Below are 50,771 nucleotides of genomic sequence, written 5' to 3'. Positions count from 1 at the left end.
AGATTAACCATTATGTATCAGCAGCATTTCCAAATTGTTCTACCAAGGAGTAACATTGAAATAGACAGTATAGACTAAATAGTATAGGACCCAAGATCGAAGCTTGGGGGATATGACAAAATGTGTTCTTTTTCTAGACATGTTTAGGGCAGTTTATTACTCTCAACTTGTGAGACCAGTTCAGTACTGGGACCAACACAACCCAATTTTGTCGGTCCAGGAGGATGTCATGTAAGACCACCTTCACCAAGGCACTCTCTGTACTTTCATGTGCACCTAAAAATCATTTAAAAACATTTATCTCTTAATTACTTATGAATTTATTCAAAATAATTTTACTCAGTTAGGGAAGGTTGGAAATGGTTCAACAATTAATTAAGGCAGAAGGACCTGGCGCGCTCTTCGTAAGAAAACATTTTAATGAAGCAGTTTGAATGCTGGAAAACGGCCTGTGAACAGGAAATAATTCAGACTAATTGGAACTTTCACATCAACACAGTAAATACAGTTAGCTACCACTGTGCACTGCTATTAAAAAGTTTCAAACTCTAGGGACATAGACCTAAGCAAACAAATCACATCTTATGATGAATCACCCACACTATTTGTCTGGCAAGGCTTGTTTAATGTTTTATATTAAGACAAAATCACATTACATATGCAATCTCAGGCCTGACATACAATACTGAACTAAAATAACACAAAAATGTTAAGTTGAAAAATATTAAAATTTTCAGGGACATGATCTCAAGCCACTGTAAAATACATATTCAACAAGTTATGTTTTTCACACGGAATATCAAAAAAGAAAACTGCTATTTAATTGTAATTGCAATGAAATTAACGAAAATATATTATAAAAAGGCTTTTGCACATCATTCCTCAAATAAGAAATATACAAAATATTTCCAAAGAATTTATGTAAAATATATACTGCAATGTGGTAGGCTACTGTTGTTTGTTTACATGTCATGCTGCTAATAAAAAGGAAAAACTTTAATTAAGCAATGGAATGAACAACCTGATGCCATTTGAGTGGTTATTATGCCAAGAGTAGTTATCAGCAACACGCTACAGGTAATCTAATAAATAAAAATGTATTGTCCATAATATCAGTATGCTATATCCTATGCTCTAATATTACATTTTTATACTGTATCTTACACGGTGAACAGGGATGTGTGACAGACATTCTGATGATGTGCAAGCCCATGCTTTGTCATAAGTGTTGCTCTACAGTAATCAAGTGTCCTATCATAATATTGACTTAGAAAATAGTACGTTTTGTTAACTATGTGATATTCAAATCCAAATTAGCTCAAATACATGAAGTACAACCAAAGTTTTGCGTCCCTTCACAAAAATATACCAACATTTACAAGTGAGATAAATCAAGATTCACAGTAATACCATACATATGAAAAAAGCAACAAAAACAATGCTTGTTTGTGTTTGGGTGTGCAATTTCATTGATTTTATCTTCTGACTGAGATTGCTGTAGGCATGTGTGACACTGACTTATGCAAGGATACATTCTGTTGGCAGAATGCTGTTACAGCCTTCAACAGTAACAGCTATTAATTTCCTGTTAATTTAAAAGGTTTTCAGTGTGGTCATGCTGTACACATTCAGCTTAGCTCCTCTAATCCTCCAGGTCTTTTCTTCAGCACACACTGTGTTGTCTCTGTAGCTCTGATATAATCACACCAATTCCCAACCCCACATGATGTGAATATGAGAATCTAACCACAGAGAAAGGCAGACATAGTCATGTTGGCACTTGTAACAGAAAGCCGTTTGACATTGTGGGTCATCATTAAGACTCACCATGTAAAAACGAATTATGAATAAGAAAATGAAGTGATTAGACAGAAAACATACAACCTCACAGTAGTTGACAACAGCCCAAATATAATAGTACCTATAGAACTATACACATTGATATCAACAAAGGCCTGTAAGTTTGGGCATTCGTTAAGAGCATGTATGGTGTATAGTATACTGTTCTTCATGGAAACAGTTGAACATAAGTCATGCTCTTTCCTGTTAGCATATAGCCACCATTATAAATGCCTCCTTATTTACCTTAAAGTATTTCTTTACTTAGATATTCACGGGACAGTGTGCTCAGAATTAAATAGTCCAAAGCTGAGGGCTAAGTGTCTGAATCCTGAAGGCACGTTGGATTAAGCCAGATATTGTGGTTACTGTTATAATGCTTGTTTGTACTATAAGCTTTAACAATACCACAGCAATACTCTGACAAAAAGTCACAAATACCCCAATGTCAACAAATGTGACTATGTCATATACCAAATTACAATCTTTCTAAGAACCATTCTCATATGTTGACTGGGAACAGATAAAGCACATAAAAATTTGGCACAAAAAAAAATCAAATCTGCTAGCTAAAGACACATTTGTGACAAAATACCAGTGCTACTTTGTGGAATGGTGCAATATAGAGGTGCCATAATCTTGTAGCATGCCATTGTATTTTACATACAAAAAGGAGTGGTGCAATCAAATCAATACATTACAATCCAATGTCTGTGACATCAATTGTTTTGTACATTTGTTTTTTTTCCGAAGGTTATTCTTTTCCAAAGCATTTAGTCTCTAAGCAACTTATTAGAAATACTAATTTGGCAGCAAAGGAGAAAAAAAAAAGTGTGCAGTATGTTACTGGCCCATTAAATGCAGGCATAATCAAATCTCCAATCATTAAGACATATCATCAACTGTAATGCAAACAAATATCAACGAAAAAGTGATATTATTTTTCATCCTCAGTCCAGGGGATGCAACAGTTGAAATAATGTCTCCATGTGAATGAAAAGAAATCCTCCAACTCCTCACTCAATGTAAATACATTATAGACAAGCCAGCCAATGCCCGCATTTAGTCCCTGGGACATCTCCCTCTGCCCCGTTCTTCATCATCGTCATCAAAGAATGCCTCGCCCCCGCACGTTGAGGAGCAATGGACACAGTACCGAAATGTAAATGTCTGACTAGATGGAATTAGATGAACCACTCCTTCTTGCTCTCGTCAATGGTTTCTGTGAAGGCCGGGTCATTGACAATGATGGCTGCATCGGCACAGTCTGCAGACTCCGCCCCTTTGGCCTCATTGGTGTGGTAGGAGCCCTTGTGACGGAACATATGGCGAACTAGGAACACCAGAGTGCAGAGGATGGTGAAGATGACCACAGCGATGATACCTGCCAGCACAAAGGACATCATGAGGAACAAATCCTTCAGAAACATCAACGGCCCTGCACAGTAGATGGGCTGACTACTGCTCCTCCTCACCTCCAATAATTGCAGAGTTCCGATCAATTCCATCCCGACTAACTCGTTCTTCATTGAATGGGAATACAGCACCAGCTTAAAAAACAAACGAAAAACAGATCACAAACCCAAAATACCTCTACCCCAAAATAAACCATCAATGCTCAATCTGCAAGTGTAAATCATTGTGAACAATTTCAAACAATGTAAATGGTAAACTGGGGCACGTTGACCGCTGATTATAAAACACAACGGGCAGAGGTTGTATGCAGTACATGTGCCATGGGCTGTGAGCCAGTCAACATGGGTGAGAGTCGAGAGGCAGTCTGCTCTTCTCAGCCAGCATCTCTGTGGGCACTACACCGTTCAAATGGATCTTGCAGAATCTAAGCAAATCCTTTATCCCCCCCCCAAACCACCACCACACACATTCTCCCTCTTCAGTCTCTCCCTCTCCCTCCATAGCTCTCCCTCAGTGGGGGAGGGATAACAGATGCCTCTTACAGGGATCTCACAAAGGCTGATCTGTCGCCTATACAAAGCTCGGATCAAATGACACAAAGATTCATTCTCATGTTTATCTAACCCTCTCTCGGCTGACAGAAAATATTTGCACTGAAAAAAAATCCCAATGCTCCTATAGAGGTTCAGCTGAAATATTGAAAGGTCGCATGTGTCTTCATAACCTAAACATGCTACTTTGAGAGTCACTGAGGGTCCGTAAGGCATGCACTTGTACAGATCAGACCATTCGTGCAGTCGGCAAGATATCGGTCAGTTACAGTAACGGAGAGTGTAAGCAGAGAGGGGGCAAGTGGGTGGGCAGCAATACATATCTTGTACTTGTAAAAGCTCATTCCTCTGAGTCCAGAGAACACCCCAAGATCAATACACTGACCCGGTAATAACAACTCCATAGAGCTATCCACTGATGCTAAACAGACTTGAAATGGTTTCAACCGCCAGAGAAGAAAAACACCACCATTAAATATCACGGCTTGTAGTTCTAATCAAAGGTGAAATATCTTTGGAGGATTGAGTGGACTGTTAGAGAAGCCCGTCGACATCTGACCACTATAAACACACTGTGATGGCCTCGCTGCTTACTGTAAGAACAACGTATGAAGACGTCCAACCGCAACAATTCGACCGAATCGAACCCCGATGACACAGGATGAGTAAATAGGACAGTCAAAGGGGATGGATGGGATGGTTTAGTGTACCTGAGTCCAAGTGCCAGGGGTCGTTGGCAGCAGCCATAGGTGAGATGGTCAGAGGGGACGCGCCGCAGTTGGATTCCACCAGGATGCCATGAGTGGTCACTGGGGCAACGATGCCAGACCTCAGTGCTGCCTTCAGAGGGGCCACGTTGTTGAACTGAACTCTGGACAGACAGCCCACAAACCCTGGCGTGTTGTATTTCTCTATGAGAACCGGGTCGATCTGTCCAGTTTCTGATAAAAAAAACAAATAACACACACGTGCATTGAAGAAAAAAAAAAAAACACACAACAGCAGTTCGGAATTAGATAGAAGTTGTCCATCACTGTATCTCTGTCAACCTGTCCTGCGTGAAATATACAGGCCTTGAGCGTATCAGAGGACAGTAGAGGTTTATCATGTTCTGCCTGCGTGGGGCTGCTGACTGATGCTGCCTGACCACTTAATACCAGCCGACCGCCACAAAGCACGATTACTCAGCACACTGCAACACTGTTAAGCCTCCCAGTTTGATTTATGTTCAGTGGAACTAAGTCTCTGGTTGGTGTTACTGTATGCTCTGTCCCAAGTCTACTCTTATATTACTTGGACAGAGAACTAATGCACAGGTTCTTACTGCAGATATGTTATACTCCCAACAGACTGGGCAAAACCAAGTATCCAATTATATTGTAATATACTAACCTCTCTTCCATTGGCAACAGTCATTTCACATTTTCAAGGTTTAATGTACGAAGGATTTTTCATATGGCCCCAGGTTCAAAAGACCAACACATACTGTTTAGAACATAATAGCCAGCCATTTGGATTGTGAACAGTCATTACTGTGAGAAAAGACATTGCAATATCTAAAGAAATACAATCTCAGGCCAGTCAGAGAACTGTGGCAAACGTTTGTTAAAAACAGCATACAGTAGGCCTATCCTGCAGTAGAATGTAAAAAAAACTAAAACAGTTAACTGCAACAGAGTAGTCAGAGTTTACTAAAGGTATTACAAATGACTATGTATTTACAGTGTACTTTAAGGTAGGTTTTAATCCAGGATAGCAGGCCACCATGCCTGTGAAATACGTACAAAAGAGTAGACGCCTACCTTTTTCAACTGTTTTCCCCTCCTTTTAATGTTTCTCATTCTGCCCCTACCATGCTGTCCCTCTATGCAGAGTTGCTATTTAAGTGAACTACCACAGCCTGCTCTCCTCCTGTTTATGGTAGTGTCAGCAGGAGCCTGTCAGTGTGTTTGTCTGGCTCAGTCTGTTGGCTACCGGCTCAATTTAACTCCGTGTTTGCCTTGCTGACTGCTAGTAGACTGTTTAACTTCTTGCCAATGCGCCTATCAACATCTCTGTTTGTCCTCCTGTCTATTTATCTGTCAGCCTGTCTTTGTATCTGTCTGTCAGGCTGTCTTTGTATCTGTCTGTCAGCCTGTCTGTGTATCTGTCTGTCAGCCTGTCTTTGTATCTGTCTGTCAGCCTGTCTTTGTATCTGTCTGTCAGCCTGTCTGTGTATCTGTCTGTCAGCCTGTCTGTGTATCTGTCTGTCAGCCTGTCTGTGTATCTGTCAGGGCGTCTATCTGCCTGCATCCTTGGCTAGCCGACGAGCTCTGAATGTGAATGATCCAGCCCTCCTCCCCCCTCCCCCCCGGCCAGACCGGGCAAAGAAAACCTGGAGATTAGAGATGCTGTCATGGATCAGTGAGCTGGTACATTCTCCGATGGAGCACGGCTCGGAGAAAACCTGGACATCAGTTCAGCAGGACAGGTAACGGTATCAGAATCAGGACTTAGCGCTCCCTCCCTGCCCGAGGATGATGTCAGGGATCGGCTGGCCTGCTGTTCATTTATTCATAGAAATGCAGCAGCAAAGCACTCTGGGGAGTCGTAAAGCAGTACCAGCCAGCACAACGGGACCCTGTACTGTTCTCACAACAGCAGTAGTGTGCCGGTGTTTGACTCCTCCTGACACGCCGCTGCCCCCCTCCCGTGTGGAAATCAAACGGCCTAGATCACTCTGAGGATTATTCCAGCCCTCCTCCAGTTGGCGCACTGACATGTCTTATGTAGGGCTTCCCGGTGGCCCTGTCATCTGGGCATTTTATTTCACTGTCCCGGGTGTTCATCTGATGGCCCTGTGATCTGGGTGTTTTATTTTATTGTCCCGAGTGTTCATCTGATGGTCCTGTGATCTTGGCGTTTGATTTCACTGTCCCGGGTGTTCATCTGATGGCCCTGTGATCTGGGTGTTTTATTTTATTGTCCCGAGTGTTCATCTGATGGTCCTGTGATCTTGGCGTTTGATTTCACTGTCCCAGGTGTTCATCCAATGGCCCTGTGATCTGGGTGTTTTATTTTATTGTCCAGAGTGTTCATCTGATGGCCCTGTCATCTGGGCATTTTATTTCACTGTCCCGGGTGTTCATCTGATGGCCCTGTGATCTGGGCATTTTATTTCACTGTCCCGGGTGTTCATCTGATGGCCCTGTGATCTGGGTGTTTTATTTCACTGTCCCGGGTGTTCATCTGATGGCCCTGTGATCTGGGTGTTTTATTTCACTGTCCCGGTGTTCATCTGATGGCCCTGTGATCTGGGTGTTTTATGTCACTGTCCTGGTGTTCATCTGATGGACCTGTGATCTTGGCGTTTTATTTCACTGTCCCGAGTGTTCATCTGATGGTCCTGTGATCTGGGCGTTTTATTTTATTGTCCCGAGTGTTAATCTGATGGTCCTGTGATCTTGGCGTTTGATTTCACTGTCACGGGTGTTCATCCGATGGCCCTGTGATCTGGGTGTTTTATTTTATTGTCCCGAGTGTTCATCTGACGGCCCTGTGATCTGGGCGTTTGATTTCACAGTCCCGGAGTTCACATGTCTGTTGAGCAGTCCGACCGAGACAATGGCCCACACATCGCCAACACTGTTTAATACAGCCACTAAAATGCATGTTCATGTCTTTCTGTAAATGCAACATCAACTTTATCACCTACACTGATGCCATATGTTAATACACCTGAACTAAACCAGATCAATGTCCTAACCAAGGATGCACACAGAACCAAAGGCCTACAATATCTCAGGGGCAAGTTCTAATAAACTTAACTGTGACTTCCATGTGAATAAGACCTTGACTCCATGCACGGTAGATAGTATTCACTCTATTTACATTTCAGTGGTAATACACAGAGTATACTCCATGTGCACTCACCAAACACTTTCCCCAGGAAAATGGTCTTGACCAGGTTGAACTGGGTGTCCGAGCCGTCGGGCAGAGTGTAGCTGACCGCGGGGTAATGGTCCAACTGCAAAGTAAAACCACATGGTCATGAAACATGATATGTCAGTCATAGCTGCATTTCACTGTTAATTACTCCCCCCTAGTGGTGGAGTTTAGAGTGCTTCTTCCGGGAAACTAAAGCTTATAGCAGCAACGCCGTGCATTAGTCAAATAAGATAAACACGAAGAGGAGGGCACATAATGCACTAGCAATATCCACGGAAAAGGTAGGTCAGGTGTGTTGCAAACATCCTAATGCATTCTGACGGGCCCCAGAAAAAGGATGCATTCTGTCGGATTTAATGGTATATAAGCAAATCCCTCTGGCTGAGTGGTGCCCTGCCCTTCCATCCAGAGAGCCGCCGGAGAGCCCTAGAGTTCTACCTTTGAACTGTTTTTTAGAAAAGTGCTACATCGATGGTCTGTGGAGCTAGCAGACAGCCTAATGTAGTTTGAGGGGGCAGGGAAAGGATGTCTTTTGTTGGATTTCATGATATCAGCAATCCTCTGAGTGAGAGCAGAGTCCTCCGGAGGACTCCAGTTGAGCATCACAGTCCCACCTCTCAAATGCTTGAGGAAAATGTATTTTCAGATCGGCTACATTGTTCCGATTTGTTACCTGCAGCCAAATGCAGCCCGAGAGGGGAAAAGAAAATCCATCTTTTGCTGGAATTCGCGACTTCAGCAAACCCTTTATGACTGCCGAGCAGCGGGGTCAGAGTCATGCCGTATCGGCGTCTGTACAGCGCTGTCTAGATACATCATTGTTTTAATGATAATCACCTGCAGGCGTATGTTCCTCTCCTGCCTGGAGATGTTGACGTGGTGAGGCTGCCCATTGGCCATGTTACGGTGGTCCAGGTCGATGGTGTACGGCTCCCTCAGGCCTCCGAGTCTGTAGCGGATCTGAAGTGTTCCTGTCAGAGGGAGACAGAACGGAGAGTCAGTCCTGTCGCGTCTTCGTCATGCAATATTCATAAAGGCATCTCGCAGGTTTTGGAACGTGCTTTGATTATCAAACTTGGCGGCGGTGTTTTAATTTAGAGTTCACATTGTTCAAATATGAAATTGACTACGACTTTCTTTTCGCAGTCTCGGTTTACGTTTCTACCTGGGACCTGTGTGTCGCAGTGTATAATTAACTATTGAGCTAATTTACAATACGTTTGGTAATTCTTTGCTGACCGAGCCATTAACTTCCCCCTTCAAGCGTTTTAACAAATCAAAATCCTTTGAACAGTTTCTTTGTCACCATTGTGTCTGAGCACGACGGCCAGGTAGTCCTGGGTCCTGGAACTGATGTAGACCAGGATGCTGGGGGCGTTGGAGGTGCTGAAGCTGAACACCAGCTCCTCCTGTGTCAGGTTACCCTCCATGGGCAGGAGCGGAGAGAGGCTTTTCACATTCGCCATGGCCGGGAGGCCCCCCTCGGGTAGGAAGTCATAGCGAACGAGCGTTCCACTCTCAAAGAAGCCACCCACGTCTAACACAGCCAGGAAACACAGCGGAACAAAAGATGAGTGGAGGTGCGAGAAATGTACAAACAAACGGGTACTGACACTTGTGTCAAGTTAACTTTGAGCTACGGTGGGAAGTTGAAAAGAAAGAGGCGACGTTCCCTGTTGTGTCACGTGACTGTGACAGTTTGTTCACCTTCCGTGCAGAAGGGCCCGTCATAGGCAGTCAGGGTGCAGTCACACGAGTAGCCGTTGTATTTTTCCATGCACTTCCCGCCATTCCTGCAGTGCTGCCCGTAACTGGTGCAGTGGCCCGAGCAGCCCGGCTTAACCCCTGGGGTGACCGTTGCCCTCTCCTCCAGGTCAAGGGTGACGCCGTTCATCTTAAGGGCCCGGATACATCCGAGGAACCCCCTTTGACCACCCGATGCACCTGGGTGAGAAGAAGTAGGTCTTAGAGATTTTGGATTCAAACTGTTACAAAAAACCCGGTCAACTCATTATAATGTTTTTGGATTCGTTACTTCACTAACTTATCCACCTTTCGACTCTTTCTATATCTCACAATGTGGCCTGTATACGCTGGGTCATAATACCCTGAGCTGAACAGCAGTTGTCTTACACACACGGAGGTTGATATAAACCGGTCCAGAACATCATTACGCTGGGAGGTTGGAGACCAGTAGACTGGATGTCTTACCCACGTACAGCTGGCTGTAGAGCTCCAGACGGGTGTGACCTTGTGGGGGCGCGGGCCGGACCTCCTTGTACTGGCCATCCAGCTGCAGCACAGCCTCCTTCACGTTGCGTTCGGCCACCACTCTGTGCCACTGGTCATCGTTAAGAGGGGTGGACGACCTCACGGTCAGCTCCACCAAACCGTTGCCCACATCAAAGGAGAAGGACACCACCGCAGCAGCTGGGCAGAAGAGAGAGCCAACGAGCTTCAGATAATAAGGCTTTAGTTGAGGCTGCCAACAAAGGAAAGGACGTCACACGGTTTTCCCCTTCTCTTTGAAGTAGGGCGGGTGGGGCGGTTGGGGGTAGGGTGTCCTTCTCCTGTAACTTTTTCTAGCATTAATTCAAATCCCCCTTTTTTATTTTTATTTTACTTCTGTTTTTCACGCTTTCCCACGTTTGCCTCAGGCTGTTTGATTAGCGGATTAACTCTACCTTCTTATTGGGCTCGGATGAGGCTGGAACCCAGAACCGGAACGCTAGTAATTCAGTGGTGCAAGTGGCAACCCTTCAGGCTGAGGAGTAACTTTAAAACATGTGCAACACCAAATAGGCTTTGTATCATCATAAGGGGAGTGGTCTTGTCTCTGCCTTGTCAGGCAGCATGGACAAAGGAAATAAATAAATAGCCTGAGGCAGTTTTGTCAGAAAGACCTGCATTTAGGGAAAACGTATTAAGCGGGTTGTTCTGGGGAGAGAAACAAATATTGGGGAAAAACAAGAGATTTGAGTCTGTTTGGCTGTGGTTGAAAAGCTAACAAGCATTTTTAGGGAAACTGAAAGTCTCCTTTCCCATGAATGACAAGTATGCTGACAGACAATTTTCACTTAGTTGGAAATATTATGATTTGAAAAATGACAATGAATGACACCGTTTCATTCACAGCTCAGAAAAAATGGATCATTCTCTAGATGTGTTTTAGTCCCTATCAGAGCTACACCTGTAATTGCAGAAAGCAGCCAGACTGCTCGTGGAGTTGTGAGATGCCTCTCCCTTTCACAGCGGCACAGTTTGCACATTTTCACATCTGTCAATCATCATTTACTTGATTGAAACACTGCTGACAGGTGTCATCATACCCCCTGTTGAGTCCAATTCCAAGGAGACATATATATGTCACCGCAGACAACTTGTCTGTAATCCCCCAGCACCTCTTGGACTGCTTAATCTACAGCAATCACCAGACTACAGGCCACCATCGATTAATGCCATTTCACTGGGGGTTGTGACTGAGTGCTTTTCTACCTATTATGGCTTTCATCCTGAACTAGATTTCAATGGGAGAATCTTTTTTTATTTGATTTCCCAACCGTCTCAATAGATCTGTATTTGAGCTGGTTGTCTGGCCGCGTTTGTTCTCCATTCAGAGCATGTACTGGAGCTCTGCAGATGACATGGGGGAGCCCTGTCAATCATAGACACACCTGTTCAGAGCAGATGTTTGGCCTGCAGGACAGGCATAGAACCTCCTGAGCTCCAAGGAGAAGGTTGGAGCGGTGCCAAGTCTCATTAAAACAACTGCTAGTGCCATACTCTAAAGAGAAATTCGAATGCACGTCGGTACTCCAGTCCTCCACTTCTGAGTTAAGAATACAGCAGCTTACGATCGGCTTAGTAAATACATTTCCCCTGGCAGACTAATACTGAACCGTGTGAATAATAAAACTTAAATATTACTTGAATTTCTTTCTCTCCAAATAGCGTTACAGTGTGTCCAAAGAAGACAGTGTTCTTCAGGGCGACAAAACCACTGAAACATTACTGCTCTAACAAGCACGTTGTCATAACCAAAAATGGCGTCAGTAGAGCTTCAAACCTTCCCGAGAAAAAGGGTCAGAAACAATAAGAACAGGGTCTGAGGCGACGGAAGCAGCTCAAAAGATATTTCTGACCATTGATCTTTCCCAGCGGAAGGAAACGGCTCCCCCACCAGCTCACAAATCATGCCTAAATGTCACTGGAAACCAATTTTATCTAACAATACCATTTCCAAACAGGGTTCCCACTGTGCTGGTGAACTTTAAGTTAATACTGACTTCCAGCCATTTCTGAGCGGAGATTTCTAAAGAGCTGAAGTACAATATAAGATGACAGGTTGACAGAATTATGGCCAGCGATCGATGAGATTCATGGCAGCTTTTATAGAGAGCCTTAGAGGTGCCTTGAGACTTTTTGCCTTCACAACGTTCTTAGACTGAGACACCGCAGTACGCTCACTGGTGCCCCAAAATTAAATCTCCAGTTCCTGTTACAGTCCCCAAGAGCTGGCGAACGTCAAGCCGCACTAACAACGGAATGGTGTTTTACAGGGGCACCTCCGAAAACAATGCTCTCAGGTGAAAACTGCTGAAGGTAAGGGTTGCTGTGTTTCGTGGCCGGAAGAAAGCCAAGATCCTTTTTACTTAAAGAGTCTAAGCTGATATATTCTGTGAACAAGGCTCACCGTCCCTGCCCAAATCATTGACTTGATGCCGCGTCGATATGTGACATAATGGCGGCATTTGGCAGGTGTGGACACAGAGGTTTGATATTGAACTGCACACCCAGATCAATAACACTGGGCTGCTGTATAGTCACCTGTCATGTAGTACGACAGCACCCACCTTTCAGTTCCAGGCGAATAAAGTCAGCGTTGCCGAGGTTTTCCAGAAAGACACCGTACGAAGAAGAGGTTTTGAAGTAGAAGGAGATGTCAGCACTTGTGTCCCCTTGAAAGGTGGGGAAGTGCAGGTAGGACGCCGGGGTGTTGAAGGACGCCGCGTTCCAGTAGTTGCCTGAGAAACAGACAGGGAGCCGCAGGAAATCAATGCGTTCCCCATTCTAAATTACCCGTTGGCATTTCGACAAGTACAATGCCGAGAATAATGGAACCCCCAATACAGCGCCACAGGCGTGGAGATTATACCAAACTGACCATCTCCTTGACACCGGAGTGGACCCACAGTCAGCTTAGCCTCAGAGCCAGAGCGACCGGTGTCACCAACCACCACCTGAGTCACAGGCAGGTGGTCTTTATAAACCAGGAGACCAGAATCCTCTCTCCTGCAAAATAAAAACCACAAACAAGAAAAGACACTGAACATTTCACAGCTCACTGAAGCCTTACATCTTGATACATTTCGTGGAAGACATTTCAGGAAAACTAGACCAAACTTCCCAAACCATTTCCATAATGTAACATTTCATCTTCGGTATTGTTCAGAGTGGAGTCACTCACCAGCGCGTTTGATCAGCGTCACAGTTGCAGTAGTACTTGGGGTCAGTACAGTTCCTCTCTATGCCACAGGCACACTTCTGGATCCCTGGGCCGGAACCACCCCAGTAATGGTGCCTTTCATTGGCCCTGCCAACCCACCACGTAAATGGAGATCCCTCTGCGAAATATCAACAGCTTGAATCAGGACAGAACAAACCGAAACTACTACATTTTAACTAAATAAGCATGACGCTATATCATTTCTGTATACAGCAAAACACATAACCACTGTCCAACATGTGTTTTTAGCATATTTTACTGGTATACATGTAATATGTGCTACCTTTGTTGACGTCAAGCGGTCATAAGAAATAGCACTGACATTGAGATTAAGAGGTAATCAATGAATGCTGATGATTAGGTCAGATGCCATAAAAACGTGCATGTGCCAGCCTATATATAGATCCTTTCAAAATGTACAAGTGTTACCAATTTTCCTTCACTCCATTTGACACTTTACTTTTTATTGATTTAGAGAAGCTATGTGGTCTATTAATCAGCTATTCATCCTGTACCACACCCCCTCACCACCAGCACACGGACAGACAGTCTTATTCAGCACAAGGTAATAAAAAATGACCTGCTCTAGGGAACGGGACAATAACTGGTGTGAGGAATCACATCAAGTGGAAATGTCTGTTTCTATAGATGGACAAACAAGATCATTTATCAAGACAAACACTCCTCGGGGCGTTTGTTCTCCGTCAACATCTCCCGCGTGCTCGCGGTGTCTAGCCACTACTGTATTGTCTGGACAAAACTTAAACGTGCTCGTGTTTTGCTGGCCATAATGTAAATGATGCTTTTCAGAATAATCAAACAAACGGTCTTGTCCACCAGAACAATGAGATGATTGGGAAACAAAAACTTTGTTTACAATACAGTAATTTGCACACAAAAAAATGACAACACAACGCGATTAGAGGCAAACGATTAGCCACTAGCCGTGGTATTGTGTCTTATCAGCAACACCTGGCAAAAATGTGCCCTCCGGTGAATGAAAAGTATTAATTGAATGAAAAATAATAATTGGTTTCTGGTGCATTATTGAAGGGGACGGCGAAACATTTCGGCAGTGTTTACATCAACAGGGAAATAATGGTGAAAGGACGGTGTAGGGGGACTGCTGTTTCCAGCTAGTGGGGGGGTCTGTTCATACAACATGCCTTCCTAGGTAGCTCCAGAAATGGTTTCAGTAATAGCCGGGGGACACAGAGCGAGTTGGTGAGGCTCCTGGGAGGGAACAAAGGCTACATTGATTTGTTCTCTGTGAGGTACAGGGGCTGGGGAAAGAAAGAGAGGGGGATGGAGAGAGGGATGGAGAGGGGGGAAAATGAGAGAGATTGAGGGGAAGGTTGGACCAGTGTGAGGTGCTGGGTATTCCCTGGCAATAGATTTATCAATAATTCAAGTTCTTTATGGTGATGAGAGGCTAGAGTGTGGGCCTGGAGGCCAAAACAACATCCACCCCCCCCACCCAGCCCAGCCATGTGAGAGGAGAGGCGGACCGACGGGGGTGGGTTAATGGGAGGCAGAGTAGGCTTCTAGTCCTCAATACTGGATGAATGGGCATTGCTGGGGCCAACATAATAAGACTACTAAAGTAGGGAGAGGTAGGACTCCTTGTCTCTTACAGCTCACCGATGCTGCGGACCAACCCTTTCACAATACTGGAACATCTGTCGAGAGGCGAGTTGTACAGGGTTCACGCAAACACTACGGACGCGTGTGTTTTGGCTGTCAACACCTCCAGTCAGTCAGGGCCCGGTTTCAAATCCTAACACATTCAAAGGATGCCATGAAAGCTTGATGAAAGCTTGTTATGCCACTCTTACATTCTGAGTGAATGCACAAAACTACTCTACAAGCTGGGTGCTGGTAGCTGGAAGCCGGGGCGATTCTGCTGCTGGCAAAACCTCAGGCTCAAGACTTGATGGACCCTCGGGGGAAACGGCTGTTGCTTGACAATGCCAGATGAAGTGAAAATCAAAAAAAATATATAACAATAAAACAACAAGAAGTTGTTGGAAGATGCAGGTGAGCCTTTGGGTTCTGTTGCTATCATGGAATTTCAGTATTAATATTCCCTGTTATTGGCTTGAGGGAATAAAACACTTCCAGTTGTCACAGGTAGTATTCTCCTTTGACTGCTTTCCAGGCGATGGGAAGAGAGCCACTGCAATACACTTTTGGCTCAATTCTGTGGGTACTGACAAGGGATAACAACTGCTGTGCTGCAATCTCGTGCGCCTGGTTGCCTTCACATCTCGTGAAACACTTGCCAAATCAAATAGATACGAGTATTCTTCATTTGTAGCCCAAATGCTAAAAACCATCTGCTACACAATATGACAACACTTAAACGGGCATTTATCAAAATCCAACACAAGAAAGGCAAAAGAGAAGGTGACATATTATTGGCATTTTATTTTCTCTGAATGCATAAATGAATATCTTTGTTGGTACACATATTTCCCAGCGGAAACAGATCCATGACACAATGTCAATTGTAGCTTTGTCGTGTACGAACACCAAAAAAGTGACAGAAAGTCCGGTTTACCTGGCGTGTTGAGCAGCCGGGACATGCGACAGGCGTAGGCTACATGCTGTTCGCAATACTGCGCGCTGCTAGTGATGGCTGTTACCTGTCAAAGGGAGCGAAAACGGGGCTTCAGCGAAGCAGAATGCATATCGTTTACTTAATGAGGACAGTACAGTGAAGCAGAGCAAAACTAAATTGAGAGAGAATGTCGTAAATAACCACCGTCGCTGACTAGCGCACCTCGACAGCAACGGTAGAATACATTGGAAATAAAACATGGAGTCTTTCCACTCGGCACGATTCTCAGTCGAAAAAAACTTGACTTGAACACAGCTATACAATCCCTATTTTTCCCTGTTGAAACGGTTCCGTCTATGTGTGTGTGTGTGTTTGTGGGGGGGGGGGGGGGGTTCAGTCACAAGATCACCTGCTCTGTGGACATGTTGTAGTTGAGCTTCAGCACAGCTTTCCCCTCCAAGTCTGAGCCACTCACTGGGGTCTGGGGAGACAGGTTGTTTCTCACTGTCGTCCACACCATGTCCTCTGAAAAACAGTCAACAACGCCGTCAACAACCAGGGAGCCGTCTCCAACCAACACTTACAGGTCAATAATGGAATCCAGGCGAAGATGAGGGAAGATATTATTGATTACTTTCACTAACAGTCCATATAAACTCCTGTGTCTGGCAAAAGACATCAAAAGGTGGTAGTTATCGGGCTGCAATGACAGCGGTTCGACCACGATTGCTGGCTAGGATGGGACATGGGATGGAATAATAGGTATGGATATTATCTCTTAGTTCTGTATTACAGACACTGAATTCTCACCAGTCATGTTGCAGTTGACTTTGAAGGGGCTCACAGGGCCACTCCCATCAGGGTCGATCCAATAAGTGCCAGATGTTTTACCAAGGTGTTTGTATTCCTCACATGACTGCTCGTACACGGCTGCAAAGGAGGGACACGCGGGAGAAGGGAATTCAGGGAATCACTTTCCAAACGGATCATCATTAATATTAATGTACGTGGGATATGCGGCGTTATCATTAATAAGCCTGGGATTTCCACAGGCTGGCTCAAATGTCAGTGAGGTGATCGAGACAACATCTGACTGACGTTGCAGATGGCTCCCCGAGGCACGGATAATGAAAGGGCAATGATGGGAACGTCTCGATAGGCTGACGAGGAGGAGAACTTGGGGAGGGAGTGTACCTACAGGTGTGACACGTGGATCCAGTGTATCCCGTCCCATTACAGGAGCAGCTGAAAGTGTCCCAGGTCTGAGAGCAGCGGCCTCCGTGTTCACAGTGGTTAGGAACACATCTGGGGGAACAAATCGAATTCACATTAAAACGAGTCACCCCCTGACTTAAATGGGTTGACCTTTCTGAAACAACAGACAGGACGGCTGATGATACGTAGGCGCGTATCCTGCGAACAACCCCGAAAGAAACCGAATTCACGTTCGAGAAGACGACGGGTAATCGAAACACGTTGGCCTTTCGCGATGCTACGGTGGGTATAAATGTCACCCCGGTGTCGACAGCTTTCAGGCACCCTTGCGGGGACTTGGAGCAGAGTCGTGACCTTTGATTTACGTATGTCTCCTACCACCTCACGGTGAACGGTGTATCTCCCGGATCTGTTTGTCTGTATTCAGTTCAGGATCCCTCCACCTGTGCGTTTGGTCACGGTGTTTCTCTTTTGATATCTGAGCGTTAAGACGACCAGTGTGATCAAAGCGCTCTGGCAACATGACGTTTTCTTTGAAGTTAACTGAACTTCCCCCAATACCATAGTTTCAACTGAGAATGTAATCTCCGCAAACCTGTACATGTACACAGGCCGGCGCTGCTGGAAAGTTCTTATTTAACGGGAGAGAACCTTTGGTTTATGGGATTAGCTTGGCGATAATAGGTAAGTCAAATGAAACACACATCACGAGTATTCAGCCATAAATGGAACCATCACACGTATACATATTACCCAAATCTCACTCAAATAAGAATCCCATTTGATTTGACTTATGATGTAGAGCCAAAAACAAATCCGCATGACCGTCTTGAACTTTTTCTGCCGTCTTGAAAATGTCTCCCTCCCTATTCCTCTGACATTTCAAAGGGTGTCGGAATATACGGCTGGATTAACGGGATCTACAGTTTGCCTCCTAATCACTAGCGGAGAATAAGAAGCAGAGATAAGATTCCATTTACGAAGCACAACCATGTGTTGGAGTGAACCCGCATGCTGTGAGAATGAATTTAATGAGTTTACGAGGATAAGAATGTAAGCGCATATCCATATTCTCCTGTGGATTGAGTAACCTTTCACTGAAATTGCATTTCCATATCTTGGGAGGAGCGACGGTGTTTTTTCTACATCATTGTTTTGATGAGCTGTGTGTTGGGGATGTGACGGCGTGGCTGCATGTGTACGCCTGTATTTAGCAGCAGGAACACGGAAATTAGACGTCCCCTGGCAGACTGTTGTGATCTGTTGATCGCGGCACCCGCTGCGCCCCCTTTGTGAGACGTCGACTAGATCTTTGAACTCATACCTGATACTACCCGCTTCTCGCAGAGCGCTCGGTCCGCATGACGGAGCATTTGGTGGGCCGCCCGCTGACTTGTCGATAGACTGTGTAATGCTCGCCTGTGGAGCCAGCAGCCCCGTAGGTACATCTTTTATCATTCTCCTTTTCATGATCAACAGCATACATTAGCTAAATTAGTTCCGAAAGATTTTCGGTCTAAGGTTAATTTTTTTTCTAATTGTCTCATTTCTTGTACAGGTGCGTCACCTGCCTGAGTGCCTGGTGAGAAACAGCTTGTTTTTTTGTCTGTTTTGCACATGCTGCTGAGAGCCCTCCAGAGAGGTAAATGATATGACAGAGTACCTGTCTATGATAGCACACATATCCAGGCTGACATTCTCAAATGTTCCTGTGTTGCCTTTCTCTACAGCCGGCAGGTCAGCTAGCTGGTCGTCCACGTGGATCAGTTGCATACAGCCCTGGAAGGAGCGCTGAGCAGGGGGAGTGTTGGTACGCAGGAAGTAGCCTACAGTAAGAGAAGTGACAGAATGGTGTCACAGTCTGTCCATATTATCAAGAATCACATTAGGCTAAAACTCAGAAAGTCTGGGTATTAAGACACAGTTCTTATGAGCATCATGTTTTGGTTTCACACGTTAGGGAGTTTCATTCAATGTTTAAGACACTGGCTAAAAGGCAACTACTACTTCAAAGGCCAAACCCAAACAAAACAAACAGCCAATCAAATGTAGCACAAATATTATATGTCCGCATAGATTGACATCAGAGACATAGGAACCCACAAGAAATCCCAAGACCAAAGTCTGTTATCGAAGGCTTACACATCACAGACCAGAGTCAATGATCCATGCAGATACACTGTGTCCTACAAGGCTTTGTAATAGGCCATCTCTGTAAGTACCTCCGAAGTAGTATTGGCCTCCAGTTCTAATCTGAATGGGAATGACTGTTCTGACGGTGGAAGCCTCGTCGCCATCGATGGTCAACATGGCATAGTTCTCCAGGGCATGGAGGTAGACGCTATGCCACTGGCCGTCGTTGAGCCCTGAACCTGGAGTGACCACAAGACAACACTGACTCATCACTCACACTGTTCATATGAAGGTGTGTTACACCGGTAATGAACAGACAACTACAGTAACACAACCAACAGGAAAAAACATCAAAAACTGAGGAAGTTTTGAAGAAAAACGGTCCTCACAGACAGAGACGTTGTTAGCTGCACGTTAGCCTGGGACATAGCATTACTTTACTGGTGGACGTATTGCAACGCCATGTCTGCTGGTCTACGTTTCGGGTTACTGTGAGTTAGCCACGTACCCGAGGAGATGTCTATACGTGTGTTCTTCTTCTGGGTGACGTTAATGTAGACCGTGACCTTTCCCTCTGTGAGGCCCACCTCCACCACGCCATCGGCTAGGGCTGTGTAGAGGAGCAGGCCGCTGGGGTTCCACGTCCGGAAGGACAGGCTGACCGACAGGGTGTCACTGTCTTGCAGCCCCGGAAGATGCAGGAAGCTGGTGGCGTTGAAGAACACGGGGAAGGATTGCGTCTCGCTACAGGAAAACGTCAGGTTTCTCTGTACGGGTGATAGAAAGTATGATAGCGTGCGGGGCCAGGGCAACTAGTCCCACTTGAATTCATCTTAAGATATACTCTACAACCATGTAAACATAGTTAGCATATATTTAGCATTTGAGAGATCTAAGTGTTGTTATTTTTTGATAGACACAGGTCCACAAGTTAGACTTCTCCCTCTTGATTTCAGCTTAAGCACCGGCACAACTGTATAAACATAGTTTGCATATCATTTGCATAACAGATACATCAGAAAACCTAAGGTGCTTTTTAGATGTAAATGTTGGGGCTTAACTGCATGAGAGAACACAAGCGCCTGCATTATTTCCGACAGAGTGAAAAAACGTATCACCCAGCCCTCGTCATCAAAGCTGACCTTTCTCCTTCGACTTATGTTAAAAAGGAAAGTGTGCAATCCAACACCACAGAACCTACGGAGTATCCCACAGTTTAGTAAACCCATTTGCTCACAGGAAAAAAAGAAACACGGCTAAGAGGCACATGAGAAGTGAAATCAATAACAATGGCTGGATCCATACCTCACTGCAGTAATGGCTCACACACCATTGACAACAAAGCAGTGTACTATGCTGAGGGTTGAGGGCTCCTGGAGCTTGACACATTTATTGGGTTCTATCCCAGTGCACGGAACATACTCTCATTTAACCGTCTTTGTTTTCCATCATCATGACCACAAGGTACGTTTCTACTCTTGTGTAAAACGCAACGGTGAGTGTTTCTGACGGATGCGTCCTGGTGCCTCAGTGAAATGGGGTCATTATATGAAATTGCATTGAAGTGAGGTGTAGCGTTTGTGGCATTTCCATGTCAGTAATCACGATTGCATGGTCTTTTCTATCGCCTAGCTTTAAGCTATACCAGTAAATCACAAACAACTTAGCAATGATGCCACACATATGTGAGAAAAAAAAAGACTTACAAAACTGGAAGTATCCACTTTCTTCCTCTTGACCAGGTTGGTAATGTTATCCCCGTTGTAGGTGATGCCCTCCATGCAGCCAACAAAGTTCTCCCTGCCCCCCGAGCTGGGCTTGGCTGAGACAGGCATGCCTCCGAAGCTGATCTGGGAGATGGAGGAGAGGGAAAAGGGATCGCGTTGAAGAGGCTCTGCGGCAGTAGCCATATCTCAGGGCCATTTGTCGATTTGAATCAAATCACGACAGCGTCCGTCCCTTCAGAGAGTATATTGGTTTTCGCTTGTGCCTGATTGCATTAATCTCCACTTTATAATGAATGGATGGTGTTTTGTTTTTCTGCCCCCACCCCTTCCTTGCAGAGGCAAAGTAATTTCCTTCTGAATCGCACACTGATAATTACGCAGACAAACCTAAAAGCTCCGTAATCACAGGGGAACTGGCTGCAGTACAGTAAGGGCTTGCTCCGACTTGGCACTTGTGAACTAACACATTTTCACATAGACCTCTGAGTAACCTGATTCACGGGAGCCAAAGGATCCAATTAAATAATCTCTCAAATCCCCTCTACTCGTAGAGATAGGAAAGGATGTGAGGAAATGAACAAAGAAGATTTGCAATACATCTGTGTATGAAGGAAGAGGGAAATGATCCAAGACAACAGTATACGGAACAACATATATTGGAATCAGTTTTAGTTTTTGATTCCAGTCCACGTAAAGCGTAGTCCAACCCAACCCTGAAAAGGAAGAAAGAGCAAGAACAACATCCAACCAAAACGTAGCTTACCTCATAATCCAGGTCAAGGTGATCAAACTCCCCGTTGGTGCGGAAGTGCTGTGTGTGGCGATCCAGGGTGAAGTTCACATTCCGCCTGTAACGCTCAATAATTACAGCATGCCAATGGTCATCGTCCAACAAGCTTCCGCTGGTCACAGAGGTGTGCCCGAGGATGGAGCCGTACTGATTGCTGCCTGAAGTTTACGAGACATAAACAGACAAATCTGAAGCAGAGGCTTAAGGGGAACATTTCGCTCATTTAAAACAAAAGTGTTACACTGATGAAAACAGTAAAAATGCTAAAATGTTAAGCTTAACAACAAATATTCAGATTAATGAAATTTGATTTATTTGAAGATGTTTAATACATAACGGCTTGTCATATTAGAAAAAGCTATATATTCATTCTATCGAGTTCTCCCATCAGCCCTTTGAAAACCTTTTGTCAGTACTGCAGTACACCAGGGTTACATCCGAAATGTCAGTAAATGGAGCATGAAATAAGGAATAGGGTGGCATTTGGAACAAACACACAGGTACCCCATTGATAGGAAGTGTAATGATCCATTACCCAGGTTGATCATGAGCAGTAGTTTGGACCTCTTCAGCTCCAGGCTGATGTAGTCTCCCTGCTGTCCCTCCCCATGGATGAGCACCCCGTCACTGGCTGTGGTCCTAAACTTCAGGGAGATGACGTCTTTCAGAATCTTCATCTTCTTCATCTTGAAGCGGTAAGAGATCACACCCTGTCCATCGAAGCTGATCACGTCGGACCCTGAGGTGACGGAGCGGCGACAAAGTATACTGAGCTTAATATCCCCTCAATTACCGGCACTGTCCTGTGTCAAGGCTTTTGATGACAGGTAATGTAAGTGTTAATGAGAGAGAAAAAAATATATACCCGAGTCCTTTAAAGATCACCTACTGCAATCACAAGCAATGTCAAAAAGGTGAAGCGGTTTATAAGGATTTCTCCTTTAATAATTGAAGGAATAGAGCAAATCTAGGAGCAATGACTCAAAGACACTTCTTTATATACTGTAACACTGGCGGTAAGAGAGACTATTCTGTCTGGAGAGACGTGTCAGCCTACGTGTCTAGACGGCAGCGTGGCATCGTGATATCACCCTGCGGCACTCTTCTCCTTTCAAAGGTGCTTTTATCTCTTTACCCTGATTTAAGCGGTCAGGGGGCTCAGAACACAGGCTGTACTGTAAGCCAGCAGCATCTGCGAGGAGGCGGCGGATCTATTCACAGTTCAATCTTGGGGCCATGGATTGAGTACTTCGGCAAGGACAAGCGACCACAGGGATCTGGACTGGTCAAGGACTCGCGCAAACAAGTTTCTCCCTGTCACTTTTTCCTCCCTCGATCAGTTTCAGCCGCATGTAATACAGGAAAGGATGGATACGGCGAATAGCTGGCACGGTGGGGGATATTTTAAAGTGTGGTGAGTGAAAGCTGTGAAGGAGAGGATTGATCATTCAACCTTGTCTTACATAGTACGTGGTAATAGCCAAAACCAGTCAGGGTAAGCAGCTGTTCTTGATCTGCCACTCTATCAAAAACATGTCGCCATATGAATGTTGCGTTTGTCACGGAGATCAGTAATCTAATTATTTCAACTCAATTAATCTACATTACTGAGCATATTAATACGCTCCCCTGACAAATATGATATATGATACCAAGATAATTAAAACCTTCAGTCTTACATATTAATTAAGCTTATATTGGCCAACACCTAATTATTCAACAATTTTCCTGAAATCAAAACGGACGGCACACAATAAACAATCAGATATTCCTTGTGCCATATTCTTTGGTTAATAAAGCACTACAAGGGATAGAAAGAGAATGTTCATGGATGTACAGTGCTGTTCACTTACAGTAGGAACAGCCATAGATTTCCACCCGCAGGCCAATCCTCCCCTCTTGACTCCATTCCAGTGGGATGATTCGGACATAGCGTGCGATGACAGCATGTTGCAGATCGTGTCGAACCACACTCTCGCTGTTGGAGTTGCCTGAAAATGCCTGTCCAAGCAAACAGACACATAACATCTCGGTTCTTAATCTTGGAGTTGAATGTGTCTTTGGTTATTGAGTTGAGGTACCTGCTTAAGCACACCGTGAATGTCTACTGGACTGAATAGGTGCAACTATTTTTTGAAACATTTTGCTTTCTAAAGACTGTGGTCATTCCACTTTGGTTCAAAGCATTCACTCACCCATATGTTTCCATCCTGCAGATAGGGTCTCCAGTTCCTGCCTGTATCACTATACAAGAGTCTGTACTGTGTCGTCCAATCAGAGCTGCTGTAGCGGCCCTGCGTGGCTATGGAGGTCACCTGCTTCCTGGTGCCCAGGTCCACCTGCAACCACTGGTAACGATCAGCGTCCACTGGAGACCAGCCTCCAGCACCTAGAGATAACAAAAACAACCAACCATGACCTTTTTACAACGCTAATTACAACGCACTTGCAAACAAATGTCTTTGCATATATATTTCAAAAGACACAATGTAAATATTCAAAAAAGACTTTACTGTAGAGTTATGTTAGTGTCCTGAGACCAAAAACGCGCGTGAAGTGAACGATACCGCAGCTGCAAATAATCAACAGAGAAACATACTGTTTTGGTAAGTTCAGAAAACAAGCAGAGGGTTTAGCTTAATACCTCCTCTCCTATTGAGCTTTGCGTATCCAGCCCCATATCCACCGGAGTACACGGACGAGCTGGTGAAAGCCGCGTGGGAGAGCGGAGTGGCCAATGCCTCGTCACATTTCCCTGGATTTCACAAAACAAATGAGAGACAATGGAAACATTTGTCAGTGTCTATGAAAATGAGTCTTGAACGATTTACCAATTTATTGATTCTGTTTTTTTCCACTTAATTGTATTTTACATGATTTAATTGAATGTTTTGTCCCATGGATGTTTTTGGGAAAAACTGTTGTCGATAAATTCTGGCTGTGTGATGTCTCTTCCAATTCACACCCTTTTCAATAGCGGGCCTTTGCTAGTAATGACTGTAAGCACAGGACATATGTCGGTTCAATGAATACTGGCAAGGACAAAAAGCTTTCTGACAGCTTTAGTTGTTTTTGAAATCATCAATAGCGATTCATGGTTAGCTTAGCATTCCTTTGAAAATCAAATAAACCTTTAGCCTGTCATATATCTTGTAGACACGTTTGACCATGAAAAACAACTCTAAATCTATATGAATGACTGTCTGTACGTTCAAACAGACTCCATAGAGCAACTTGACTGTACATGAGTCAATCTTGCTTGGCTACAGAGGTCAAGGGTTAGATTTAATGACAGCATTTAAAAACGCACACTCTACTCATTAACTTGATGCCTACAAATCAAAATGCACCATGTTTAATTAGAGCTATGGAGGTCAGCGCCATTTCAAAAAGTCAATTATCACTCTTGAATCTGTAGCCATCAGCAACAAACATTTTATAGACTTCAAGAACAACTTTAAAGACTTTGGGAAAGGTTACACAACTCCCTCACTAACAAACTGTGACATGCAGATACAAATTTTAATGATGTAGCTACCGCCTACCCAACGTGATCTAAAGGGAGCATCATTACAACTGCTCTGTATAACAATTCCTGTGGTTTGTCTACATACACCAAACCAACTGCTTGGTAAATAACATATAAAAATGGGTTCACTATCTTTCTGTACAATCCCAGAAAATGAAACCCGCAGAAGACATGAACCATTGCAATTGTAGACCTCTGATTCATCTAAGGTAGTGCTTCTAAACTGGTTTGGCCTCAGGACCTAAACTGAATCGTGTTGAAGTATTTGTTTTGTCATAATGCTATCTGAAAAATTTTATGATACAGTCACAGCAAATGTCACAATTAATGTACGTTAGACACAGGAACAGTACTCCAACTGTTTTATCATTGTCAGTAATTCCACATTGCTCATATTATTGATAAAGAATGATGGCAAGCTCACTTGTTTTTGGCTGCAAAATAGCAGCTAAATAGCACTGTTAATACAGTACATGTGGCTCTATATTGATACTGCCACTGCAGAGTTGAATAATGATATTACCTCATGAAAATAAGTATGTTCATTATAATTTTTTTTACACACTTTCTGCCTGCCATGAGTGGTTTAAATTCAGTCGGGAGTAAACAAAATGCTGCCTTCTGTCTGTCCTGTCTCCACTTGTATGCATAAGACACAGTGATTTATGTGTGTGCAAAAAAACAGACAGCCAGCGACAAGATTAATTCACTGCAATAGTGGTCCATGTTACAAAATAGCTCAATGACTTATGTTTACACCTTAGTGTGAAGAAAACAGTCTGGATATTCTTCACAAAGAGAGCAACTGATGGTACTGTGCCAGACGGTTATGTGCATGGGGTATCTGATTTTAATTACTTTGGCATCATGTTTGGCTCCCATATCTAATTTAAAAAACAGTTTAAAAAAGTGACTTCAATAACCAAATTAAAGTAATTGTTAGACCACAGAGGCATGAGGACTGTACTTCAGTCCAACAATACTCCTCTACTTAACACATTGCCTGACAATCTGGGACGTGCTGCACAACATTATTATCCATTCAGTCTGCCCGCATGATACTCGATCGAAATCCCAATAGCCACCACCACAGTTCCACACTCTGAAAACACCGGCCCCAGGCCTGGGGAAATCGGTGACATACACGGATACAGGTCTTGCATTCAAGATCCTACAAGGTTTTCTACCACCCACTTAGTGCTCTTATCAAATCGAAAACCCCCTCCACAAGGTCCGCCATGAGAGGTGATTGTAAAATTCCCATAAGGAACGAGACTTTTAGTCACACATGTTTGTCTGCGAGAGCTTCCCATGTCTGAAACTCACTGCCTTGAGACACATGTGACTGCACCACTTAATGCGCTTTTAACCAGTCTTTCTGCGCACTGCTTGGCGTAGACTAGCGGATTCTCTGTCTTTTCTTTGATTGCTCTCTGACATTATGCTCTGTCTGTCTGTGCCCTAAGGGTTACTTGTCATAGTAAATGTAACAATAAATGTAAATATAAATGTAACAGTATGCATATATTACAAATGTAATTTTTTTGTGTATCACTCAGAAAACCACAGTCGATCAAATTCATCCACCAGTTTTGAATCCCTGATCTGGAGTAAGAACGTGGCTGGACTCTCGGGTACAAACACTGAGCTAGACTGTTACTTTTCCTTTATTTACCTCAATGAACATTTAACAGAAAATTGCCTCTATCAATGTGCCTTCCCAGACTGACAAAGAAGGAATGCCTTTTATATGATGGAAACGAAAAAGAACAAACAAGTAATTTCCTCTATGTTTTTTGACAGGAGGATAGGGAACGCGCTAGACTCTCAACAGAATGAGCAATTCAGACTCTTTCTAAGATCGTAAAAAAACAATAAATTATTTGTGGATGAAAAATCTGGTCTCCAAGGGAGTTGAAAAACATTGTGTTTTAGAAAATCTCACGCTGCTTTCTAAGACACATTTTGTCAATTACTGTTGGAGAGCAACGCTTGAAAGTGACATGAGTAAGTTAATCAAAATATTGTGTAGCTCTGGCCATACTGAGTTTTCCTCACACCCGATTTGTCATCCGTTCGTTAAGTGTAGACTGAGTTTTATTCATTGTCGGAGTGCAGGTATTGGGCTGTACACTTATTGCACACGCACCCGCACCCTGGCAGAGACGAGCCTCGTATCATGATCGTCTGTTGTAGGGAGATTGTCCCAGATGGTTGAACATAAAGCCATGGCTTGGGTGCTGACAGCTCATTTCTCAGACTGCTGTTCATCTACTGTAGCTGTGGGCTGAGCCTGGATCTCCCTGTCTCAGATGTAGACAGGCCGACGTTATTGATTTGGCAATGGAGCCTGAGTGCAGTCTCCTGTGATAGCCTCATTTCTGCTAAGAGCACAATGAAGACCTTCGATATAAGCAGCAGGCAAAGCCCACTCGCATTTCATGACTCATGTTATGGCAATACGCATTTCCCTTAAACGTAGGAAGAGTAATGTTTGGGGCCTTGAGGCTATAAAGCAGCACAGCGTCAACAAACATTGGGTTTACACGAAAACAAATGAATTGAGCAAGATAATTAGAGGGGAGCTAATGTTGCAAAATGGCCGCTGGTTATCCGTACATCGGCACCTTTTCCAGATTGCTAATGTCTTGTCTAACAGTGCATGAGCTGGAGAGTGGTGTTTTAGTGGAGAATAGGCAGTTTATTCTATTTACATCACATGGAACTGGGCATATTACCATATCTATTCCCACAGAAACATTAGTGGGTGGAAAAGACGTAGATCATTGAGCAATGCTATTGTGGTTGCTGGTGACTAGCGCCACATGACCACTTCCTGTCCTGGAGGTGCGCCTAAGGCCTTTGGTTGGTGATTTCTTCCGTTTCTAAAGCAGTTTAGAACCGGACGGCACGTAAACAGGCAAGACAATGTCGATGCGGACGTACTAATGAATTGGCTCCACCATTTGATGTCCCTTTAATGTCTTGATACCCCATGTCTTTATGCAGCGCCAAGGTCAGTGACACAATGGGAGAGTGGCTATTACGCCGAGAAGTGTGGCATGTAAATCAGACGGCTTGTTGGTCTCACACCGGAACAAATAAGTAATGGATTTGATTAAATCTGCCAGTGTGGAGCTTCTGGCTTTCTGGTTCTTATTAGCTCAGTCTGAGCCTTGGTTGGAGCAGGGCTGTTATTGAAGCATGGCTGAAGCTTGAACTAATGGAATGGCATGTTTTTTTCTCCTCCAATGTAGAGTATTGTGTATGTATAATGATATGAGACTGCAGTTTCACATTACTGAACTTGTTTAAAGAGTTGAACTTCGTAGCTTTTAAGAATTGTTGGTGTTTGAGGTAGAATTTAAGGAAATTGAAAGAATCTGGAGATGTCCAGCTCTCCTCTCGTCTGTTATATTTCAACAGTGATAAGTTGATGGGTCTATCACGCCCCATGTGCAGACAATACTAAACAGTAGGTCCTGATTTATCCAAGGACAGTATGTAGGAGTGTTTCAAGTCCACTTGCTCACATGATTAATGTAAAAGTAGAAAAAGAAAGAGTTGGAAGAGTTTTACTTCAGTTTATCAGCAAATTAAGCTCTAAGAATAATTCTACTCAGTGGGACCATAACTTTGCTTTCATTCTGCTGTCATAATGAATTAGCCACTACTCATTGAGCACCAAGTCTTAGTCCCCTGAGCGGAAAATTAAAGGAGCTAAATCATTTCTTCTCCTTGGAAGTTTGATAGTGTAATATTTGAATGCTGAACTGTATTGTTGAACACATTACAACATCGGCGAACAGGGAGAAAAAGGGTGTGATCCGGTGGCAAATCACAATTAAGCTAATTCTTATTCACAGAGGATCAATTCTGCTTCAGATGACATATTTCCTTCAGTCAGTCAAATTCCAAGCGTTATTTACATTTCCTTGCCGTTAAATTAGCATTAAGGAAAGCAACAAGCTGGTCTGTTGTACCAAGCCTTTCCCTGTGAGATTCAATGGAGAGAGTGGCCAAGCATCAAATTAAACATGCTCCTTTCACCTCCTGCTGTCCCTCATCACAAACGGTTATTGGAGGCTGTTTGAGTTGCTGGCTCTTACCTCCACACTGCTGGATGCACAAACATCACTTGATCATTGCCAAATCGTACACAGGACGTTGTTTTTTTCAGGAGTGGTAAGGCATGTTACATTTCCATCCTTTGTGAATGCTGCTATATGGTTGTTATTTGTCCCTCTCTGGAGTCTTTGGTGTGACATTCCAGTTGATAAGGCAAGCGCTTCCACCGCAGAGTTTAAATTCGTCCATATCACATGAGGAATAAGGTACATTAGCTCTTCCCTACAGAATTCCTATAACGAGAACATGATCCACTAAGGGGCCATTACAGACGATATTCTATCAGAGCATTGGATGTGACACTGATCATTAATAGATGCCTTCTAAGAACAGGAATAACCAGGGAAATTATTATGTTAATATAGCAGACACAAATTGGGTGGGTGGGTCTAAACTTAATATGAACCCCTCTTTGAAAGTAATGCCGGGGGAGATACAATACGAGTGAATATGAGAAGTGGTTATTTGAATAGAGAAATATGACAAGGTTCACCCTAAGTACACCTATCTCAATGTGTTAATACATCGTAGATCACAGGATGCTTGTTTCTCTGGGAAACGTCTGGGCAGCCCACTGAAAACACTTTCATCATTATTTATTTCCCCTCCATTCCGTACTAGATCTGAACTCCAGTACATTTGAACTATTAGCACCATCTTCTGATAGAATTATCTTTATGCATCATTTAACAATCTATTACCACACAAGGATAGTCACGATAGTCCAATGCTGCATCACATTAACTGACCCTACCGGGGCAGTACTTGGACACAATTTAGTTTAAATGTGCAATAAAAGGGGGACATGGATGAATGACACAGGTTCTTTAGCTAATTTACGACCACTGTGCCTAAAGATATGTGTCAGAGACAGGGTTAGTCCCATTAGAACAGCTGTAGTTTAGACGTAATGGGGCAACAAAAAGCCAGTATAGAGAAACAGTTCCAAAAGGAACATATTTAATACAGATGTGAGCTCAAAGTACAGTGATAGATTGCACTATTGTGCATACACGCTATATTTGTTAATGGATTTTATAAAGGCCATGTTTTCGTTTCCTTCTATCACAGGAGGTGCAGGCTTTCGATTCTAACTGGATTCTGTTGTGGTAAACAAAGCTGTCCTATGCCTTACATTTTGCTTATTCAACTGTACCAATTACAGTGAACAGACAATTGTTCAACTTCTCAAAAGGAGGACATGGTTATAAAGCTTCATGATCTCAATCTCAGATTTCTGCCAGTTATCCAGGGAGTCTGACAGACACTCTGTTGTGTTGCGAGTCAATACGGGTGATTAGATTGGTGGTGAACACTGTCCGTTATGCCTCTCCAACCCACTACCCCATCAAGTGGTAATAAATGAGTCAGGCTTTGAATGGCTCCCTCCTCAGCTCCGGCTCTTTGTTCCACCCAATCAGACTGAACACAGCATCTGCCCGCGCTGCTCACAAATGAATACAGATTTTGAATGAAAACACGGTCTGTCAAAAGCTAGTGATCCGCGGGGGAGGTTTGCTGCCTGAATGCGAGTGCACGAGTGCACCCTTTTTAATCTGCTTTTGCCGGGACTCAGAAACCCCAAGGATTCCACACAGTCACTCTGAGAGAGTTGTGGTCGGCGCAGTGAACCATAGAAAGATATTGGGACTAGGAGTGTTTCCGACTGTTTCAGAGCCCCCATCCCAATCCAAATGCAAACAACAATGGGATAAATGCGTAATCACTTCAGATACGCATGTATGGAAACCATCAGTCAAAACCTTCTGCAATATTTGCAACACAAGTGAACATGAAAATAAAAACAGTAATATTTTACGAATATTCGGTGTGGTTTGTTGTGCTATTGATATTCCGGGAGCTGATTTCGGGGCTCGTCTTTGTTCTGGGGGTGTCCATCAGGACTGGACAAAAGCCTAACAAATGGGGGGAGGGACATGGTAAAGGCGTCACAGTATTTGACAAATCATGACGGCAGGTGTCCTGAATCTTAATGAGCATTCTCATTTGCCTAACAAAAAACTAAAAATCTAGAGGTTCATTCTCAACCCCTGCAACAAGATTATCAGCTAAAAACGCAGTAATTATTCCTCTATTTACACAACCCAGACAACAGCCTCGGTTCAATGTTATTACATTTGTTGTTCATTGTCACTGGAGTAAAAAATCCATATAGCATTTCCAAAGAGTAGTCTGTTTTCACACACAGTAATAGCCTTCTTTCTGTTGTACCATATGTTTATATTATAGTGCATTACTGACAATAATCTGTTTAGCAAGTTTGGTGAAATAGAGAGAAATCTGATTTGTTTTAGCTTATTCCCTTCTGGTTTCTCCATTGTAGGTCTCTGAACTACTTTATCGAGGGTTGACTGGGTTCATTTAAAATTAAAATATTACTCAGAGTTTGATTTATCTAAATCCTTTAGCCAGAGAAAGTCAATTGAGTCTCATGAATTTAGTGACTCATTCTAAGCTTTCATTTTTTGGGTGCAAAAAAACCTATACATCGATTTCCTATTCAAAAATAACTCTTACGCCATTTCAAAGGGAATCTTTAGAGTAGGTAATCAATGAGACAGAAGTGTGACACGTGGTCGTAATAATCCTGTCTTCGTGTGGCAGAGGTCACTAGAGATGGTTAACACAGTGAGATCAATGGGATGGCCCCTGGGTACCCTTGTCATTGGCACCCAGTATTATTCAATGCACTAATCTGTTTTTATCATGCTAAGTCACTAACCATTTTTAACTGGTTAATTACTTAAAAATCAGTCCATGAAACAGTTACACTTGAAATCCAAAAATATTTCTATTGAAGTTGTCCAGTTTGCTTTTACTCTAGATTCAGTCTAATGCCTTTCTTATAAAGATGCAGATAAGATAACCAGGTGGTTCACATAATCATTTCATCTGAGACATTCAGACATCCAACACATTAAATCTCTACCTCTTCATTCATACAAGTAGTAAAAGTAGCAAATAAATAGTGCTTAGTAGATATGTTAGATATAAACAACCCTGACACAAACACACCAACTCCCCCTCTGTCTCTTTCTCCTTCTCCCCTTCATTGAGTAAAATTCATGAAAACAGATCTAGCCTAAAAGAAAATAATCAGAACCTGTTACAGTTACGATAATAACCAACAGAATTGCATTTTGGAAGAGGGAAATATGGTATCCTTAAGGTTTGACGGAGAGGTCCCGTGACTTGATAGGCTCCCTCTTTAAACCACATATGAACTCATTTCTGCAGTGTTATTGTGTGTTTGAGGTGTCTACCTCACTGAACACAGCCTGAAGTCAGGTCTATGTGTGAAAGGAGACTCTTTTTTGCTGAATTGACACTGTGTTAACAATTTGCTTTAAATAATCTAATAGAACAAATAACTTCAAGTGTAAGATGAATGTCAGGCTATTTAATATATTACCAAAGTTACATTAACAATGCAACCAAATATCATTATTTAAATATATATATATATATTTAGATTTATATATTTTCTTTTTGTTTTACCTCCCCACTTTGGTGATATCCAATTCCTAATTAAAGACCAGGGTACATTGCAACTCCCAGTGATTTCGGGACAGTTGATGTTGAGATGTGTCTTCTGAAGCACATCCAATGCAATTTTGGTTCTCCTCGTTCAACCAGGCAGTCTAGACTGGAATCCTACCACTTTGGAAGGAACTCACTCTCCAGACTTCAACAGTGATTGTGCTAACAGGTGCCCAAGACACCACAAGGTGTTGCTAAAGTGTTGTGAGGCAAAGCAATAATATTTGATTATTAACCCAGGCAATCATGTACTGTGGCTCTTTGGGATTCCAGGGATAATCAGAGATGCAAATTTAAATCCTGGCCTCCCAACAACGCAGCCGTCTTCAGTGATTTTAAATATATATTTTTTGTCAACACAATTACATTTAAACAGATTAACATTTTGTACATCTGGCTTTTATTTAAGTGTATCTATAATTTATGTTGGATTCATGTGAATAATTTTGTTTGATTCATGTCAAAACCAAATACCTAAGTAAGAAAATATGCGTGAATAAAACTACTTGCAAATGCATTTCAATAAAGTTTCATTTGATTTAGTTATGTGTGTGTGTGTGTGTGTGTGTGTGTGTACAAGAGAGATATTAGGATATATATGTACGGAAATAGGTACGTGTATTGGAAATTTAATTCATTAGCTTGTACAAGTATTAATGTTAACCGTGCCATCAAAGTGCTTGTAAAATTGGACCACGGTTCTTTTCTAGCTATCAGTACAGCTGTTCGAGTCCTGTAATTGACAGGAGCAGCATAAAGAGTAAAGCGTGCGACCAACGGTAGACTAAATCTTAAAACATGATGATCATTCTGTATCAGCCATGGTTGTTGGCCTTTTTTCTGGATTCAAGCTAATTCACTAAAACATATCAATCATAATATCAATTTAGGTTCAAAATCTAGTCTATTGTAATTTAATTAGCAACTTTTTGGAGATTCAAATGTGACTTAAATATAATTGGTTTTGAAGTGTATTGTTGTATGTAAAATGTAATTAGAACAGCACTCCACGGAAACAAAACTGCATAAATTGAAAATATTTGTTACGCCGAACAAACACAGCCTTTACTGTAGCCTGCAAATTTTGCATAATCTATATGGGATCTATATGAGCGACATAAGTAGGCAGGTTATATGTAGCCAAAAAGGCAGCATAGCCTAATCCTAACGAAAACAATAACAGACGAATAGCGCTGAAAACGCCGGTAATTAATTTACTGCCATGTGTTCTAAGCAGGTCTGGCGCCGAATTGGTAAACACTTTGACGCATAACACTCAGTCTGCAATGCCCCGGTCCTGCAAGAGAAGAGCACAAAGCATCGAAGCTTAGGGCATACCATAAAGCTAAGTGTGTTAGTAGCCCTACTTACGGGATGCTGAAGATGCTACGCTGAGGCTGCTGATGCAACTGAAGATCCAGAGCAGTAATGTTAGCTCCGGTCCAGGAAGCATGTTCAATTAGAGCCTGAAACAAAGACAATTGTGGCAAGTTGTTGTGTTTTCCGTTGCCTAGATTTCGTAACCCGCCTCTCAAGGCGGAGGCAAACTGGAGACAGCTATCCAGACTATCCAGATACGGCTTTATTAGCAATATATAAAGTGGCTGCTACCAAGCAGACTCCCTCACACACTGGTGCGCAATATTCGCTACCTCTAGTGTCACCCAGCAAAACTGAACACTGGACAAAAACGGTCTTCTTTTTCAAATATCATTACGAATATTTTTTTTTCAATGTACTGCCCCATTGGATCAAAATGCAATTGTCGGTTAGTAGCTTACTAATTATAACCGGACATACAGATAAGTCGCTGTCCGGGTGCTGAATTGGATATTGCTCTGCTGTTCCCCTATATTCAGTGAAAATGGTATGGTCCAAGAGACATACACAAGGGGACACGCGTCAGTGAAATGAAATTACGGAGGGGTTTTTAATACACCAATAGGTGCGATTCCTTACCAAAACAACAGAGTCATAGCTATATTTGATTAATAGTCTATACTGAATGACTATGCCGAGTTGTATGCTATCGCATTCGGGAAAAAAATCTATTTCACTGTATAATGCCGCCTATACTTCAACATATAACTATTATGTACCACTATACACTGATAACCTAGCAGTCAGAGATCTATAGGCATCTGCTGTAATAGCTCATATCTTTTACCAAGAAAAGGGACAAATTATGAGGTGTTAGGAATAACATTCACTCCTTACCTCTTAATTCACTCCTTCCCACCCCACCCCCACAAACAACCTAATCAAACCATTCATTAAAACTTGACTTGCCTATTTAGGACAGGCACAAATGTTGCAAACAGAAACAAATCTTTGTGCACAAATGTTAGACCGTCTATTTCTCCCATCATGATCAGAAATGTAGCCACTAGTTTAACAACCCTTCTCTTAAAATAAACACCATGGATTCTTTAGTGAACAAAGCAATCACAGTTGTAGGAACAGATTGGGGATGGGTTGAAGCTGATTTCATTAAGACACTATGTCAATACTGAAAGACCATGCACCTGAAGTGTCTTTGTCCTGTGCTAAAACCCACACTTTTAAAATACAATTATAGTAGAGTACACCTTACAGCAATGGTTTCCAACCTACTTTTGTTCCCGTACCACCAACATAATTTTGTTCAGTTTAGACTGCCAGAAGAGTATCCCCTCATGTTCATGTTACCAGTGAGCTTATGGTCACAAGTCTTTTGGAGTACCTCCTGGAGTAAGGCTAAGCACGCCTGAAGGTTCTTGTATCCCTGGTTGGGAACCACAGCCTTAGAGAAACAGCGAAAAAAGAAACAGTGTATTAGAGTATGGATTTCAGCTAACAAAGAGTGAGCAAACTCCACACAAGAAAAACATACTGTAGCTACATGGTAAACATTTCTGCTTCTCATTTCTTTTGGTATTGACCGAAAGTGGCTCAACGTGCTCTGACCACATTCGATTTTTCCCTAAAGCAACCATATTTATAGAACACCAACTGTGAATGTTGTGTGTTCATTGTTGTGAAATGTTTTATCATTGTTTGCTTGTTCCTATGTTTGACCGCATCTGAATTATGGAAACATACACTGAACAAAATTATAAACACCCTCATTTATCATGAGCTGAACTCAAAAATCTAAGACTTTCTCTATATACACTGGCGCAATAAAAGGCCACATTATAGAGTGGCCTTTTATTGTGGCCAGCCTAAGGCACAACAGTGCAATAATCATGCTATCTAATCAGCATCTTGATATGCCACACCTGTGAGGTGGATGGATTATCTCAGCAAAGCAGAAGTGCTCACTAACACAGATTTAGACAGATTTGTTAACAATATTTGAGAGAAATAGGCCTTGTGTGTACATAGAGAAAGTCTTAGATCTTTGAGTTCAGCTCATGATAAATGGGGGCAAAAACAAGTGTTGCGTTTATAATTTTGTTCAGTGTAGTTACTAATGGTAGTTCATTTTAGATATGTTCTCAATTGGCCCTTCTCAATGCCATGGCCTTGAAACCCCACAATAAAGCAATGTTGACAACAATGCAACTTCAGCTACCATGATTCATATAGATTTTGGATTAGATTTTTATTACATTAAGCAGCAATTTCACTAAGCGCTTAAAAATGTAAACAATAGAGGCAGCGTTCCAGCTCTAACATCCATAAAACTGAATGGAGCATTCACCTACTCCGGTCCCTCAACAGCTTCACGCAGTGTTTAAAAATGCATTTCCTTCAGTCCGTAAACACTACTTGTTTTCCTGGTGCGGGTTGCATTATTTACAGCGGCAAAGGTAAAAATGAGAGGCAAGGAATTTCCAAGAAGAATGTGAAACCAGGCTCGTCGTTCAGTCCCCTGGAGATACTCACGGATTCTCAAGAGTTTAGTGTGCAGGAGGTTGTTTGCTGCTAGCCTTAAAAGTGGAACGCCAACAAAGACTGCACAAGCTAACATAGTAAATGGAAAGTTTGTGCGTGAGCAGCAGCTCTGCCTGACTACAGCATATGAAGCTGTGGAGTATTAACTGAGCCCGATTGGCTGCAACAAAACATGGAGATACATATCCAACAGGGATGTCATTTGATCAACAACAGTTGTCCATTTCATAATATAACAAATTACTTAAGGAAGATGTACGCATCAGATTCTCTTTTTAAGTCAAATTTATTTACAAAGCAAACAAATATGAACAGAAGGTCAATATAATATACAAAGAAATAAACACTTCTCGGCACTTTGATCCTATGTCCAGTTTCAGGTAATCGGTCAGGGGATATTCAACCACCACTGGAAAACAAGATTGCAGTTCATTAGTGTATATTTTTAGATGAAAAGCATCTCCATGGAGGAACACTGCCATCTGCCACCATAGGAGCAGTGACAGATTTAAAGTAATAGGTCACGAGTGAGAAATGCTTACACAATGATGTTGTTGATGGGGATGTGAATAAGTTTGACGAAGAAACCGATGAAGCCCATGATAGCAAATCCTATTGCGGTGGCCATGGCAATCTTGGAGAATTCTGAAATACAGAAAAAAGTTAAGGTTAACCATATTTTGCACAAAAAAAATTGACTGAGAATTAGGCTCTAGGGACCGAACTTTTTACAACAAACAAAACCAAAAAAAAGCATGGTGGTAGTGTTATGTCACTGTTGAAAAATGTCACAGTCGAAGAAACCAGGACTTCTGCTAGGTAACTGATTCTAAAATTCTCATCTAAATACTAAAGATTGTCAGGCCATCTGTCAGTTTAAGCCAAAACATGAGATGTGGCAGGACCTGAAACTAGCAGTTCATGCTTGCAAACCCCTCAAATGTCACCCAGTTAAAGTAATACTGTGTGGAAGAGTTGGCCAAAATACCTCTGCAGTGGTAGGACACTTGGTTGAACCAAAAGTGTCAACACCAGTTAGAATGCATGGGGTCAATTTATTATTCCACTCATGGAATATCAGGTATAGCATAAAATAAGTATATCAGTGTTATTTGGTTATGTTGTTACAGAATGATGAAATGGATCATAAAAAGCAAAACAAAGGCATCTGCCTTTACAAATAATTACTCTCCATATAGCTAGGTCTATAATGACACATCATGTTAGGGAAGTTTGAAATGGCCATAGCATGGGTCCATCAGCATATAGGCCTTGATTTACATTATTGTAAAAGGGTATTTTTAACTAAGAACATCTCCCATCCACAACAGCTAGGCATACATTACGATATTTCTAGCACTGATTCGGGATAAATTACCTTTTCTGTCCGGCTTGGTACACCTCTTAACAAGCCTTATGGAGTCCTTAACAAACTGCCGACTGGGTTCCACAAATTGCATTACTTGGTCCATGTTGGAAAGGTATTACTGGGGAAGAAAATAAATAATTGATGAATTAAATGTATACACACAAAAAAAAAAACTATAGCCAAGTCAACTTGGTTCACTTAAATAGAAGTAAAATTACGGTACTGTATAGGCCAATGCCATTTTGTTGTAAGCCTCGGTATCTTTGATGTCAGGTTTTGATCATATTAATACTAACACACTGTTTTGTAACAATATATAAAACAATACGTAATATTTCGTATTCTTAAAGACAACTAAACAGGCTATCTTAATCGTGTAAGTAACAGTAGCTTGCTAGCTTGCTAGCCAGCCAGAGAGCATTCCTTAGTATACTGCGAAGTTACATTACATTACTATTATTCTGAATACAAAGCAGCTAGCAAGCTAAATATTTTACAAATTCCTAGTCTTGAAGCAACATTATATTTTAACAAAATTAGGTTGATTAAAATAACAAGCAGCTGAACTGTAAATAATTTTCATAGCCCTCTTACCGGAGTTCTCAGCGTTTAGATGACTACTCCTTGTAAAGGCCACGTATGTTATAATTCGAGATCTGATGACGACTTTGGTTAAACGCATGCGCTCACGAGTACCCGGATGTTAAGGATGACGCGGGGCCCTGACCACTCCCATACGCCTGGATTAAATAAGACTGAAACCGAATGAAACCAAGTCCTGCGGGTGTTCCCGGTTAAGGGGCGTTTTTTGACTTATTGGCTTGCTCATTAGCTGTAGCTTTGCAGGGCATTGCTTTAATCAACTCTACTCTAAGTCAGCATTTAAATATTTAAGAAAAGACGGTTATTATTGATATCCGTGTGCACTGATTGCTCTGTGAGTGTAAAAAAAACACATCCAGATTTTATGTAGCATAGTAATGACAAAGGGACACTCAAAATAACAGGTTTAATCCTGATATGATGGCTTTCCCATGTGAACATCATGCGAGACAATAATGAAAGACTTCAATCATGAAAGTGGGCATTTTAATATGTTGCATTATTACATCTGGACTGCAAAAACACAACATCAATACAGAGCTGAAGTGATGGCAATATCTCTCACTGATCATTTGAAAACTATTACCAGGTGTTGTTCGATCCCAGAAACCGTTGCTCAAGTTTTCATTGCAATCATTAATAAGGACCCAGATATCAATAATGTGAACCAGTAGCATGCAATACCATATATACATACATCTTAGTGTTAATTACTTCTCAAACACTCAAAGCAATGACCTTTTGTGTCCCTCCTTGTGCAAGGTGTCAATGGTCGTCTTTTGGACAGCTGTCAAGTCAGCAGTCTTCACCATGATTGTGTAGCCTACAGAACTAGACTGAGAGACCATTTAAAGGCCTTTGCAGGTGTTTTGAGTTAATTAGCTGATTAGAGTATGGCACCAGGTGTCTTCAATATTGAACCTTTTCACAATATTCACATTTTCTGAGATACCGAATTTGGGATTTTCATTAGTTGTCAGTTATAATCATCACAATTAAAATAAATAAACATTTGAAATATATCAGTCTGTGTGTAATTAATGAATATAATATACAAGCTTCACTTTTTGAATGGAATTATTGACATAAATCAACTTGATGATATTCTAATTATATGACCAGCACCTGTATATGACATGTTTCATAACACATATAGCAGAACCTCACCAGAACACTTTATTAATTGAAGTTGTTTAGGAAAATGTTGGCCCTCTGTTTAAAAGGTTAAAGTGCACACATTGTCAAGTGATCCAATGCCTTCTATCTCAACAAGGACAATTGTTTCTTGTCATCATTGCCTTTACCTGTGTTCACTGTCTCATTTAACTCCTTCCCTCATGTATTCACCAGTCAGTGTTTGTATCCTGTTTTGTGATCCTGAGTCCTGTTTTGTTCCTTTGAGTTTCTTTATTAAAGTCCTCTGTTCTCCGGGCACCTGTGTCCTGTCTCCCTCCTTCGTTCATGGTGAACATTCTTAAATACTGCACAATTAAACGTTGAGTCCATATTTTGTATTGTATTCATAAATAAAACAATCCCACCAGATCCCACTGTTACACTGTTACAGATAACGCGGCATTCCACTTCCTTACCTGGTGTTACAAGACTCTACATCCTTCTTCCACACTCACAGTAAATACAATTAGAGTGAAAATGTGAGAAACATGGAGGATTACAGTCTGTACATAGAAAGTAGCTTGTCCTTTGATCCAATTACGTACAGTAAATGCATTGATCTCACCCAAACTAGCACATAAGCACCACACAGCATTTTAATCTATTTCAAATGAATACACACACACACATACACGTATCTTTCCACAAATTAGTGGATTCAGTTGCTAATGCAAACAAAAGCTTTTTGGATTATCCAGAAACAGCTTTTTCCCCTTAATCCACTATGTAACAGGTGGCAGGTGATAAAAAGACATTCACAAATACATTAACCTTTCTCAATGACAAAGCAGGACTACTATTGCCCAGCTATTCATATAAATAGTACAATTATTGTGGTGTTCAAACACCACCAAAACATCACTCTTGCCTTGTATGACATGAGCTCTGAAGGGGCTACATTTTCAGACACCCCTCCTGGCCTGCAAAGTGATTAGTTACAAAGTGGTTTTACTCATGTCCTATTGCCTATAGCTGTCTGGGGAAAGTATCATATCAGAAAGAAATCCCCACAACCCCACTTCTGACGTTGTTCAGTAGGAGCTAACCAACCAATCGTTCAAAAGCAGATACACAACAATTAACTACTTAAAACATGTAAATGACGTGTGTAATTTGTAAAATTCAAATAATATGAGCTGAAGTATGTGTAGCTTATTACATCCATTAGGAGTTGACAATGTATTAGCTAGCCATAAACATTTAAATCATTGTTCCCACCATTGTAGCGGGGCTAGAGTAACACTACACAGGCATAGTTAATTTTAGCGAGCCTTATTTCTGAAATTGTTATAGCTATAGTTCTTGAAGTCCAAACCAATTCTCAAAGGGACAAGTATGGGGCTTTCCTTGACATTCAAGAAACATCCCTTGTCAAGAACACCCCCAGGACACTGACTACATTCAGACCATAGTCGTGAAATGCGATACAGCCCATAAACCATTTGCTGAAATCAGATTTTGGTGATATCAATGCATGCGCAACATTGGAATGTACCAAGGATTTCAGATTGAACTTTGGTTGGCACTATCAGAATCAGAAAGAGTTTTTATTGCCAATCAAGTTTCACAACAAACAAGGAATTTGTTCTGGCCCATTAGTGCAACAATTTATACAAAATAAAAATAAGAACAGTGGACTGGTCATAAAAACAGTAGACTGCGCATTAATACATTAGTAAGGTTCAAGATTTGTCCAGTTGAGGGCTGTGTGTGTATGTGGGGAGGAGTTATAGATTTGTCCAGTTGAGGGCTGTGTGTGTGTGTGGGGAGGAGTTATAGATTTGTCCAGCTGAAGGCAGTGTGTGTATGTGGGGAGGAGTTATAGATATGTCCAGTTGAGGGCTGTCTGTGTGTGTGGGGAGGAGTTATAGATTTGTCCAGCTGAAGGCTGTGTATGTATGTGGGGAGGGGTTATAGATTTGTCCAGTTGAGGATTGTGTGTGTATGTGGGGAGGAGTTATAGATTTGTCCAGTTGAGGGCTGTGTATGTATGTGGGGAGGGGTTATATATTTGTCCAGTTGAGGATTGTGTGTGTATGTGGGGAGGAGTTATAGATTTGTCCAGTTGAGGGCTATGTATGTATGTGGGGAGGGGTTATAGATTTGTCCAGTTGAGGGTTGTGTGTATGTGGGGAGGGGTTATTGATTTGTCCAGTTGAGGGCTGTGTATGTATGTGGGGAGGGGTTATATATTTGTCCAGTTGAGGATTGTCTGTGTATGTGGGGAGGGGTTATAGATTTGTCCAGTTGAGGGCTATGTATGTATGTGGGGAGGGGTTATAGATTTGTCCAGTTGAGGGTTGTGTGTGTATGTGGGGAGGGGTTATAGATTTGTCCAGTTGAGGGCTATGTATGTATGTGGGGAGGGGTTATTGATTTGTCCAGTTGAGGGCTATGTATGTATGTGGGGAGGGGTTATTGATTTGTCCAGTTGAGGGCTATGTATGTATGTGGGGAGGGGTTATAGATTTGTCCAGTTGAGGATTGTGTGTGTATGTGGGGAGGGGTTATAGATATGTCCAGTTCAGGGCTGTGTATGTATGTGGGGAGGGGTTATAGATTTGTCCAGTTGAGGGTTGTGTGTGTATGTGGGGAGGGGTTATAGATTTGTCCAGTTGAGGGTTGTGTGTGTATGTGGGGAGGGGTTATAGATTTGTCCAGTTGAGGATTGTGTGTGTATGTGGGGAGGGGTTATAGATTTGTCTAGTTGAGGATTGTGTGTGTATGTGGGGAGGGGTTATAGATTTGTCCAGTTGAGGGTTGTGTGTGTATGTGGGGAGGGGTTATAGATTTGTCCAGTTGAGGATTGTGTGTGTATGTGGGGAGGGGTTATAGATTTGTCTAGTTGAGGATTGTGTGTGTATGTGGGGAGGGGTTATAGATTTGTCTAGTTGAGGGCTGTGTATGTCACCAGAAACAGGACAAACATGTTCTAGCATTGCATTGACATTACCATTACAGAGCAAGAAAGGTTTCTTACCATGAATCCCAAACCTGCCAGGACACACTTACTTGAAAGATGCAATTCATGTTCCAATAAACAAAGCCTAAAATTCTAATTACCTTTTTTTTTTTTTACAAGATGTTAACCTCAGTAACAGTAAAACATCTATTTTAATAGGTATTTCATCTTTTACTCTAGTCAAGTCTCAAAATCAGACATAAATAATGTATTAACTGTCACTCTATGTCACTCCGGTTCAAGAGCATGTACTACTACTATGAATATAATGTAAATGTAGTATATTAAAGGCCATTAGGGGCCTCTAATCTATTATACAAGGGATTTTTTGTGTGGCCATTGTTTTTTAAGGCTCCCATTTAATTCTAATGAACCTGACCATGCATCTGATCATCGGACACAGGATAGCTCCCATGTTGCCTAAGTGCTTCTCAACCTCTAACCGCCTCTAATGCACTTGCACAGAAATACTTTTTTGTGAAATGTATTACAGATGGAGACAAATGACTTGATCCAATCAAACCATTTGTAAAATGAACTTAATTTCAAATGAACTGTTTAAAAATACATCCTACTACTACAAGGGTCGGCCCCTCTCAGGTATACTGTCATTTTCAGGGATGAAAGGGCATGGGATGAATTTAATAGAGACTGCAAAGCAGAATAAATCTATGCATTTTACTTGGAAACAAATCTATAAAAATACGAAGCAATTGGTTAAATGTACTTGTACATGTCTTCTCTGATTCCATAAAGGGTAATAAATAGCCGTGGATCCTCTATGAAACAAATGCATATGTCATAAAATTAGACACACTTCTCAATTATTTTGTGTGAAATTGCACATACTCAAAAATAATGTGGTGTTTAATTGGATTCCACATTGCTTGTGTTGCTAACATTATTGCAGATTTTCTGGAAAAGACCTATGTGGTGTCTAATAGTCATTGTAGATCATTTGAACTACTTATGATTTGGATGGACGCTGAAGGATAGGGGGCTATTTGGGTGGATGCAGAGGGATGGGGGCGATTTGGATGGACGCTAAAGGATAGGGGGCTATTTGGGTGGATGCAGAAGGATAGGGGGCGATTTGGGTGGATACAGAAGGATAGGGGGCGATTTGGGTGGATGCAGAATGATAGGGGGCGATTTGGGATTCAACATTATTTATAAAAAGGTATGATACCATGGAAAGCATCAACCAATATAATGTAATCAAATGAGCGGGCCTTCAAACCTCATTGTCTGACCCCTCTGGATGACCCAGTTAATCACTGGCTGATAACGCCTGGTGAGCAGGTTGGTCATTAGCTGATCGCTCGTGGTTACCTACAGTAGTTGGTCATGTGATCACAACTTGTCAAAATGGTTCAGCAAATTATTAAAACTGACCACTTAAACATGGTGATGGACTCAAAGGCACTGTTACACAAATGAAGCGTCATTCCAGGACTTTGATGTAATTGAGCTGTAAATGTAATAAATGAACAAATACCTAATGAAATAGTTGGCCTATGAGATTGATGCGCACTGAAAGTAGCTGAGGACTCAGCACTCTCTAACCTCTGACTTCAATGCATACAAAACAAGCAATAATTGTGGGGAAAAATATGGATCCAACCTGAATTTGAGTTTCAAACTGCGTCCTCCTTCTTTTGCTCAGTTTTATTGAAGATTTCTGAATTCGGAGTTGCCTTGGACTTAACATGAAGATGAAGTAGCCCATTCACAGACGTTAATAACCTATTCATGAAGGTATGATCTGCCTGACACTCAGTCAGAACACTGATAAGCTCTACCCCGGCTGAGTAACTCAACTTAATTCTCTTTTATATTGGCCATGTTCAAGAGAGAGGATCAAAACAGGATCAAAATGACAACAGAAGACTGCTGACTGACTGTGTACAAATAACCTCCAGTGCAACATAACATATTATTGCAGCTGATACAAACGTCAATTGAGAAAAAACGTAACTGTGCCTATGTGCTCTGTATAACCATGGTCGTTCAGACGGGGTGCTGAAATGGATACTATTCATAAAAACAAACATGACCGCCAACTTTATCCTCAACTGAGTCTCAGGATAGTAGAGTTTCAAAGCTGCTCTGCCTCCAAATACTCAAATAATCACAATCAAACAATGCAGAATACACAAAATCTACTTATAGGTTGACATACCTTTATGTACATACAATACACTAAATGATAAGCTTATGACATGAAGGGGCATGAGTTGTAAAAGTACCAATACATTGCAGTACTGTATAATACATTTGCAGTTAGTACGAAGCTTGAAGGGGCTAGCAGATCTATTAGCTTCTTCAAAGCAGAAGGCAGAATATGGGGAATAAAACTGATCAGGTGGCAGAATGCTTTGACCTGTAATGTGTACCTGTTTTCCGCCTACCAGAGGCCAATTTCTGTAACAATGGGTGAATGAGGTGGGAGCTCAGCAGAACAAACATAAATTCTAGCCCTAAAGTCAAGAAAGACCTCAATGGAGGTCAGGTGGCAGCCAATTACCCTTTCTGCAGACAGTACAATGGCTTGCAGTTTACCTGCCCTTTCTATGCACTTCTCAGTGGTAGGTATTCAGACTTGACATGCGCAGATGTGTTACAGGCCGGGAAGACATGGTTCAATTGTTTGCTCAGAAGAAATTCAATTAAAATGCTGAAAACCCTCCCACTCGCTGGCCAATATTTTCTTATGGAATTTTATCCAACTACATTTTCAGTAAATGTACAGTGCCCTCCAGAATTATTGGCACCCTTGGTAAATGTTAACTAAATAGACAGTGAAAAAATATAATTGTTGTTCATCAACCTGACCTCATCATTTTGAAAGGATAACAATTCTGAGTCATCTCAAAATGATCACCTGTAGATTCTTTGGATAATCCAAACAAAGTGCAACCCCCATTTTTGCTGATATAACTTAATGTAGCCATTTCTTGTAACTCTATCAATTTTGTATGCACTATGAAATTGCAAAGTACGGTTGTTTAAACTTTCCCAGTCACTATCGCTGAAGTGAAGATTTCATATCCACATATGTAAAAAAATAAAATAAGAATTTCCAATTCTTTTGCATACAAATTCCAAATAGGGTACAGGCAGCCAACCTTTTGTTGTCAGGTTGAAGAGGGCCTTTGCCTTTCATTTTAGAAGTATGTGAGTGACAAATGCATCACTGTGGGGATCAAGACCGCAGGTGCGACCGCTCTTGCTGAAGCACAATTCATTGACACGATTCAAGGTTGGCAGGTAACCTCATCAGCACCGTCAGTTCCACCATAAAATCCAACCTATTCAGTCTCAGCTTTTTCAAATTCCTCCACAGCATTGTTGTGGCGTTGGAGGCAGTAGTGGATATAGTGGATGACCTAGCTGCACCGATGAAGCTACTTGAGGCATTGGATGATGTGGATGACCTCACTGTAAAAATGCTACTTGTTACCCTGGGTACAATAAACGTGAATTAGAAAATTGTCAAAAACCCCAAGGCTACTGGTTTCAATCGGCTGACCTCTTTTGTCTCCATCTCTCTAGTTTTTCTCTACCTGAGACCTCTCCACCTACGCCTACAGTGGTTTTCTACACATTACAAGACTTATATTAATACATGATCAGACAAACCTATATCGTATCTAACAAGGACATGTTACCTAATGCAAACATGCACACCAATACATAAACACAGAGATAGCATACATAATATGTCAGGGGGTTGAAGGAGTGCTGTCATTTTCATTACAACATGGCCAGCCATCGTTTCTCAACAATTTCAAAACATATGAATGCACCCTGGCATTTATGCCACCACAACCGGTAATGTACACCTCCCTGATTAGTTTATGAACCAAAAAATAGCTGCACAATTTCAGCAAAATCCAATCTCAATCTGAATATTGACATAAAATATTTTGAAATATTCAAGTTGCATGTAACGTCCATCTTACAGCTTGGGTCTACACCAGGTCCTCTCTCTCGTGGCGGCTTCCCACAGTTAACAAGCTCTGCCTGGAGTCACTCAGACTAAGCAGTTTGTGCTGCATGCTACTTCAGTAGTAGAGTAGTAAGAGAAGTAATAGTAGAATAACCAGGACAGTTATTCTATTTCTGTGCTTCCCACAGCTAACCCAAGTGATCTGATCTATATTGTATCTCAGTCGCGATGTATTTTCCAAAAATCACATTTAGGTTTTTGGTACATAGAGTGGAATCGGTTGGATGACCGGCAAGAGAAGGCGTAGGGAGATACTCAGTAAAGAGAAATCTGTCCTCTCCTTGAATCCTCTCAATCAAAATCAATCAAAATGTATTTATAAAGCGCTTTTTACAACAGCAGTTGTCACAAAGTGCTTTACACTTTTATCCTCTGTCCTCTCCTCCATGACCCAGAAACCGGGTGTTTGAAAAATTATTTGAAAGGCTTTTGCTGCGGACGATCATGAGTATACTTTCGGGATTTAGCATTGTAGCGTTTTAAAATGTGTCCTTGTCCCCTTTGAATTAGCTGTTGTTCAAATGACGGAGAGAAGCTTGGACGCATTTCAAAACAAGATCGGGATTCCACAATTCTAATTTCAATTTTCCATACATACACTGTAGGGGTTCATGCTTCATTAACAGTGACAGTGGAAACGTTTTGAGTGTTTTTGCTGAAAGAGCCATGGGCTGGGATGTGAACCCATGAAAGAGCCATGGGCTGGGAAGTGAACCCATGAAAGAGCCATGGGCTGGGAAGCCCAGTTTGTATGAATACAATTAAAATCTACCCTTGGAATGTAACATTTCGTTCCAACATAAACATCAACTTTTTTAAAAGGTCTGTACTCATGCAGACATCGTTAAATCAAATAGACTATAGACACAAACATTCAGGTGTGGGCTTTGAAGCTGTACAAGACTGAATGCTGTCTCTCACTCACAGGTGGCTGCCTTATTTAAAAACACAGTGCAGTGGCTCCGGCAAATACCTCATTCAAGACTTTGAGTCATTGTTCCATGTCCAGTCCAGAACATTCTCTATACAGCATTCATATGCAGAGTACACCTACAGGACATTATGTGTGTGTAAGCATTTGAGGCAAGCGCCTTACATCTTTTCAAACAATTAACATGTTTCAGTCTATTTATGAGGATATTCATGAAAGATGTTCAGTCCCATGTTATCCCAAGCATTTGGCAACTGAGTTTCCATAATTTCTCTGCCATCTCATCGTCCCTGGCAGCACTGGTACATCTGGAGGGTTTACAGTCACTGTGAACAACAAACTTTACAGTCAGTAACTAAAAGCCTAACAGGGCACATTATACTGTGAACTATGTCATAAAATGTCTCAGTAGTATTAAATCAATACATTCCCTTGATGTGAGTTCTCACCTGTAATATCCACCACTCTCGGTTTCCAGCTTTCGCTCCACAGCACAGTAGATGGAGGTCTGGGCACCTTGCTCCACTGTCTTGGTGAAGGGTCTGACAATCTTCCAGGATATCAGGAGGGCTAAATTCATGTGTCTCTTCAGATCAGTCCTTACTATTCCTGGGTGGACTGCATAAACTGTTACTCCAGTGTCTAACAATGTAGAAATTGATGAAGAAAATAAAATCACTTCCAAATACAGACTTAGTAAATAACTACACAATAATAGTATTTTTTTGGGGTGAATGTCCATGTAACCTTCTGAAAATGGCAATTATTGCATTTTAGGGAAAAACAGCAGTTTTGTAAATAAAGGAAAATAAGGCATTCCTAGGAAATGTGCATCATTAAGTGAGTCAATATTGCAAAGCTCAGTGTATGGGAAATTAACAGAAACCTTTGAGTCTCTCGGCTAGGGAGCGTGTGCTCAGGATGTTGGCTAGTTTGCTCTGCCCGTAGGCCCTTCTGGAGTGATAACTTCTCTCACTGTGGATGTCCTCTAGTTGGATCCTGCCCCATTTGTGGGCCATGGAGGACAAGTTGATGATCCGGGCTGGTCTAGATCTCTTTAGCAGATCAATCATCAGGAACGTGAGCAGGAAGTGACCTGAAAGGCAAGATAACCTAACAAGTATCAATCTATATTATTTTTGCAACATATTATATTTGCCTAATATATTCAGAAGGCAATAACTACACGGCCTAGCTCGGTCCACCAGTCCAACCCTCTGCTTTTGGTATACTTATACCGCTGCAGCATGTATTTGAATCTGGCCCACAGTTATTTCAACACACCCTCTCATCTCTTTTCTGTCCAATAGACCCACTGCAGGCCAACTATGTATCTTAAATTGTGAGGATATCTTTTCATACTTTTGCCTGTTGGTATCTCTTTTGTGTCAGCTTGCAGCCTCACCCAAATGGTTCACTCCAAACTGCATCTCAAAGCCATCTGTAGTCTTGGAGTATGGACACATCATTATCCCAGCATTGTTGATTAGAATGTTCACTTGTTTCTCCTCTGAAAGAGATTCCAAGTAAAGAAAGTAAACATTTAAAACTGATGATTTGTATTCCACAGCTTAATTCATACAATAGACCAAGTGCTTACATTTGATTATTGTTAAAAAGAGCTTGCACAAGCGACAAGTCTCCACTTACCACTGTTGATTAACTCCGCAAATTCTCGAATGGACTTTGTGTCAGACAAATCCAGCTTTCTGGTAACAATGTTTGAGTTTCCAGAGTTCTCAATGATCTCTTTTTGTGCTGCTTCAGCTTTGTCCATGTCTCTACAGGCCAAGATTATCCTGCCCCCTGATGATTATGGAAATATCAGTGTATACTGTATATAACCACGTACGTACTGTGTCAACAAACATGCCTAAAGCTACCCATCTTTTCACCAAAACATTGATATATATATATGCTATATCATCTATTGGTGCTCATGGCCCTACTCTGTACAAAATAACTGAAGAGAACATATAGCCTCTACCTCTCTTAGCCAGGTCCAGTGCTGTCTCTTTGCCAATACCAGTATTGGCTCCAGTAATGATAACTGTTTTGCCATCTAGCCTTTCACTGGATGACCACTGACCACAAAGTAGAGCTCTAGAGAAACGTTATAGGAACAAATGATGTGATTGTAAGCAGATACATCAGATAGAAAATCAGGCCGAAGAAAGTAAAGCATGATAATCTTGGACAAATGTGAAATAATACTTGCATATATTTATCCTATTGACACGATGCATAGCCTACCTTATTGTATAAATGTTGGACATGCTAAAGTCGATGCAGCCACACAGACGCCACTGTTTTCTAGTCTCACAGCATGTTTTGTTCCAAAGAACTGGGCTTCTTGAATTGGTGATCGAGTAAGTGTGTATTGTACATTAAGGTGGAGTTGAGGACTGGATAATTGTAGTGGTCTGTATTTGGCTTGTAACAGCTAATCCTAGATAATCTGCTAAAGTGTGGCCACATGATCAGTGCCTGCAGGATCCTGTACAATACATATTAGCAATTCTTAGAAAACACTTGAAACACACTGAATCATTGAAATACTATTTAATGAACAACACATATTTGCTGGAAATTGAGACTAGGTTGAGATGCTGAAAATACATTTTTCATAATATACAATAACATAGTACCAAGGATAATGTACCATAAATGAGAAAAGCTTATTTGACCAAAGAACATTACAGTTAATACAGGAAATATTGAAGTTAATACCAGCCTGAAAGATTGTTTCTTACTGAAAAGGTATTACTTACAAGAATGAATGGGTTTGTTCTAATCCTTACAAAAAAAACACACAAGAGACAGAACAATGTACTTTTATCACATTTAGGAATGTAGATGAACACACAGCTGTGTTTACACACAGTTTTTACATGAACATGCTTATTGGATAGTTAAAAACATGAATTGTGGGTTGCAGGCATTTTTTTAAAATAAGA

General features: G+C 41.9%; 3 protein-coding genes across 3 annotated transcripts; all 3 read right to left on the bottom strand.

Annotated features, from left to right (window-relative positions):
* Positions 1-467: 467 nt before the first annotated feature.
* On the bottom strand, positions 468-34,679 carry cntnap2b (contactin associated protein 2b). Its single transcript, XM_010894077.3, has 25 exons — positions 34,254-34,679; positions 24,309-24,419; positions 23,860-24,053; positions 23,518-23,665; positions 22,200-22,403; positions 21,638-21,822; positions 20,854-20,997; positions 19,656-19,914; positions 19,237-19,386; positions 18,678-18,840; positions 16,998-17,104; positions 16,610-16,729; positions 16,209-16,324; positions 15,800-15,884; positions 13,201-13,357; positions 12,898-13,025; positions 12,587-12,757; positions 9,945-10,163; positions 9,441-9,677; positions 9,040-9,270; positions 8,571-8,704; positions 7,719-7,812; positions 4,517-4,747; positions 3,315-3,389; positions 468-3,223 (listed from the first exon to the last, which is right to left on the bottom strand). Exons 1-25 carry the CDS (start codon positions 34,333-34,335, stop codon positions 3,024-3,026), a joined length of 3,945 nt encoding a protein of 1,314 aa, XP_010892379.1. The 5' UTR covers positions 34,336-34,679; the 3' UTR covers positions 468-3,023.
* A 2,349-nt stretch (positions 34,680-37,028) lies between these two features.
* LOC105024243 (protein transport protein Sec61 subunit gamma) lies at positions 37,029-38,839 on the bottom strand. The gene is made up of 4 exons (XM_010894076.5): positions 38,725-38,839; positions 38,140-38,248; positions 37,304-37,406; positions 37,029-37,170 (listed from the first exon to the last, which is right to left on the bottom strand). The coding sequence occupies exons 2-4, from the start codon at positions 38,231-38,233 to the stop codon at positions 37,161-37,163; spliced, it is 207 nt and encodes a 68-aa protein (XP_010892378.1). The 5' UTR covers positions 38,234-38,248; positions 38,725-38,839; the 3' UTR covers positions 37,029-37,160.
* Positions 38,840-43,974: 5,135 nt separating this feature from the next.
* Positions 43,975-50,306, bottom strand: si:dkey-94e7.2 (short-chain dehydrogenase/reductase family protein). The gene is made up of 7 exons (XM_010894075.3): positions 50,068-50,306; positions 49,802-49,917; positions 49,465-49,620; positions 49,220-49,324; positions 48,701-48,910; positions 48,264-48,456; positions 43,975-48,140 (listed from the first exon to the last, which is right to left on the bottom strand). Exons 1-7 carry the CDS (start codon positions 50,088-50,090, stop codon positions 48,038-48,040), a joined length of 906 nt encoding a protein of 301 aa, XP_010892377.2. The 5' UTR covers positions 50,091-50,306; the 3' UTR covers positions 43,975-48,037.
* Between the last annotated feature and the right edge of the window lie 465 nt (positions 50,307-50,771).

Source organism: Esox lucius, chromosome 3, assembly GCF_011004845.1.
Source record: "Esox lucius isolate fEsoLuc1 chromosome 3, fEsoLuc1.pri, whole genome shotgun sequence".
In the NCBI taxonomy this organism is placed as follows: Eukaryota; Metazoa; Chordata; class Actinopteri; order Esociformes; family Esocidae; genus Esox; species Esox lucius.
Note: the sequence above shows the minus strand (reverse complement) of the source record. Positions and strands in the feature narration are given on the sequence as shown.

Excerpts from the sequence above, each read along its gene's own strand:
- LOC105024243 (XM_010894076.5), bottom strand. The coding sequence starts at position 38,233 with ATGGACCAAGTAATGCAATTTGTGGAACCCAGTCGGCAGTTTGTTAAG. Across the intron at positions 37,407-38,139 it reads TACCAAGCCGGACAGAAAAG|AATTCTCCAAGATTGCCATG; the intron begins GTAATTTATCCC and ends TCTGTATTTCAG.
- si:dkey-94e7.2 (XM_010894075.3), bottom strand. The coding sequence starts at position 50,090 with ATGTCCAACATTTATACAATAAG. Across the intron at positions 48,457-48,700 it reads CCTAGCCGAGAGACTCAAAG|ACACTGGAGTAACAGTTTAT; the intron begins GTTTCTGTTAAT and ends CTACATTGTTAG. Across the intron at positions 48,141-48,263 it reads GAGAGTGGTGGATATTACAG|TGACTGTAAACCCTCCAGAT; the intron begins GTGAGAACTCAC and ends TGTTGTTCACAG.
- cntnap2b (XM_010894077.3), bottom strand. The coding sequence starts at position 34,335 with ATGCTTCCTGGACCGGAGCTAACATTACTGCTCTGGATCTTCAGTTGC. Across the intron at positions 17,105-18,677 it reads ATGTGTGCTATCATAGACAG|ATGTGTTCCTAACCACTGTG; the intron begins GTACTCTGTCAT and ends TTGTTCCCCCAG. Across the intron at positions 9,678-9,944 it reads CTACAGCCAGCTGTACGTGG|GTGCATCGGGTGGTCAAAGG; the intron begins GTAAGACATCCA and ends CTTCTCACCCAG.